Source organism: Mesoplodon mirus (assembly GCF_964341445.2).
Source record: "Mesoplodon mirus genome assembly, contig: HAP1_SCAFFOLD_2013, whole genome shotgun sequence".
NCBI classification, from domain to species: domain Eukaryota; kingdom Metazoa; phylum Chordata; class Mammalia; order Artiodactyla; family Ziphiidae; genus Mesoplodon; species Mesoplodon mirus.
In genome coordinates this window covers 1-56813 of record NW_028294397.1, presented here as the reverse complement: position 1 = coordinate 56813, position 56813 = coordinate 1, and the positions used below count along the sequence as shown (strand labels likewise).

The following is a 56813-nucleotide window of genomic DNA, read 5'->3' as shown; positions in this document are numbered from 1 at the left end:
CGTACAAATCTCCTACTTAATTTGCACACGGTGTAAATCGTTTTGCGTTGACAGCACAGTTAGATAGGTGTCCAGACTGAAGAAAGAGGAAACGACCATAGCTCCACTTGTACTATAAGATAATGTCTTCTTTATACAATCAGACAATCAAGGAATTGAGATAAAGTCGAGAAGTAATATAAACATACAGTAATATAAACACACAACAGCTATTCTCATATTTGACCCCATAAACAATATCTATCTGTGATGTCGTCTCAATTACTTAAATTACTTGTGAATGAACTACTTGCACTAATTGCAGAAAAATACCACCTAGAAATAAACGTCAAAAAAATAAAAGTATGAAACTCTAACAGGCTTTGATTAAGGTGAAATCTTCAGCCCTTCTTTGGCCTCATACCCTATTAACGTTCCTAGGATGCTTCTACTGGTTCACTACATTCGAATTTGAACTCGTGTCGAAATTATAGCTCTTCGATATAAATTGCTAAGCTTTAAAAAGGAAACGACGATAACTTCATTTAGCGTTTCTTGTTCTTTTCGTGGGAGTGTGGTTTAGAAATTACCACCACTTATCAAAAAAACCAGCTTTGGATATTATGTGTTAAAACGCAGTAAGTTGCTGAGTTTGTTCAAATTTGAACGTACCTTATATTTATCAGTTAAAATTTAATGCCACTTGGTTCCCACATTTTTTCTATTCCAAGAGACAGGAAATCATTATAATTTGGAAATAAAGTATATTTTATCATTGTTTACAATAATTTCTAGACTTACGGGAGTCGTCGTTGTGAAGTCCTTTAACACATACAACGCTCTAGTTCGAATCAGAATACGAGATAAAATCCTCTAGAACCGTAGAATCTGGTATTAGATTCGTTTGGGACCACTGTGCAGCTGGGTAATCATTTTATGATTGGGTCGTCATTCATTAAATGGAGCACATTGGTTTAGTAGATCCATCAATGATTTCGCAAAAACATTTCTCTGCGATTCAGATGAAAGATCTTCGATAAATTCAGAAATTAATCGAATGCCTAACTAATGAGTTCCAGCAAAAAAAGTATCGTACTTTTGTAATGTGGGAATTGATGAATAAAATATTGATTCCGCACAGGAGTATGAATTTAAACTGATGATTTAAAAGATTAAACCAATGACTCTATATTATGCTAAGATTTAGCTATATTTATAATGATTTCCAGAAACGACATTGATAAATACTTCTATACTCCTTCCTTAAGCACACATGAGGTTGTGAAAATATAATTTATTCCACGTTGGCTAACATTTGGGCAGTTTCGCCTTCTTCAGAGCCTGTAAAGGTCCAATTGATAACGATCTACCAAGCCAAACACCTCAACAACTCAAACAAGAATCTCGAAATCGAAATTTTAATCGCATCAGGAACAACATCATCAACCCCTCACCGTTTCTCAGCTCAGCCTTTCATTTATGGTGAGACTGACCAACCATGTAGTTGTAGCTGCGGAAAAGGATTGAGACATACTTTAAGAGTTCCCATCTATCAGATATAAAATTAATGTGATTTACCGTGTAAGATCTCGTGTGATTACGAGGCATTCCTCGTATAGAAATTTATACTTGAGTTTGAAATTAATCCAAAACGCCTCAAGAATTTTGCGTGCTGATGTGTTTGTTAGTTTCTTGTACGAGGATGCTAGCTTTTACATCAAAATCTCCTCTCCTGTGTTTTTGTGTACCATTCGTGCCTAGAAGAGTGTTTGATTTGCTTTTGAGTTTTCCATCTAAGTGTTCGTTTATACGGACACAGAGGGGTCATCCAACGGCCCAAAATCAGCCACACTGTACCTCAGCTCGTGCAAACACTGTCTCTACCGTAACGGCAAATTGTGCATTTCTGTGTTGTACATGGACGGCCATATAAGCGCTTTCTAATTAGTTTGCGACGAAGAGTGTTCGGTGATATTTCTATAACTGCAACCGTTTTCTCTAAACACGCCCTTTTTTTTAGCATCGTTTTATAGCTATGCTTATTTCGTGTGAAATACAGGGTAGAAGGAACGAGTTTTTCTTCTCGCTAGACTTATCATCTAGATGCATGGCCTTTTCTCTAGACCTATTCCGAGAAGCTAAGGTTTGGCTAACGGTTGGAAATGGCTATTTTTCGTGCCAAGCTGAGTGACTTCTCCATTTGTTTTCCTCTTTTCTTGTACACACAGGAGGCTTTGCAAAACATGTTTGTTATGAGTGCTCTCTTTGTGTGTGCAGGATGAGAGGAGAGGTAATGAACCAGTATGGTTTTGTTGCTTGGCTTCGGGAATATTTGATAGCATTGCTGTTTTGAAAATGTTAATTTAAACGTTGGAAAATGGAAGCCAGTCTTCTTTTGGTTTCTGAAGGGTGAACTTCATGTACTCTGACTGTTGATTCAGCAACTCAGAGCATTCGTTCATCTCGTCTTGTGTTGAGCAGATGACAATATCAATATCATCAAATATCAATGCATCTGCAGTGGAGTAGTGAACGAAGATCAATCACCAAGACTTACCCTCGTGACCCCCCGGAAAGGGCAATCGCGGGTTCGAAGTTCGCACCGCCTCCAAGTTTTGCAAATATCTCAGCATCCTAGCAGTTATATTTCGATTAATAATAACATTGCCGATAAAAAAGAAATAGGCAGTTAATAATAAAAGTTGACATCATTGTCAAATTGAAATGTTGAAAGTAATGGTTCCTTCGTTCCAATACAAAACAGCGAATAATGCAGGATGCAATGTTTTTTTTTTCGAAATATACAATGAGTAGATAAATAAAGAAATGAAATAAAATTGATAGTGAAAACACTGTTAGCTCGACGACTAATTAGCTACATTACGGAGTTTTTGTAAGCCGAAAACAGGGTTATTTCAAGTTAACTAAAAGAATTTAAGAATTGCAAATACAAGGAAATTGTAAAGGAGTGTTTGCTTTTAGCATTAAATTTATGACTTTTATGAAGTCTAAAATTTACTATGCGTTACGAGACATGGAACAGGCGAAAAAAAAGTAGACCAATGTTTTAAGTGGGTATCGAATTATGTCTTGCTAATAGTGTTCAACATAAATTAGAACAAAACTATAAAATTATTCTGCATGTATCTTAAGACGGATAACATCGAAACTAAACAATCATAAGAACAGTATTTAAATTACGATATATAACTATTAGAAGAATAATCTGCTGTGGCAATCAATGAAGCACCGCCCTCTTTGTGGATATTCAAAATCCCACAATGTCAGAATCACTTGGCATTTTAAATGACAGATGACTACCAAAATATGTCTTAACGCGCAACGGAGTATATGTCAAGTGGGCGGAGTCATTAATGAGCCGATCGATCTGCGGCATGGAACTCAACGCGAACGAATTTCATTGTGCTCATGGACGCCGTCTAATGTGGTGGCCCTAGCAGATTGTAAGCGACGAGTGAGTTATTTTTTAGCTTTCTGTTTTTCCTCTGTAGATAACATAACACGTTGAGATTTTCATAGCTTATACAATTATAATATAGTGATTAACCCAAACGTTTCTGTGTTACTTTTCAAACTTGGGACATTTCTTTTGTAAAAGTAACGGATGCATATGTTATAAACTAAATCAGAACTTTTAATTTACAATTACGTGACGATATGACCTTTGCATCGTTCGTATTTCAGATTTGTGGCCGTTAGGACCTCTATATAAGTCATTATTTCTCCGGTGGTTTATTTTGGCGAAGAAGATTTTTCCCAAAGTTCCTGTAATTAATCGATAGCGTATTCAACACCGATGTTGCGGTGTACGTCGGCCACCTACTATACATTTAAAAACTCACAAAACCCATTTTTCGAACCAGGTCACTAGCCAGTAAATTCAGAAATACTGAAATGTACTGAAAATAAGAGTGAAAAGTCTTTCAAGTATTGACAGTAATGTGGTTCTACGATTGACCGCAATAACATTTAGTAAATGTTAGTATACACAGCATACACATCCCATGAGAGACAATGCAAACTCTCCTCTACAAACCTGTCATGTCCCGAGCACCTTAGGCCCTCTGTTAGTTGAGAAAATCATATGTTGTCGAAAAGCCAGCAAGTCTTTGAAGACCGAAAAATAATCGTCGTCCCATAGTTTCGCCAAGCAAAAATAGGCGTCGTCACTTAAGTGTTAAAGAAATGAACTAGCTAACGAGGAGATAGGGCAGTTTGCTATGTAAGCATCTACATTACTAGGTGCATCGCTTCCAACTTTATTATGAGCTTTTATAGAGCTTTGAAAAATTGAGTTTCTAAGTAAAAATTAAAAATCTTTAAAAAAAATAGAGCTCTAATATAAAACCTTGATAAATCATGCCTTGTACCTATAAATATTGGTTTAATGCATATGTTCACCACTTTTTTCACCGAAATTCGTTGTTGTATGCTTGCGATTAACAACAGATCGAATTTGGTGCGTGTTCCAAATCCAAGCCGAAAAAATGTGGTAAACATGTAGTGTTGATGTGTTAGTGTACCTGCTAAGTGTTTGTTGTTACTTGGAATAAACACTTATCTCACTTATAATTTACTTTATAGCTGCGAAAAGGTCGGCTTAAACCCACACTTTGGCCGGTGCCGCTTCCTCCAAGGAGCCATAAAACTTGTGAGTTACTTCCTGCTTTTACCTTGCGCACAATACAGAGACGTCAAACCTTGCTATTACGCTTCTTTCTCGACAATAACGTTTCCTTTTTTGGCTTAATATTAGTTCAAGTTTTGGGTTTATATGCGCAACGTCTTCCAAGCTTAAATGATTGTGCATGGGTATTTAATCTTACACACTACAATGTTTTTTTTTCTACCGAAAATCAGATTCTTTAAAAAAAGCAGGTAGATAAAATAAACTTTGTTTAATGAAGGAAGGGTTGTTTTATCATTATAGTTATAATATGTAAAAGGTTTGCGTACCAGGCAGATGTGCTTTTAAACCACATATCTTAAAAAATTTTACGAAATTTTGAGGTTATAAAAGCACAAAAAACGACAGGATTGATTTTAAATAAAGATAGATGTCCAAAAAATAAAATCCATTGATTATCAGTTAATTGGTGAGTGCTTTCAACCTCTTTTAAATTTGAAGATCTGTGTTCAGATATTTCCATTCGTGGACCATTCAGAATATGAATATAAAGCGCAGTCACAGATTTTTACAATCTTAAAAGACTGAGCCAAAACGTTGTGCATAAAGGCGAAATACGGTAAATTTAAAGTGCATTGGTAATGCTATCCGTATGATTTAACCGATTGACTAATTTTATGGTCGTCTAAGTGAATAAAATTACATTAATTTCTAAGATGGAGCCGAATAGATTTCTCCACACTCCAGATTAAATTGATCTATAATGTATCAAAAGAAATTAATTTCCTTTATAAAAACTGGTGCTGTTACATGTGATTATTGTTTTGTGCACATGTTTTGAAGAAGTTTGCAAATGACTCTTAGTTCTCTTACTTTCACCTTACTTTTTGTACAGTTCTTCTTCAAGTACATCACGATGTGGAATGAGTGCCTGAGGTAACGAGGCGAATATAACTTCTACAATCATACGTCATTTTTATTCGGTCTTAATAGTATATAGGTTTTTTTAGGTTAGGTTTTTATTTGGTTAATTACCAGTTTTCTCTACGATTTCGCGCAACTTCGATAGTCGATGAGGTTAGGTTTATAGAATTATATCCCTTTTGCGTGAAAAAGAAATACTCTCAACATCTTTCTTCAATTGAGTGTTTTCAATACTTTTCGACTTTTTCCATATTGCGCTATTATCCAATATAGGCAATATTGGCGCAGAACTGACCGTTTGTATAAAGGGCGGTAATATCAAAAGACTCCATCACGTAAGCTCTTTCGAAACGCACATTACGCAGATGATCCAGAAACATTTGGGTGTTCGTGAGATGGGCCGGAACATGTTTCAGCAAGTGGATGAGTATGAGTCTGGTAAACGACGTTACCGTATCCATTGGTCTGTTTATACAACTAATGATGGGTCTGACTTTGAACAATGATGTATCTTTGGACACTATGTCATTAGTGGATACTAACTTATATGTTGTGATAAGTATAAAACAAACGGGACATGTCGGTAACTCAATTTTGAGTCTGGATATAACCTATAGTTTTCACCTTGATGCACTCGCCACTTTGACTCATTCTCTATTGAATTTTTGGTATTCGCTCTTGAATTCCTTTTCAGATGATGGACGATAGAGAAAAATGTCTTGAAGATGTTTATCTGTTATCTCGACATCTAGCTACCAAGGAATGACCACAGATTCCCATCCCTTATCAAAAACTGATAGTCTAATACTTCTTCAGTTTATTAGCTCCTTAACCTGTTGCACTCCGCATTTTCGTTCTGGTGTTGGGTTAGAGCTAAAATTTTTCTCGCGTTAGTGATTAAGGATTTTAAGAACTTTGTCTGAAAAATGGGGAAGTTTATATTAACTTCGCTGTAGGGCCTTGTGGCCTAAAAGTCGTCCGAGGAAAAGGGGGTTGTGGTAATGCCTCTACTTCTTGATTTTCGTTATTATTTGATGTCTCTAGTCTAGCTTTGCAGCGTAGCGGCAAAGCGAAGATGGTGTAGTTCATAGCCCAGTTTCCTGTTAATCCTGTTGATGATGATCGAGGGAACAGCTTATCGATCACAACAGGCGGATTTCACGATAGTTTCTGATGTTAAGGTTTCTATTTTTGTACAACAGCAAAGTGTTGCAAGGTTTCCATTGAATAGGAACCTTACATTAATCAGACACGTGATTGTTTTGTTACCTCTTAAGGTCCAAATTAAAATTTTCGATACATAATTGTACATTTTTGAAGAATTATTCCTCAAAGAAACCGTAAGGGAATAAAATTAGTTTGTGCGCTAGTGTAAAATCCAGTTTTAGGGCTACTATGATATTGCTTGTGATTTTGTTCATTGTATATATTCTAGTGATGAATAAAACCAAAATGTTTTTGGTGTTTTTATAGCTCTTCTTTGCATTTATTTGCATAAGACTTATTCTAGTATTAGTACACTAAACGCTTTTATTCTAAATGATTGCTGAGCGTTGAACCGTTCAATGGCGCATTTTTCAACTATCATGAAACTACTTATGGATTATATACCATTGACACAATAATATTCCAAAAATTTTGTCTTTTTAAAATGCTCCTTTAGATATTTAAAACACCAGAAGAGGCTCAGAAGCCTAAAGAACGTCAGCATGGCGAGACAGCTGTACCAAGTGTGTTCATCTGTCAGCACTGTAAGAAGATATCAAACTATTCACTTAATTGAACCAACACTGATACTTTTCATTATTATAGGTCAATAATGCACAAAGTCAGCCGAAGGAGCATACGGTCGCTGTTAATCAGTACGTTTAGTTATTTTACTAATCTTTCAAATAGAATTTTCATTATTTATATTGCGAAGCATACAGTTTAGTAAAAGAAGCTGTTAAAACGCATGCATTGGTGTACTGATGTATTTTAAGCTAGACAAAATTTTGCCTTTTTCAATGCTTGACACTTTGCTATTAATTTTTATACGAAAGATAATGATTTGGCATCTTCAGAAAATGAACTTTTAGATTCACCGTGTAGTAAAAAACGTAAAATAATGAGGCGGTCGGCTTTAATCAATCCCTAAGCGATACGCCATGTATTCGTAATAAATTTTTGTGGCCTAGTGAAGTCTCAGGTCAGTGATTTTATCCTTTCAGAAAAGTCTAACTCCAATCAGCCGACCCCGGAGGGAGTAGGCTTTGTGCGTCCGGGTGGCGAACTTACCAGGTCATTCATTCCTCTGGACTTGCCAACTTGGTGCCAGACCTATTTGGGAGGGCAAAACAGTAACTTGACACATCGGTGGGTCATCGTAAGTCACATGCACTTAATCTCCTCTACGAAATTAGAGGAAGTCGAATGAATGGCGCGTTCCTCAGCGACTAGTCAGTGCCGGCCTGTTTTATCTTTGTCCGCTTTTCTCGCTCTTGAACTATACCCAATAAACCTGACCTTACCATGAGCAATGTTGTGGTCAAAATTCACAGGCAGGTTGCAATCTTTGCAACCTGTAACCTAAAAGTTGCACCAGTCTGTCCTAAATTTAATGCATCTTTTCAACAAATATTTTTCAGTTGGCATTTCTCAGCCAGCTCAGGATAAACTTTATTATTTGAAATAAAATCCGTTAGAATTTAAATATTCTTGCCAATGAAAAACGTTACATTTTTTCCGGTTGCACAAAATTTTGGACTTCTGAAGACAATCAGTTTGTTGAAGGCATCTGTTTTGTTTTTAAAGCTTTCTTGAGTAGGAAGATACCGAAACGTTGACACTTAGAAAAGTGGAAATCGATAGGCGGGAAGTCTAGCGAGAATAATGAATGAGGAAGTTTCGTATCCCAGCTCGTTCAACTGTTGCAGCGTCTGTAGTGCGACGTGTAGCCGAGCGTTATTGTGGAAAAAGATTGGTTCCTTCTGTTGACCAGCACGAGTCACAGTCGTTGAAGGGTCTAATTCTCGACGAACTTCTCCCTCGCGATAGTTTCACTCTGTTTCAGGAAGCTGTGTAGGATTAAACAAGTAGCAAAAGAATCGGCATACCTTTTGGTACAATTTAGGACTTGGGAACTGCTAATGAGCTTCACTGCATTAAAACGACTGAGATGATCGTCACTAGTTACCATAGAGGATCCACTTTTCGTCACATGTCAAAATACGATCGAGAAACTAGTGGTTCTCGTTGTGCAAAATCGCCGACGATAACAATACGATTAACGCAGACCATTCAATTCGTGAGGCATCCAATTGTCGGGTCTTTTCGACACTTTATTTTTTTACATACTCCGAAACAATTGGTTTTTCTACGCCGAGTTCTTGTGCAACTTCTCGCATAGTTGTGTTTGTTTGTATCAGAGCTTCCAATTTTGCTTCGTCAACAGAATTACGTCCACAACCTTTCTCATTTTCAACGTCCAATTCACCACGACAAATTATCCGAAACCAACGTTGCACTGTGCATTTGTTAACAGTACTTTGGCTCCATATACTAACCAGTGTTTCTAGTTCTTTGGCTGCACTACTTCTGAGTTTAAATTCGTAAAAGTAGATATGTCGAAAGTGCTATTTGTACATCTGAAATTCTAATCTTTAGAACTTGTCAAAAGCCCAATTTGTACAATAAATAGCGCGGCATTAGAAGAAAATTTATTGCTAAAACATATGCACAGCTGACGTCCCCAATTCTTGGTGAACATTGTAGGCACCAAATCTTTGGAAATTAAATATAATTGTACCTAAATCCTCAATTCATCTGCTGGAATTCTCCAGAGATTCTTGTAATAGATTCCCGTGCGTTCACTCTCCGCTCATGTTCGGTTCTTCAGTTATCGTCTTCCCAGCTTTTCTGGTCGATAATCTGCTCTAAGAGCCCATCTCAGTTCATCCTGTTTCAGATGGGTTCTATTCCCTAGCAGTCTCTCTGCCAAAAATACAGTTGTGTACTAATTATATGTGTACAAGTGTATTCCCCAATCTAACAATTCGTCGATAAGTTTCATAACTTATTCAGATGTCATCTTTTGAAACCATTGTTTCTTCCTTCTTTTCGGAACCCTGCTTTGAGTCAATCCTGTGGCTTTACCGCTTCCTAAGGCTTTGGGCTGGTCATACACTCACGCAGATAACTTACTCTTTCAATTTCCAGCAAACATATCTCAGCTAATGCTGAGCTATATCTCCTGTGTGCCACTGTTGATCATTGAGTGACTCAAGTGAACGCAAGGAAAATAGAAGAGTAGTTCAGTGTGTTTTGCTCGCTTTAAAGTTTCGCTGAGCATTCTGTCTTTCTTGTAGAATCTTCATTAATAGCTCCGACCGTCCATCTATCGTCGTTCATGCACATCTCCTGTGTGGCACACTTGAATTTTGACATTTTGGCGCGCATAATGGAGTCTCTATCGTCCACATGAGTAAGAGCTCCTAGTTCTTTCTTCCTCGCACAATCTCTCTCTGCTGTTTGATTTGTGATAATCTAAGTTTTGGCCTTTCGAATGCGCCTTCGTTAACGCAAGTAATCCTTCATACTTATGTAACATCAGATTTCAGCGTTAAGGCACGAAGAATTACCGAGACGAAGAGGTGGGGACGCCGTCGTGTTTTTCGTTCTCTTTACTACATCCTCGATGCTCTTGAAAGCTCCAATGCTGCTCTTTCCTCCTGCTTTGCTCGAGACCCTTTTGCTTGCATGGTCGCTTTTCATCCGATGTTCTGTCAATCCTGTTGAGGATGACTCAAGTTAAGAGTTATAGACGACGGACAGCAGGCAAATTGGGCGATAATTGCCAGTGTTGTGGAGGTCTTCCTTTTTGTACAACAACACGGTTTTGCTGGTTTTCCATTAATTTGGAATTTTGCATTATGATAGTTAACGTGTGTAGAGACGAGCCAGTGTGTTTATGAGGACTGGTGCAATCTTCGGATGATCGGACTTTATCTGGCTGGATCGGGTGTTGTGCATATATTCACCGAGGAGGAAGCATGTGGGTCTTCATAAAGGAGAACCGGTCGAGCAATATATCGATTTCCCTTAATTTTGTACAGAGAGACGTGCTCGTATTCTACATCGGTGTTATCAATAACGAAATCTTTCAATAACCGAAAAAATGAGTCCTAGTTGAAACATTCGGTGGTCCGATTCGCTGTAGAATTATGGAACAACGGCTACACTGCTTAGTTAAAAACTTCTCTTTGTTATGGTAATAAAGTTTATTGATTGGAATAATTAATATTAAAATTAACGGATATTTGTAGATAGGCACAGGTTTTTTCTGAAGTGTAAAGCACAATGTTATCATCGAGGCTCGTAATTCGAGCAATTAAACAACCATCACGAGGCGTTTCTTGAGGTGGTAAGAACATCATTGTAATAGCGCTCTTCTCTGTCGTTCTAGAAGTGAGTGAAATGTATGCTATACTTACTATATGTTATCATTGTCGACCAGGAAACAACATGTCAGGCAACACATGCAAGTGATTGGTGGTAGAATCGATAAGAAAGAAAACACGCTGAGAGAAAGACAAAGCGAGGGGCATGGATGGTATAATGGATAGCTCGTGACCCCTTGGATAGGGCAATCGCAGGTTGGAAGTTCGCACCGTCTCCAAGTTTTGCAAATAACTCAGCATCTTAGCGACTCTAACAACGTTGAAAAAGCGTTACGTTTTTATATCATTAATGTAGCATAAATATACAGCATATTGATAATTAAATAGCGTCAGCCAATTGAAAAACTATTGTAATGCATAGCAGCTTCGTTATTTAATCGTTTCTGGAATGTCTTTCTTATGACAACAGGAGACAATTTGGACAGGACGCCTGTTCCCATCCATGATTTTAAGGTAACTGCTTAGTTGAAAGTATGCTATGAGTAATATCTTAAAACCAAATGCGAAGAAAAGCAAAGCTAAACTTTGTACAAAAAAGCCAGTGATAGTCCGACCATTGAATCTTGAACAGCAGAGATATCTATCTCTGATTAAATGGGTAACATTCCCAAGACCGACTACTTATTTCACGACGGCTGGTCTTCCGTTAGATTCAGCCTTTCGTAGAGCTGTTCCCTCGTACAGTTTACTTTCTTCAGTGGCTCGTTTCACTTTTTAAACAAGGAAACTACGCGGAAAAGAAAACTTGACACTATTCCAAACTGTAAGTGAGCATTACTGGTTTGGGAGAAATTTGTAGCTACGCATTGTTAATAGGCATAACGCTGCCCATTGACATAAAATCGTGTTGCGGTTCGATTAATTATTATGTTGCACTGATAGACTTAACAATTCGTTTTTTGTCTAAGTTTCAGATTCTAAGTATTTCATCTACGTTTCAGACTGTAGATCTTTTATGCTTCAAAAATAAGTGCATTGTAACGTAGCATGCTTTTTGAAAATTGAGGTGCAATCGTAGCGGCAACACGTGGTTTGTTGAAGTAGATTACGTCTTAATGAATGATTCATTATTTTCTGTTGGAGGAAGAAATCCACAAGCATAAGTGCTATGAATTTGTTATTTGAGACTTGAAAGCTATAATATAAAGCCCATTAGAGTGATTATAAGGTCGAAAAATTAAGAATAGCAAAAAGAAATGGATATGGGATTTATTTTGCTGAAATCCTGTGAGAGCTTCTTGGAGTTTGATTTTTCAGAAAGAACGAGGTAAAACATGGCGAAAACAGAAAGAGAGAGTGCTACCTGCTTGACACATCCGTAATCCCATTATTCCGCACTGGATCAGATCACCGCCTTACTCGACTCCGTGCCCACATTTTTGACTCAACGATGCTTCCTGCATTAACATACGCATCAGAGACCTGATCGCTACGTAGGCAGGATGAAAGAACACTCAGCGAAAGGGCGATGCTAGGAGTGTCGCGTGTCACGCAAGTGAGAGAGGGAATACGAAGCTCGGAGGAATTGAACAAGACTAGTACTGCTCTCGTCGTATGTCTCTTTGGTTAGATTCGGGTGTAACTTTATTTTTTGCGACGATCTATCTTTGCAGGGATATATGTCTCGGTATCATACATTGGAAAAGAAGATTCGCATTGCTAACCTATCCTACTCTAATATGTCGTTCAGTGGGCTTAGTAAGGGTGAAATTTTAAAAATAGTATGTGGATATTTTTTGTGTTGGTCTCTTCGATCTTTGTTCTTTACGTTCCTTGTAATTAACCCGTTTTAATATCTCATTCTGTCGAAAAACTTTTCCTAGCTTGCCGCCTTATTTTCTGTTTTGATTGTTCCATTTTGCCTACTAGGGATGCAGTGAATGAAAAAGCGCTTTGTTTCATATCCTTTTCGGATGAAGAACTGGTTATTAGTGCTTTTTCTTGTAGTGGTCATCTATTTTATTATCCTAACTTCCATAGTTTTAATGTGTTGATATTAAGCTATCAATTAGAGCTGAATTTTTGTGGTTCTTCTCCATATTAAGGTCGAGAAAATTCGCGATCACCTACTCTCGATTGGAGACGAAAATAAAGGATTACGGAAAGAGTGTGCTAGACTTCTGCGACTTTGCGAATTAAGTCAAATAAGTATTAATTCAACTGGTTTTGATGGTGAGTACTCCAATATTATCTTGCTTTATTCATCTGGTTATTAAAATTTCAGAAACGGTTAGTACAGATGGAGGTTACCTCGATAAAAACCGTCTACTCACGGAGGACTTTGAGAAGAAGGTATGTTTTCACGTTTACGTCTGTGTAAAGTAATTTGGAAACATGATGTATCTCTTAAATCTCAGTCTCTTAGTGCCTTGCGGCGTGTTTGATTTTAACGAACTGTCAGTGGCATATTTTATCTTTCTTCATAATTCTAAACTCTTGACCTAAGGCTTATTGTTTTCTGTATTATAGGTCTGTTTTTTTTTCAAATATAATTTTATTAGGCTACTCGCTGGAACTAATGTTTTTGGTTCTAAGAAATCGATTCATCCAGTTTTTTTGAAAATTCCTTGACAGTGGTTCTTTTCCAGCAGCAGGAAGTTCTCGACATGCTCAAATCTGTGGCTACAAGTGTTATTGTTACCAATTGCGATGAAAGTCTAGTCAAAATTTTGAGACGCTTAGGTATGAGTTTTTTGACTTGAAATCTTACCGAATTTATCTATTGGATGCTTAAACCGACTGATATGGATTTTTTTCACACGCCTCTTATAGGATTGCAGAATTACTTAACGGTAAAATAATAGCAGAACCTTCTTATATATCAAGATATACCTACACATCAACACAACTCAAAAAATTGTTCTCCAGTTTTCAACTATTTCATCTAAGTTACCATCAGTAAAATTGACATAACATCGGACTAAGGACACCTATGCTTGCGTAGGGACTTTCGAAAATGTTCATTAGGATGGATCATATAGGCAAAGTGAGGAGACACTGAAATATCACGGAAATTCAGAATCATGCCTTCTTTGACGTGAAGATCTTCGATTTAATTGAATCGGAGGTAATAAGAAACTTGTCCAGGCTTGTCTGATCGTTGCTAAATGAGAAAAAAATTAGTTCTCAAGACTAATTTTAAGAATTTTTAACAAAAAAATAAGATACGGTTACACCAGTGTAATAATGATGGCAGCTATTTCATCTTCGATTTAATGATGAAGAATAAAACCTCATAATGTCAATTATGCTTATTTCTGTAGGCTACGAATTTAGTGTATACCGATCCGTTTTCATGAATACCGTTTTCGTCATGTATAGTCGAAGACCAATACTTCCACATACTCGGTCAATGTCGGCAAGCATTCGTTCCGCCTGACTGATGTTTGATGTTATAAGGACGATATCATCAGCAAAGCGAAGATGGTGTAGTTGCCGACCATCATTTTTCACTCTTTCATTGTCCTATTCCAATTTTCGCATAACGGCTTCGAGGCTCGATGTGAAAAGTTTTGGCGACATTGTGTCGCCTTGTCGAACACCCCTCTTTACGTTCATTTTAATTGCGTTGTAAAATGGCGATACGGTATTCTATTCGTGAAATTCTTCTATAGCTCACGAAGGAGTGGTGTTTGGGTAGCGACGCCCTGGTTTCCCAGAGCTTCTATAACCGCTTCTGTCTCAACGGAGTCAAAGGCTTTCCTCAAGTCGATGAAAGTGAGACAGAGCGGTCTTTTATACTCTCGTGATAGTTCGATGAGCCTCGTTATTGTGTGTATGTGGTCTATCGTACTGAATCCTTTTCGGAACCCTGCTTCCTCGCATGGCTGTACCTCGTCCAATGTTCTGTCCATCCTGTTGAGAATGACTCTAGTAAAGAGTTTATTTACGACGGACAGCAGGCAGATTGGGCGATAGTTGCCAATGTCGTGGAGGTCTCCCTTTTTCTACAACAACACGGTTTTGCTGGTCTTCCATTGTTTGGAACCTTGCATTCTGACAGGTAGCCTGTGAAGAGACGAGCCAGTGCATTTGCACACCCAAATCGGTTATGCAAAATCTTCGGTTTACTATGATGTGGTCTATTTCACTATGGTACTCTCCATTGGGGGATTCCCACGTCCAGCGTTGAGAGAGGGGCTTTTGGAACTGTGAGTTACCATGGATTGTCTTGGTCGTCATGATAAACTCGGATAGCCTCTCTCCCTGTTCGGTCCAATCTTAGCGTTGAAGTCGCCAATTATGACTTTGAAGGAGGTATGATCTTCTCTGTAGAACTTCTCCAAGTCCATATAAAACGCTTCGACCTCATCTTCGTCGTAGCTTGAGGTAGCTGCGTAGACGACGTAGATAATTAGAGCCGGCATAGGCCCACATCTCTTCAACCTTAACCGTCCGATTCGGGTTGTTAGTTGTTTAAACGATTCGATGTTCATGGCCAAACTCGTGTTGACGAGGACACCAACGCCTCCAACTCCTCTATTGTCGCATGTTCCAAGGAAGAGTTCTTTTCCAGGATCATAAACGGCGTTAAAGGAATGATGTCTCCTCGTCTCAGCCAGTCCGATGTCGTCGTATCTGATCTTTCTGGCCTGCATCAGCAAGTCCTCAACAGCGGACTCAGATGCAAGCGATCTTGCGTTGTAGGTACAGATCGTCACCTTAGTCCTATCACATTTAGGTAGCCCAGATAGCCCTGAGATTGTAGCAGCCTCTCCGTACTCGTCCTACCCAACGCTGCCTTATCGGGGGCTCTTTCGTGGTCAGGGGAATGACTCTCATTTATTTTACTCTGTTTGGCATCTTTTGTACCCACGGGGTAGCTTGCCGGGCTCTAACCATGGGGGCTGAATATACTAATGAGTAGCTTGCCAGTCTTTCCCAGAGTTCATTGGAGTTGAGTGGACAGGACTCCTAACCGCCTCCCATGTACTTCCTAGTCACTTGCTTGCAGGCTTTTGGCCGAATTGACTTGTAGAATACAATTTGCACTGCCAGATCTGCGCAGCAGAAAAAGAGTGTTCATCCCTTTGATCCACCTGCTGCTCTGGGAAGCACAAGGTCGCTTTTGGTTCGCGTTTGACCCCCTATCCGCCACCTGGGGACGCGCCACGTAGCCTCACGACTAACCGGCTCGAGATCCATCAGTGAGGAAAAACCTCAGTGAGTGGAAATCCGTGGAACATCCAGTTATTACCAGCAATTGGTTGTTTTTCATTTGAAATCTCTTTTAAGAATCATAGTTGTAGTACTGAATTTATAAGAGGGTAGAGTTTTTGGCGTTGGTCAATAACTTTGGGATTTACAATCTATTACGCTGAGCCTCGAACAGGTAAAATATTTGCCCTATACGATCTTGCGTGGCCTACCGATGTTTCCAGGTAATGTTTTTTTTTGGAACCACTTTCCTGATCTCAAAGGATGGAGAGTTCGGTTTGTTTGGAGCGCGAGATCGAGCCAAGCCTCGTTTATTATAGGGTTCCTAGGCGATAAATACTTTTCTTTAAAGTGGATAGTTGTAAATGTTGTATAAAATTGGAGAAATATACTACATGTGTTGCAAAATCGACCGCCAAAGGCGACAGCAACGCATTTCAATAGAAAAATGGAAAACTAAATAGATAAGCCAAATTGTAGAGCCGAATACACAAATAAGGGGCGGGCTATTGCGAAACTACAGTGAAAATCATGAGTCACATATTATTCGTTGCGTGAGAGATGAGAAATTATACGTTGTTCCATGGGCTCGACACAAAAATTTAGACGTTGTACACGTTGTCTTAGGTGGGTTAAAAAAGAGATTAGATCAAGACGAACTGGAAATATATCTGGCTAAAAATTCACCTCTCAAAATGCTTTACATGGTGAAGACTCTACTCCGAAGCGAATGGTACCGCCAACATTCATTTGAATATTATTTCCTTCTCGGTTTCTTTTTGATTTTCTTTTTTTTATTTCCTAATGTATACATTTTAGAAAATGGATCATGGTGCTGCTTGTAATCAAGGGAAGGTTTCATGCGAGGGAGAGGTGCGTTGTGAGGCGGTTTTTTTGCTTTTATGATTTTAATAGTTCCTCTTTCTCTTACAATATTCGTTCCTGGTGGTGATCCTTTTCGAGCATCGCGACGTTTGCGTGTGTTATTCTATAAAATACAAACGTACAAATCTTTTGAAGTTGCAACTACAACTGGGTGGCTTAAGCCACAATCATTATTGTCAGCCATCCCAATGTTCACCTTAAAGCTCTCTTGCATCTTATTCTGTCTCTCTGATACCTTTCTGGGCCATTTATAATGAATAGAAGAATGATTGTAAAGTTGCATTCAAACCCCGTATACAATCCATTTTCCATCCTTGGATTAGGGTTATAAGGCAACGAAAGCAATAAAGGGAAAGCTAGGCAAGTAGGATCTAATTAGCAAGCACTCTATGTATAATAAGTAAACAATTAGTATTTGTGTATAAATTTTTGTGTTCGCTCTCATCAACTTCCGTGCTGTTGTTTGCTTGTTTATTAGCTATTCAAGCTGTTTTTCATACATATTTTGCTAATTGTACGCATATCTCTATGATGACACTTCACTCCGTTAGCTGCATAGTACTATATGTTGCGTCCTATTGCTGTTTGTGAGTAAATGTAAGCCAAAACCAACTATGTATTTTTTATGATCAAAGATATAATTCCTATATCTGTTGTGCTGGGATGGTTTGCACACAACATACATTAGTCATAATCATTCTTGATTCTGTGTATACTGGTTGATTCTATGATTGGGAAGAAGTGGTGAGACACTTCAGAGCTTGAAGAAGTAAGTCCACGTATACTCTTCAAAGGTCGGTAAGGCAACTAATAGGTTTGCTAAGTTCCCCAGAGAGCGGCTCGTAGCTGTTTTTGGTCGTTATTCACTTCTTTCGTATGCCCCATACAACCTAATGACGTGCGAGTGAATGAAGTTGACGAATATATCTTTAGTTGAGCTCTCGACCGCATTCCTCTGCAAGATCATCTAGCTCTTTATCTACAAACGCTATGGTTCCATGCTTTTCACAACTGACTTCTAATCCGACGCGGAGGTTTTTTTTTCACTTACCAATAAGAATTTTATGACAGCTTTATTTTCTGAAAATTGAGATTTAGGTCTGTGCTTTATATCCCTCAACTCGAAGTAGCGTTCGGTTTCGTAGCTATTGGAGATACAGCTGTTTCGAACGTTGATGTTACCAATCGTACAGATACCTCTCTTCAAATAAGGGCGAAGCTCAGTCATTCTGGACCACCTTTTACTGTACACTAGTTATTTTCTAAAATCTTTCCTATCACTATTCAATGCTCTAATGAAGAACGACCATATTGGTTGCAGCTCTTGGACAGCCAAATCTTACTTCTGGATGCACGTCGTACTGTTCCGCTTCGAATTGAATTTTCCCCGTCTCAGAATGCTCGATTCTATACAAATCTTCTGATTGCGGTGGAGGGAGGAGGTGGACCTCAAGTGAACTATAGGGTATTCTTTTTTTTCTTATAAGCTTTTATTTATAGATAATGTTTCATTGTTTCTTTTCTTTTCTTAAATCTTTGTTGTGTAACTTCAATGGTGTTAATTTCATTTTTATGGTTACTTTCAGCTGAAATAAACTCTTAATTTTTCTTTCTACTTTTCTAATACACTTCTACATAAAGTATTATTTCTTTTAAGATGCCGGTTCGAGGACTGGGTGGAGCTGCAGTTGTTACAGTGAAGGCCAGAGATGACCTACGTATTTCACGAAATGGAACTTATATCTTACAGTCTTCTCATGAATCAACTTTCTCATTTTCGTTGACAAACTCAGGAAACCGGTTTGTTACTAACAACCGTTGTTGATTCAGAAGCTATTGGAAGAGCATTGTATGTTATTATATCTTATATGATTCATTATAAAACTTGAACTTTTAGACGAGCGTTTTCCCGTGTAGTCGTTTTATGCACTACAGAATCTGGCGCTCTGGAACACATTCCTGCTGATATTCGTCCAGCTCCTGGAATTGTGATAGATCGTGGTGACTCTAAGGAAAGGATATTCACTGTTATTTATTTTGCTTACGTCTTGTTTTTATTTTCATTTAAATGTCCTCTGTAGTAACACATTTAGATATGTGGTCGTAAACAAAATTCACTTAAAACTTATAATTATGATTTTATCCTGAAGAAAAATTTATCGTAACGCTCATCTAACTTTTCAAAAAATTTTGACGCGCTTAATATCGCCTACAGTTATTTTAGCCTTTTTAAGCTGGTCTCCATACGTCTCCATTCTCCCATATCTTCAATGAACTCAATTGTCTCTACTGCGTCAACAGCAGTAGGCGTTTTTGCATACCTGTATTTCTGTACTCCCTTTTGATTTCGAAACTTATTAGATCCATTTAAAGTAGTTTTGTTGTAGCAACAGCGAACAGCTACTGAGCTTCAAGTGATGGTATATTGGGGAGAAGAACGCACTCGTCAACGACTAAGATGGTTGATTTACTTTCTCCTCATTCTTCTTTTTTGAGACATGAATATGGTGTTTTCATATCCTTACGTTTCACTATTTTTTACTTTCTTAAAGGTATCTCTGTCATTTCAGAATAGTTTTGTACATATTTCTTATTTGTATTTTTTATAGCTCACGAAGTTTTAGTTTCGAGAAATTGAAAGACATTTCACATCTGTGTGAAGGGATTCGTTTTACGGATGCTTTTCTTGGTGAAGAGTTATCATTCTGCCCTCCTGAAGACCATCCCATTACCAAAGAGGACGTGCGACTTTTCGATCAGAAGCTGAGGATGTCTACTATATATGTGAGTCGGTAATTTTTCGCAATGTCTGGTTTTCATAGCTGTATTATTTGTAGGTTTGCTCCCAGCTAGTTCGCCTAAGGCAATCATTGGCCTCGAGCTATTCAACATCGTTTGAGAGGAGCCTTCAACCAGAAGACACTTTTCACGAGAAATCTACTTACAAAGTAGCTGTTCCTGACCAAACGCTGCAATAGATGGGATCAAATCTTATATTTAACTAGAGATTTTCTAATTTCTTATTTCGATCTCTGGATCTCTTTCACGATGTATGGTTAGAGGGTGATATAAAAGCTGTGTTTTTGTGATACATTTCGTTCCAACGCTGGAAATGCGTTTAATGTAATGTCATATTTGAAAAAAGTGAATTCAAGAGGCAAATGATGCTGTCGACATACTCTTATGGTCCTGAATACGGCCTGGATGTGGTCCATACAACAGGTTTCATGACGGAATCCTGATTGCTGTTGTTGTGACTCAAAGTTCACGATATGCAGAAGAGGGTAATCTTCGTGTAAAAATTGTAGAGAACACTCAACAAGCGTATCGGACAGTACTGATGAAGAATTCTTTTGTAACCTAAGGAGGAGGAGCGTGCGCGAGATCGACTATCTAGGATCCTTTCCTTTGAAAGTAAGACGTCATATGGCTTGTGGCTTTCAACCAGAAAGAATTTTGTAATGATTTTATTTGGCAATCAATGACGGAGTCACTGACCTATCTGTGAATAAATGAATAAAGATAGGTAGAGTCTCATGTGTAGATGGAAACGAATAACGCAGAAAATTATAAAATAGTTCTACAATTCTCAATTGATCTCAAAAAGAATCCTGAATGGTTACAATACACTACTTTCGTGGAGTGTTGCTATAGTTGAAAGTGTTCAAATGGCATTTGCAATACACCTGATTTAAATACTAATGGTGCGCGTGTAGCGTAGTAGTTAGAGGTGGCCTGCAATACGCTTTCCAACAATCCTTGGTTCGATCCCGTACCGAGGCACACTAAACCTTCCATTCCGCTGGAATCGGTATATTGGTACGAGACTTGGTTGAGAGGATAAACACACTGACGTGATAGATCGGTAGGCCACCGAAAGTCATTTTATTGGCAAATATATGCATTTATTAATCTCTACAATGCTTGATGAAGTCGAATGCATAGCGCGATACTGATCAGCACTGATTGATTGTCCTTTATTTTTCAAATAATAACAAAAACCACAACAATCTATCGTACTTGGCAAGAAAACGGAAATATCGATGAAAAAAAAAACATAAAAAAACCAAAGTGTGCATAGGATGAGACCGATGTCAAATAATATTGTGGTTTAATGAAACGAAGAAAAAACTCGAAAGAATCTAAAATGCCCAACTAATTTATGTGTGTAGGGTGGATACATATTAGAAAGGTATTTCTTCGCGATTCTTTTTATCCGTTTGCTAGCCTTAATAAAAGAACTAATTTACGTGGAAATTGTTTTGAAATTAGCAAGATTGTCGCTTTTTAGATCCATGTTATATGGCTTTGGACAATTAGATCAAATTTGCCACACATTTTAAAAAGGGCAACCAGAAACAGTCAATTATTTTGTACAAAAATCCTCGACAAAATCTGGTACCTGTAACGCTGTAGATTCTCGACTAATAGATTTACGTAACCCTCACATACGAATCATTTCACATCGGATCTCTGGCTAACCGATTACCATTTTTTCGCAGGAATCTCGAAAGCTACTACTACTAAGAAGTCTTTAAAAACTAGACCGCTGCTGAAAACGTTTTCAGGAAAATCGTCGATTTCAAGACGTCAAAATGCTATGCGAACAAAAGAAAAGTGTCTCGTTGGTAGAATTAGTAGATTCCAACTGTTCCTTTTTTCAGAGTAGCCATGTTGTGTTTGATCAGGATTATATCATTTTAAAAGTAAATTATGACCTTTATAAATAAATCGTCTACAATCCATCGTTATTTTATCACCTGAGATTGTTTTCATGAGAGCAGCGATTTGAATCTTCCGATTTGTTAACAGACGAACTGCTCGACAACAATGTTACAAACCAAATTCAAGGTTTAAGGGCTTCGTTGGTCTGGTGCCGCATTGAACCAGTAAGGTTATTATGTTGTTAAATGGTTAGGAAAGTGTAATCTTCTGGAATTTACTAAAGAGACATCTGGGTAAAAATATGAAGGATATTGATACATATACTACTTCATAATTGAAAATTAAACAATTGTTGTTCAACCCTTAAGTAGTCGCCAGTTATGCGGATTTGAAGAAGCCAATTGGTCCTGAACAAGTCTGGTACCAATTCTCCAACCCGACTCCGGAGGGATGATAGGCTTAATGGTCCTCGTGTATGATCGAACCAATACTTTCTTTTGCTGAACAGTATCACTTCTAATGTGTTATCAATTCCTAATTTTAATAGTACTCTATGAAATTTAATGAATAAATTGAATGGATTCTGCTGCCTAGAATATAGCTTTTCGGTTCGCTTCCTTAACACAAAAACGCCATGTGTACCAAAATCGGTATACACCCCTTGAAAGATTCCCAGAGGTTTTCTTACCGCACTTCTTGAAATCACTAGAAAAGAAAATTCGACGTAAATCGTATGTCCGGAATAGCTCTTCGAAAACCGTTCTCTCTCCTAATAATTTATAAAAAACCTCCATTTAGAGCAGCTCAATTTGGGACAAGAGTGTATTGCTTTTTAAGAGAATATACACTACAGATTATGGCCAATGAGAAAACGCAGATATTCCCTTGTTTAGACATTGAGGTTCATTACCTTAGGACAGCTTTTCACTATGATGTAATAATAAATCAGTAATGATAAATGTTCTAACTTACTGTGTTTCTTTTCACGACAGTGAAATTATTGGAAATAATTTGGATACATAACAGCATCATTGCAGTTCTTTGAGAATTCTTCTTCAGACTGTTCAGACATTAGGGGTGAGAAGATTTTCTGTTTGGAAACAATTATTAATTCTTATTACCACCAATTTTTATTGCTGGTTTAGACCCTTACTGTTCGAGAACATACATATATGCGATATTATAATACAGCCCATAAGATAGGTCCTTCTATGCAGTAAGTCCTCAGCCAAAGGAATACTTGTATACCAACACTATCGGTGTACAAATGCCTTCTCTTATTTAGAAATTCGTACATAAAGTACATCATTATGGAATGCACTACATCTGCACTAAAATTCAGTACATCCTGAATAACTTGTGAATTCTGAAGAACTTGGTTTTGTTCTTGGATCTCTTATGTGAGATGTACTGGTAGAAAGCTGTCACAATGAATTGTCACATTGTCATACGTCAGCAAAATGGAGATTTGCCATCGGACATCCAAATCACTTTCTTGACATAAAAGGCCAATGACACAATGAGATGGCATGATGAATGTTTTAAAGTGAAATAAGCTTAAAATGAAAAGTACACACACCTTAGAAAACTTACAGTACTTTCCTACTTTGGTAGTTCACTTTTTACAGATAAATAACTGGTGTTATTAAAAATTTTGCATCGTCCATGTAATGTATGTGTAAAACATGTAATGTATAATATTTTGTATTTGTATTACATTATTTTATTTATTTATATTTATTTATTATATTATTTTGCATTTGCCCTCAGGGTAGAGACGGTGATTGCATGATCTCAGGTACAGTGTACCTGATTTCTTGCAAACTTGCGGAGACGAATATATTGGCGAAACGGGAAGACCTCTTTGTGTCCGCATAGAAGAACACCTAGATGGAAAATTTAAAAGCAAAACGAGTACTCCACTAGGCACGCATAGGACACAAAGACACAACGGAGAGGATTTTGATGTTAAGGTTAATATTCTTGAGCAAGAAACTAGCATATCGACACGCAAAGTTCTTGAGGCATTTTGGATTAATTTCAAGAACTCAAACATGAACCGCAAGGAAGAGTGCCTCCTAATCACACGTGATTTCGCACAATATATCAGGTTGATCTTCTAGTCTGATAAAGGGGCACTCTAGAAGGAAGTATACCTCACTCCTCTTCCGCAGACACAACCTAGCGGTTGGTCGAAGGCAGAGAAGTGGTGAGTATTCGATGTTATTTACGCGGTTAGGACTTGGTTTTTGAGTTTCTCTGTTTGAGTTATTGACGTGTTTGGCATGGTAGATCGCTGTCAGTCGACCTTTCCAGGCTCTGAAGAAGGCGATACGGCCGAAACGTCAGCCTCATAATAAACTTAACAACCTCGTGCTCGTTCAAAGAAGAAGAATCAAGAAGTATAATTCCACAGTAAAAAATCGCTATCTCATGGAAAAACAATGACCATAAAAGGCGAAATCACTTTTTATTATACCAGAAACAATAAAATATCATCTGGTTGCCTCCTTTATGTACTAATTTTTTAAATCAAAACCTTTGTGTCACATGAAAATCTCTGCAGTCGTCATTCGGACTTTTAATCCTTGGCATAAAGCATTTAGGATTACTCGCATCCTTCAAAAGGTTTTTTTTTAAAGCCATCTTACATTTAACGTGCACTTATCTTAGCTAGGGAGAGTGTCACAAAAACTAACATATTTCACGTTTTCTACTCTTGCTCTTCTTTTTTTTTTAAAATGCGACGTGGTAAATGGATAAACCTTATTTTTTATACTTAGTTTTCTAAGTATTGCTTATTTGTCCAAAATAATATTCCTTTTTGAAATTAAAAATAAGTGATCGAATATAAAAGAGTGATTTTTACATAAACGAATATAAAGAGTAAAGTGACGACACGGAGTATACAGTTCATATTCATTGGCATCAATGGATTCAAACTGTGAAAATCGAAAATTTCAGGGTTTACCATGTTATCTACACATGTCTATTCACTATGACCAGTCAACATCCGAAAACAGCATTCGATTTCCTCACCTACAATTGGACCATCCAACACTTGAAGAAATCAGCATCGAGCGGGTGAAAAGCGTCGAGAAAGCGTGCAAGAGACTTTTTCGAGTGCCTTCGGATTTAATGTAGTAATCATGTCGAGTGCCAAATATAGTTTAGTTTTCAAGCTGATATTTCCTTAAATATACCCCATTAAGAGATGCCATTAAGACACCATTTTGATACTGTGCTGGATTAGTGTTTTACTTAATTTGGGGTCAAAATTTAAAGATGAAAATTTGCCTAGATTTAAACACACCTATAATTTTGAATTTCATTTTTAACTACCTATTTCTGTTAATCGGTAGTGTTATTATCAATCGAAATAACCGCTAAGACACTGAGATATTTGCAAAACTTCGGGGCGGTGCGAACTTCCAACCAGATGATTGCCCTTTCCGGGGGGTCACCAGTTATCCATTACACCATCCGTGCCCCTCCCTTTGCCTTTCTCTCAGCGTGCTTTATTTTACTATACACCTATAACTGTTCCAAAGCAGCATTCCGTATATGTGAAGCTAGATTTAACATAAATATTGCTTACCAGCACTTCTTTCCGCTGTATACTTTTTCGTCAAAGAATGATAGCCAATAGAATAAATCTACTCACAAAGGTCTGAACTATTCGCACTTTTAACGTTAGCTTTCTTTCAACCTATCCTCAATAACGGATACTTCGCCGATCATGTTCGTATTTTAGCAATAAATATCCGATTTTGAGCAGAAAATTGAACACCACTACAACATCGTTAAAAAAATTAACTTTATCGGCCAAAGTGAAAGCCTTAATAAGTACTGAATTTTTTTTAAAACTGTACAAGTTTAGACATTCCATCCACGCAGAAGATAAGATTTTTTAGTCTGAAGTCGTCAAAGGCCTGTTTGGTCGCTTCTGAATTGATGTTTAGTGCGAATGAAGTTGTCCAGGATTTTGAAGTGGCAGTAATCCGTAATTCCCACTTTAAATTAGTAAACATGTCCAACTCCAACATGTCCTTCTACACTACCACTTGCAATTCGCGCTGCTAATAATTATGTAGTAGAAACCGTCTTTACCGATCTTTCATCAACATCCTATATTCCAATTTTTAGTACATTATAGCGACTTCTGCACACTAATTCTTGCCGTAGTAATTTTCCCAGGATTTTATGCGTTATGATTTCATGTGCTCAATAACATCCATGACAAGTGGCCGCAAAATTCTTCGAGCGTAATTTCGCACAAATGTGTTTCAGGGTTTTCTTCATGTGTCTTTTCTCTTGGTCATCATAAGGGTAGCTGCGATCCTTGTAATCCTCAAGCTGCTTTTCTCCATCAATAAACATTCCGAAACGAACGTTGTAACCATTGATCATTAGCAATTCTCTGACCAAATGCAGTTCAATGCAACCAGTTTCAACGATTTTGCGTCACTGTTCAATTGAAAGTTAAAAAAGTCAAATTTTGAAACGACATTATCTCAGTAGTCCAAATCAATGAAGGACAATCGACAAACCATTCGGCATTGGTCACTATCGTTGATTTTCTGAGCAATGCATCATGGATTCGACTTCAGGCATTGTAAAAGTGATTGAACGCAATGAGTTCCGGTTACCTGGCAATGTATGAAATCACTGGCCTTATCCTCCCAGACTAGTCTGGCACCAATTTCTCGTTACCAGAGGAAGGAAGGACTTGATTAGATCGGCTCTCAGATCAAACACTCAGATAGTGCTTATTCCATTGCACCTCTAACTACTACGCTACAGGTACCCACCCAGAATCAGTACAAGTTAGTATTAGAACAAGATCACTAAGAAAAATGGTGAAAAAAAACGTGAACTTTTCGCGTTGCGAAATTGGGCAATCTACTCTAAATAATCCAAATATTTCCTCAATCTTTTATAATTTTTTGCTGCATTACCTTTACAATCAGTTTTGTGGTTTATCAATTGATTGAAACCGTTTATGCTCATCTCTGACACAGTCGACTAATCTGTTCTCCACACCCCATGAGCACCAGGAGCACAATGATTTTTTTGTATGAGGCTTTTTGTTTTCAATATCTGTGATAAAAGATATCCACGGCAGGCTTGCCAAGCTTTGTCATTGCAATGCAGGACCTAACAAAGGTGTAGCTTGTCAAGTTCCTCCTATTACAAGTCGGGTTTATTTATTGGAATCTACCTCACACGGTGTCCCATTTCTACCACCTCACTTCATTTCAGCCTTCTGGTCAGTTGACATGCAAAATACAATCCATGCACATTGAGAAAAACTCATAGATTTATTCATGAGTATGGTTACCTGTATTTGAAAAATATAAATCATCCCGACAATTCAGAAGCCAAAAATCCATTTCTTCAGCGTTTCACTATCTACTAACGTAGTCGTTTTTGGCGTTCTAATAAGTTAGCCACCAACTATGTGTCTGGGATTAACTGAGTTGAATTTTTTCACATATCTCCGTGGAGTATTTTGAATTATGGACGAAGATTAGGGCGAAAAACAGGAGCAAAGTTGTTCTTCCATGATCCGACGTCAGATGTTCTGCGGGTCCCAGCACATCTCTTATTGGTTTCCTCGTATTCACCATCTACGAAGGTCCACGGATTTGTGTGTGGATTCGGCTTGAAAAAAATAGGAGAAAACGAGATCAAACTCGGGCGTTGTTGCAGAATAGAGTATTTAAAACAGCAATGAGGATTAGGCCAAGGAATGCACAGGGCGACATTTGTTTCAAAAAAATCGTAACGGCGAGTTCTACCTTGGAAAATATAAAAGTCGCTGTCATTCCCCTGCTACGGTCGAAGGAGCTGGGCCACGAAACCCTGCCTCACTCACCATAGTTGCCGCATCTCTTATCTATCGTCTACGACTTTTTCAAGCATCTCGACAGCTTCCTGTTCGGTAAAAATTTCAGAAACAAACGAAGGCTTAAACTGCATTCAATGACTTCATCGCTTCCAAAAATGCAGAATTTTATGCAACCGATATGTGCCTCGTTCGCAAAAATGTGTAAATTTTAAAGGTTTTTATTACGGTTAAGAAAGCTTACTCTGAGCTAAGATGTGGCTTTCTAAGAAACAGCCCACATTTTTGACGTCGGGATGCAAAAGCAGAATTTTAGAGGAGATTTTAGGACATGGTATGGGTATTGTAGAACTAAGAATATTAGAGTACAACTTTCTCTACATCAACTTCATATAATAGAAAGAAGTGGTAGAACCACTGTGTTTCTCAAGTAGAATTGGATTCAGATCTTTATGTTCACAATTGAACAGAAGCATTGTTTCCTGTTTTGGACTACTTCCAGTGTTTTTTTAACCTGTTATATTTTCCTGCAAAAATAGTGTATAGCTAATATTTAATAATCACCAACCGTGTTAGGTGAACTAATATCTAGCTTCAGTTTTCATCATTTCTTAGCAATATTTCGTAACACCTTTGCTTTGCTAGAGATAATACAAAAACTTTATTACTAAAGATGATGAAAGGCAACAGATTACTAATGAAGAACTGAGATATAATCGAAATAGCCTCTTTCCGGTTCAGTCTACTAACAGTCTTTACTCTAAATCTCCTTGATCAGCCGGTTCTCTCGTCATATAATATTTATATATTTATATTTATTGTCATGTTATTTTTGATGAAAGGAGCTCATTTACAGATTGCAGATGATTTGAATCATTCCACGAAGATGGCGGTGAATTGAGGCTGTAGGGAAACTTGTAAACTGCAGTGATGTCAACTTAATACTCGACATAATCCTAATGTTCTAAACCTTTAAGATTTACCTAACTTCTAAGCAATTGTGAATTTCTACAAAATGTTTGCAGGTGTATTTCCAAGCACAGATCTAATCTTCATTCGAGGACAATTATTTGAAAAAAACAACACGCGTGATTGTGCTGCTTATGGAGAAGGCTCAGGTGGCTGTCATTTCAAAGCCTAGCTGCCTACTTATTAACAGCTGCAGATTAATTAATCAAGCGCAAAAACTATTCGGTAGTGTTATTTACGAAGCACTAAAGTACTAAAGATATTAACAGAAAATGAGCATTTTATTGATGTTTACTTTAAACACATGTTTCCCTTGGTATTTTTATAGTCGTTCTTCTTCAAATAATATGCGAACCCCAGTTCCCAGTAGTTTTAAGGAGTGCAAAGAAAAAAACCTCTATAAACCACTCGAATGAGGGTTGTACAGATTTTCGGCATGCGTTAATATGCAATGACTTAAGTCCTTATATGACGTCATAAAACATAAAATAACGGATCAAAGGGATCGTCGTTGATCAATCCGTGAGGCGATACGCCAAGCATTCGACTTCAGCAGACATCATTGAGATGGTTGAATATATATTCAATTTATACAAACTTACGATACCTGACAAAAGTAAGAGAGTAAGAGTCTAAATAATTTTCCGATCCCAGAGTGATATGGACGACTTAGTAAGCCCGGAATCGAACCAAAGATCAATCGTGAATTTTAGGGCACCTCTAACCACTGCGTCATACTGTCGTCATGTGGAGTCATACGATGATTGAATGGTTGCTTTTAACTTTCAACACATTACCTTCGAGATTTATTTGATCCAGTGCATTCAATGAGAAAATAATGAACGCTTTTAACTTTAAATTAATATATTGTCGGTTCGTATTGAACCTTAATACTTGGAATAAAACCATTGAAATCTATAGATTTTTGCCTACAGATATCCCATCAAATTAAAATTCTTATTTTCTAAAGGCAATGATATTCTTTTCACATTTCAGAGAGAAAGCCTTTATCTCCAATACAAAAGCTGTTCAATTCAACAACACAATATTTCGCCCTAGAATGCATAGACGTATTTTTCGTAGCTCCGTTTGTATTTGCGGCTACCGCGCTTATTTGAAAAGTTTGAAAAAATTTAGATTTGGTTTCATTTTTTTGGAATGTTTTGCTTCATTTGTAATAGATTTACATTACACTTAGAATGGTAGAGTAAAGTTGTTTTTATTGGTATGTAGACTTCCCAATTCCCTTACTATATTAATGAAGAAATTATAGTCTGTTATCGAAAATACAGTTTCGTTACGGAAGTGTTAATAATGATTACTGAACAAATTGCATAATATACTTAATTTTTCAAATAGTGGAATAACATTGAAGTTCGCAACTTATTTATTTTCATTTTCCAATAGAATATAGTGCTTGACAGTTGCAATAAGCCGGAACTCTTAACATTTTATAGTTCTCTCGCACAGTTCGACGAGATCTACAATATTTTTTTTAAATCGTCGCGCAATATCGAATAAATAAACTGTAGGAGACACTATTATTGACATTCATAATCATAATGAATGCTTTCCTAAGCACAAATCAACAATTAAGAAGCGGTGGAAACTGCCTGCTGGCGGTCATAGGGATTTTATAGTGACGTGTTGATTTCTATCCATTTCTAGCTGGTTATCATGTTTTTCATTTCACGAATAGATGTGTAAAAGATATGTACGTGTTGTTTTCTTGATTTCGCTGATATAAAAGTAAACCGTCATCTCAGTGGTCTCAAATGAGTTCTCTACCTCGTAAATATACTCTCGCTCAACTTGGTGCTCCTCGTAGGTTTTTTGGAATTCAAAAATTCATATTTATCATTTTGAAATTTCCATATCGATTACTCAGAAATAATATATCGATTTTCTTAATGGTTTCTCTATTGTGTTTGAGTTTTACTGTTCCGTTAATGTTAGTGGATTTTTAACGTTTAATCTGGATGACCGTTGCTAGAGTCAGTATGCATTCCAAATATATTTTTTTATTTGTTGTTCTCTTTAATATCTTCAGACACTTCCAAAATGTCTAGCATTGCGGATGATGAAGAGATAGTGGAAGACAGATTCGATGATCAGAGTTTCGACGATGCCCCGCTTTCAGATCGTGAATCAAACTGTGAGTTTGCACTAGAATTGTTGTATACTAATTAACGAGGTACTAGTAGAATTTCCTCTGCAATCTACCATGTCGTGATGTCATTGTGTAATACTTTTTTTTTTAATTTAGTTGATGAAAAGGAATTGCATGAATATGACAATGTTCAACAATCCGTTGACGAAAGGACCAACGAACCGACAAACCCTTCTGTTTCATCTTCAGGAGTCGTAAAAACGAGCACTCCTATTTGTGTGTTACTGCATTTTCATATTAATTCTATAGCCATCCACTGCATATTCACTCTTTTACATATATATATATATATATATATATACGTATGCACACGTACATACATGTGTATATACATATATATATGCATATATATACATATATGTGTATATATACATATATATGTTTTTCAGCCTTAATAGCCAAAGCTACATCTCGACATCATGATCTTGCTAAAGAATTCCATGGTATATCTCTGATCCTGCCTGAAGGTAATTTACATGGAAAAATTGGCTTTAGTTCGGGTTCCTTTTATGTGTATAGAGTTGTTTTTTCTTTTTAGCTTCATCTACACTTGATGAGCACTCTGTTGCGGAAACCACGGGATCGCTTCATTTAAGTATAAGGACAATTCAAGAGGTTTTAAAGGTATACCTTTGATCCTAACGAAGAGTGTATCTTCGATAATCAAAAATTCTGAAACGAGTATTTATTGTCTTAACTTAAGCAAGAAGTATATTTAAAAGTGACTATTACACATAAGTTAGGTTAGTAAATTCTTGCGAAACATTGATAACCCTGGCATGAAAAACAGCATAGTTTTTCTCAGTTATTTATTCGTTAAAAAAGAGATCGCGGTGTTTGAGTTCTTGGAAGAACGGTGGAATTATCTCTAATGTCGAATCTTTTAACCCGTTTATGAAAATGTTTCTTATTAGTCGGACACCTTTCCAGAATTAAAACGAAAAATTTTTCAGAAACAACCCTCTGGTGCTTCCACAGAATCGTTAATGAAGGTGTTGGAAGAGCATAGAAAAAGTCGAGTGAAGCCACGGAAAAGCTCATAATCACCTTTTTGCGCCTCCGGTTTCATATATGTCAGTGCATATATCTTAATTAGTAAAAAAATGGTGCATTCACACTGCTCTATTTAAGTAAACCATCATTGCCGTGTACCTCGCGTAATCTCTCTTCCACTAAATCATGTAGCAGTGGTGGAATCATGGTAGGAGCTGTCTTTTATAGTTGCCGCAATAACATTGCGCAATATATTTGTAGTTTAGGCTGGATTCGCTGTGGCAGAAAATGCTTTGGTAGGTTAAGTTTCAAGTGTTTCTGTAAAGGTTGTCTTCCTGATTTATTTTCAAGGCTAACATATTCTGTTCAGGATAAAACTACAGATATGAATAAGACAATTGTTCCTGACAATGAAATGGTTTCAAAGGTTTCTGCCACATTGACGGTTGTTCTTTGACTTTATTTTGCTATCGTTCTATTTAGCATGATTCATTTTCCTTTCAGCTCTTTATTTTGCTCGCCCACCCACTACTTTTTTATTGCTCTTCTCCATATATTTAATCTATACAGCTTCCCGATGCAGACGTTATATCACGCGTCGCCTGAGAAGCTTATTTTGTACAAATTAAAGTTTGCAAAATTTTTTTGCAAACGGGTTAGTTCTTTTCGCGACGGAACTGTTCTAAGAAGAAGGAAACTAAGAGTACCAGCTTATTATTATGATTCCATATGTTTTATCATTGAAGACATTAGAGATACTCGACTCTATCGTAACAACTCGTATAACCTAAACGTTTTGCCATCAACTTTTGAACCTTTTGGTATACCATTTATATATATACTTGTGGAGTTTGTATATATGTATATATACATACAAACAAACATATATACAAACATATATACATATAACATTTATATATTTATAATATATATACATATATATAACCTCAGGAGGGGCTGGTGTAGAGCAGTGATTAGAGGTGAATTTGCAATATGCACTGTATCGAACAAAGGTTCGATCCCTTCATCTAAGGTCACCATGCCTTCATCTCTCCGTGGATGACGAGTTGGTTAAAACTTGTTTGGAAGGATAAAAGCACTAACTTGAAACATCATTGGGCCACCTTTGGCTAGTGTATAGGCCAGATACGCATTCAATCATTCCTATGATGGTTGATGGAATCGACCACATGCCACTTCCTTCATGGTCTAATCAAAGCCGAATAGTTAATCCTTTACCTAAGGAGCTTCTACTCACCAATTTGAAAACTCTTTGAGCTTGTGCAATCTTTCCAGCGTCCTAGAGAGGTTTTCAAACAGGAAATTTTCTCTACTGAAGCAAAGTTAGCAATTCGCATATTGTTTAGAAGACATTTTAAAAGTCTCCAGTTCTACTTTCATTGTAAGCTAAGTAAGACAGATTTTCAAATTTATCTCTTGATGGGATTTGGGATTCAAGAGGATGGAATACATAAGCGAAGTTTGGAATTCCTCTTAGTAGTGTTAACAGTTGTTATGTGAAGGCACAGTCTAATAAATATGTTCATCTCTTCAAAAGATGTTGGTACCCTCGATTCTGATTCGTCGCCTGCCCAAGCCACTTTACTTTCACAACGAGATATTAGAAGTACTCCAAAAATTCTTAAAGTTCTGTTCATTCTCCCAGAAGCTGCAGTCCATTGCAAAATCTGTTCTCGATAATCCAAGTGTCGTGATGCATCATATTGCTCCACCACTGAAGTCATCTTTGTCCTTCTATGTACCTCTCTTTACTTTCTTCGCATATGAGAAACACTGGATGTTTCTGTGGCTTATGAATTGTATTTTTTACACTCGTTGAACAATTCGAAAAAGTTCAGTTCTCTTCGGCCGACATAACAGAAGCGTTTATTTGAACATACAATTTAACATCCAGTTCAACTGTATCACCTGTATTCCCGTTGATCTTCGATTGAATCAAGCGAGCGCCAGTAATTCCTCCATCTGTCCCTGTCGCGTGCAAGAGTGGTCCAAAGGGTTCTGCTCGCTCTAGGGACACGTTGAGCATCATACCATTCGTTCAGCGTGTTTGTAAAGAACTCTGAAGAATCGGGTCGGTGGTCTTCCTGTTGTGCGCTTGACATCCCGAGGAATCCAATCCGTGGCGGCTCTTGTCCATCGGTTGCCATTTCGTCGCATCACGTGCCCGGCCCACCTTATTTTTGACATTTTGGCGTAAAGGACGGCGTCTCTAATTTTCGATCGTTGACGTAGGTCCGAGCTTCGTATTCCCTCTCTCACTTGCGTGACACGCGACACTCCTAGCATCGCCCTTTCGCTGAGTGTTCTTTCATCCTGCCTACGTAGCGATCAGGTCTCTGATGCGTATGTTAATGCAGGAAGCATCGTTGAGTCAAAAATGTGGGCACGGAGTCGAGTGTTCTTCATCCTCTTCACTACATCCTCGATGCTCTTAAAAGCTCCCTAAGCTGCTCTCTTCCTCCTGCTCAGCTATGGAGCTACGTCATTCATCATGTTGAGTTCTCGAGTTCTTCTAGGTACACATAACTGTTGCATTCGGAGATATTTGTTCCGTTGAGCTTAAATGGGGCCTTTGAGACCGATCCGTTTTCATGAATACCGTTTTCGTCATGTATAGTCGAAGACCAATACTTCCACATACTCGGTCAATGTCGGCAAGCATTCGTTCCGCCTGACTGATGTTTGATGTTATAAGGACGATATCATCAGCAAAGCGAAGATGGTGTAATTGCCGACCATCATTTTTCACTCTTTCATTGTCCTATTCCAATTTTCGCATAACGGCTTCGAGGCTCGATGTGAAAAGTTTTGGCGACATTGTGTCGCCTTGTCGAACACCCCTCTTTACGTTCATTTTAATTGCGTTGTAAAATGGCGATTCGGTATTCTATTCGTGAAATTCTTCTATAGCTCACGAAGGAGTGGTGTTTGGGTAGCGACGCCCTGGTTTCCCAGAGCTTCTATAACCGCTTCTGTCTCAACGGAGTCAAAGGCTTTCCTCAAGTCGATGAAAGTGAGACAGAGCGGTCTTTTATACTCTCGTGATAGTTCGATGAGCCTCGTTATTGTGTGTATGTGGTCTATCGTACTGAATCCTTTTCGGAACCCTGCTTCCTCGCATGGCTGTACCTCGTCCAATGTTCTGTCCATCCTGTTGAGAATGACTCTAGTAAAGAGTTTATTTACGACGGACAGCAGGCAGATTGGGCGATAGTTGCCAATGTCGTGGAGGTCTCCCTTTTTGTACAACAACACGGTTTTGCTGGTCTTCCATTGTTTGGAACCTTGCATTCTGACACGTAGCCTGTGAAGAGACGAGCCAGTGCATTTGCACACCCAAATCGGTTATGCAAAATCTTCGGTTTACTATGATGTGGTCTATTTCACTATGGTACTCTCCATTGGGGGATTCCCACGTCCAGCGTTGAGAGAGGGGCTTTTGGAACTGTGAGTTACCATGGATTGTCTTGGTCGTCATGATAAACTCGGATAGCCTCTCTCCCTGTTCGGTCCAATCTTAGCGTTGAAGTCGCCAATTATGACTTTGAAGGAGGTATGATCTTCTCTGTAGAACTTCTCCAAGTCCATATAAAACGCTTCGACCTCATCTTCGTCGTAGCTTGAGGTAGCTGCGTAGACGACGTAGATAATTAGAGCCGGCATAGGCCCACATCTCTTCAACCTTAACCGTCCGATTCGGGTTGTTAGTTGTTTAAACGATTCGATGTTCATGGCCAAACTCGTGTTGACGAGGACACCAACGCCTCCAACTCCTCTATTGTCGCATGTTCCAAGGAAGAGTTCTTTTCCAGGATCATAAACGGCGTTAAAGGAATGATGTCTCCTCGTCTCAGCCAGTCCGATGTCGTCGTATCTGATCTTTCTGGCCTGCATCAGCAAGTCCTCAACAGCGGACTCAGATGCAAGCGATCTTGCGTTGTAGGTACAGATCGTCACCTTAGTCCTATCACATTTAGGTAGCCCAGATAGCCCTGAGATTGTAGCAGCCTCTCCGTACTCGTCCTACCCAACGCTGCCTTATCGGGGGCTCTTTCGTGGTCAGGGGAATGACTCTCATTTATTTTACTCTGTTTGGCATCTTTTGTACCCACGGGGTAGCTTGCCGGGCTCTAACCATGGGGGCTGAATATACTAATAAGTAGCTTGCCAGTCTTTCCCAGAGTTCATTGGAGTTGAGTGGACAGGACTCCTAACCGCCTCCCATGTACTTCCTAGTCACTTGCTTGCAGGCTTTTGGCCGAATTGACTTGTAGAATACAATTTGCACTGCCAGATCTGCGCAGCAGAAAAAGAGTGTTCATCCCTTTGATCCACCTGCTGCTCTGGGAAGCACAAGGTCGCTTTTGGTTCGCGTTTGACCCCCTATCCGCCACCTGGGGACGCGCCACGTAGCCTCACGACTAACCGGCTCGAGATCCATCAGTGAGGAAAAACCTCAGTGAGTGGAAATCCGTGGAACATCCAGTTATTACCAGCAATTGGTTGTTGTTCATTTGAAATCTCTTTTAAGAATCATAGTTGTAGTACTGAATTTATAAGAGGGTAGAGTTTTTGGCGTTGGTCAATAACTTTGGGATTTACAATCTATTACGCTGAGCCTCGAACAGGTAAAATATTTGCCCTATACGATCTTGCGTGGCCTACCGATGTTTCCAGGTAATGTTTTTTTTTGGAACCACTTTCCTGATCTCAAAGGATGGAGAGTTCGGTTTGTTTGGAGCGCGAGATCGAGCCAAGCCTCGTTTATTATAGGGTTCCTAGGCGATAAATACTTTTCTTTAAAGTGGATAGTTGTAAATGTTGTATAAAATTGGAGAAATATACTACATGTGTTGCAAAATCGACCGCCAAAGGCGACAGCAACGCATTTCAATAGAAAAATGGAAAACTAAATAGATAAGCCAAAATTGTAGAGCCGAATACACAAATAAGGGGCGGGCTATTGCGAAACTACAGTGAAAATCATGAGTCACATATTATTCGTTGCGTGAGAGATGAGAAATTATACGTTGTTCCATGGGCTCGACACAAAAATTTAGACGTTGTACACGTTGTCTTAGGTGGGTTAAAAAAGAGATTAGATCAAGACGAACTGGAAATATATCTGGCTAAAAATTCACCTCTCAAAATGCTTTACATGGTGAAGACTCTACTCCGAAGCGAATGGTACCGCCAACATTCATTTGAATATTATTTCCTTCTCGGTTTCTTTTTGATTTTCTTTTTTTTATTTCCTAATGTATACATTTTAGAAAATGGATCATGGAGCTGCTTGTAATCAAGGGAAGGTTTCATGCGAGGGAGAGGTGCGTTGTGAGGCGGTTTTTTTGCTTTTATGATTTTAATAGTTCCTCTTTCTCTTACAATATTCGTTCCTGGTGGTGATCCTTTTCGAGCATCGCGACGTTTGCGTGTGTTATTCTACAAAATACAAACGTACAAATCTTTTGAAGTTGCAACTACAACTGGGTGGCTTAAGCCACAATCATTATTGTCAGCCATCCCAATGTTCACCTTAAAGCTCTCTTGCATCTTATTCTGTCTCTCTGATACCTTTCTGGGCCATTTATAATGAATAGAAGAATGATTGTAAAGTTGCATTCAAACCCCGTATACAATCCATTTTCCATCCTTGGATTAGGGTTATAAGGCAACGAAAGCAATAAAGGGAAAGCTAGGCAAGTAGGATCTAATTAGCAAGCACTCTATGTATAATAAGTAAACAATTAGTATTTGTGTATAAATTTTTGTGTTCGCTCTCATCAACTTCCGTGCTGTTGTTTGCTTGTTTATTAGCTATTCAAGCTGTTTTTCATACATATTTTGCTAATTGTACGCATATCTCTATGATGACACTTCACTCCGTTAGCTGCATAGTACTATATGTTGCGTCCTATTGCTGTTTGTGAGTAAATGTAAGCCAAAACCAACTATGTATTTTTTATGATCAAAGATATAATTCCTATATCTGTTGTGCTGGGATGGTTTGCACACAACATACATTAGTCATAATCATTCTTGATTCTGTGTATACTGTTTGATTCTATGATTGGGAAGAAGTGGTGAGACACTTCAGAGCTTGAAGAAGTAAGTCCACGTATACTCTTCAAAGGTCGGTAAGGCAACTAATAGGTTTGCTAAGTTCCCCAGAGAGCGGCTCGTAGCTGTTTTTGGTCGTTATTCACTTCTTTCGTATGCCCCATACAACCTAATGACGTGCGAGTGAATGAAGTTGACGAATATATCTTTAGTTGAGCTCTCGACCGCATTCCTCTGCAAGATCATCTAGCTCTTTATCTACAAACGCTATGGTTCCATGCTTTTCACAACTGACTTCTAATCCGACGCGGAGGTTTTTTTTTCACTTACCAATAAGAATTTTATGACAGCTTTATTTTCTGAAAATTGAGATTTAGGTCTGTGCTTTATATCCCTCAACTCGAAGTAGCGTTCGGTTTCGTAGCTATTGGAGATACAGCTGTTTCGAACGTTGATGTTACCAATCGTACAGATACCTCTCTTCAAATAAGGGCGAAGCTCAGTCATTCTGGACCACCTTTTACTGTACACTAGTTATTTTCTAAAATCTTTCCTATCACTATTCAATGCTCTAATGAAGAACGACCATATTGGTTGCAGCTCTTGGACAGCCAAATCTTACTTCTGGATGCACGTCGTACTGTTCCGCTTCGAATTGAATTTTCCCCGTCTCAGAATGCTCGATTCTATACAAATCTTCTGATTGCGGTGGAGGGAGGAGGTGGACCTCAAGTGAACTATAGGGTATTCTTTTTTTTCTTATAAGCTTTTATTTATAGATAATGTTTCATTGTTTCTTTTCTTTTCTTAAATCTTTGTTGTGTAACTTCAATGGTGTTAATTTCATTTTTATGGTTACTTTCAGCTGAAATAAACTCTTAATTTTTCTTTCTACTTTTCTAATACACTTCTACATAAAGTATTATTTCTTTTAAGATGCCGGTTCGAGGACTGGGTGGAGCTGCAGTTGTTACAGTGAAGGCCAGAGATGACCTACGTATTTCACGAAATGGAACTTATATCTTACAGTCTTCTCATGAATCAACTTTCTCATTTTCGTTGACAAACTCAGGAAACCGGTTTGTTACTAACAACCGTTGTTGATTCAGAAGCTATTGGAAGAGCATTGTATGTGATTATATCTTATATGATTCATTATAAAACTTGAACTTTTAGACGAGCGTTTTCCCGTGTAGTCGTTTTATGCACTACAGAATCTGGCGCTCTGGAACACATTCCTGCTGATATTCGTCCAGCTCCTGGAATTGTGATAGATCGTGGTGACTCTAAGGAAAGGATATTCACTGTTATTTATTTTGCTTACGTCTTGTTTTTATTTTCATTTAAATGTCCTCTGTAGTAACACATTTAGATATGTGGTCGTAAACAAAATTCACTTAAAACTTATAATTATGATTTTATCCTGAAGAAAAATTTATCGTAACGCTCATCTAACTTTTCAAAAAATTTTGACGCGCTTAATATCGCCTACAGTTATTTTAGCCTTTTTAAGCTGGTTTCCATACGTCTCCATTCTCCCATATCTTCAATGAACTCAATTGTCTCTACTGCGTCAACAGCAGTAGGCGTTTTTGCATACCTGTATTTCTGTACTCCCTTTTGATTTCGAAACTTATTAGATCCATTTAAAGTAGTTTTGTTGTAGCAACAGCGAACAGCTACTGAGCTTCAAGTGATGGTATATTGGGGAGAAGAACGCACTCGTCAACGACTAAGATGGTTGATTTACTTTCTCCTCATTCTTCTTTTTTGAGACATGAATATGGTGTTTTCATATCCTTACGTTTCACTATTTTTTACTTTCTTAAAGGTATCTCTGTCATTTCAGAATAGTTTTGTACATATTTCTTACTTGTATTTTTTATAGCTCACGAAGTTTTAGTTTCGAGAAATTGAAAGACATTTCACATCTGTGTGAAGGGATTCGTTTTACGGATGCTTTTCTTGGTGAAGAGTTATCATTCTGCCCTCCTGAAGAACATCCCATTACCAAAGAGGACGTGCGACTTTTCGATCAGAAGCTGAGGATGTCTACTATATATGTGAGTCGGTAATTTTTCGCAATGTCTGGTTTTCATATCTGTATTATTTGTAGGTTTGCTCCCAGCTAGTTCGCATAAGGCAATCATTGGCCTCGAGCTATTCAACATCGCTTGAGAGGAGCCTTCAACCAGAAGACACTTTTCACGAGAAATCTACTTACAAAGTAGCTGTTCCTGACCAAACGCTGCAATAGATGGGATCAAATCTTATATTTAACTAGAGATTTTCTAATTTCTTATTTCGATCTCTGGATCTCTTTCACGATGTATGGTTAGAGGGTGATATAAAAGCTGTGTTTTTGTGATACATTTCGTTCCAACGCTGGAAATGCGTTTAATGTAATGTCATATTTGAAAAAAGTGAATTCAAGAGGCAAATGATGCTGTCGACATACTCTTATGGTCCTGAATACGGCCTGGATGTGGTCCATACAACAGGTTTCACGACGGAATCCTGATTGCTGTTGTTGTGACTCAAAGTTCACGATATGCAGAAGAGGGTAATCTTCGTGTAAAAATTGTAGAGAACACTCAACAAGCGTATCGGACAGTACTGATGAAGAATTCTTTTGCAACCTAAGGAGGAGGAGCGTGCGCGAGATCGACTATCTAGGATCCTTTCCTTTGAAAGTAAGACGTCATATGGCTTGTGGCTTTCAACCAGAAAGAATTTTGTAATGATTTTATTTGGCAATCAATGACGGAGTCACTGACCTATCTGTGAATAAATGAATAAAGATAGGTAGAGTCTCATGTGTAGATGGAAACGAATAACGCAGAAAATTATAAAATAGTTCTACAATTCTCAATTGATCTCAAAAAGAATCCTGAATGGTTACAATACACTACTTTCGTGGAGTGTTGCTATAGTTGAAAGTGTTCAAATGGCATTTGCAATACACCTGATTTAAATACTAATGGTGCGCGTGTAGCGTAGTAGTTAGAGGTGGCCTGCAATACGCTTTCCAACAATCCTTGGTTCGATCCCGTACCCAGGCACACTAAACCTTCCATTCCGCTGGAATCGGTATATTGGTACCAGACTTGGTTGAGAGGATAAACACACTGACGTGATAGATCGGTAGGCCACCGAAAGTCATTTTATTGGGAAATATATGCATTTATTAATCTCTACAATGCTTGATGAAGTCGAATGCATAGCGCGAGACTGATCAGCACTGATTGATTGTCCTTTATTTTTTAAATAATAACAAAAACCACAACAATCTATCGTACTTGGCAAGAAAACGGAAATATCGATGAAAAAAAAAACATAAAAAAACCAAAGTGTGCATAGGATGAGACCGATGTCAAATAATATTGTGGTTTAATGAAACGAAGAAAAAACTCGAAAGAATCTAAAATGCCCAACTAATTTATGTGTGTAGGGTGGATACATATTAGAAAGGTATTTCTTCGCGATTCTTTTTATCCGTTTGCTAGCCTTAATAAAAGAACTAATTTACGTGGAAATTGTTTTGAAATTAGCAACATTGTCGCTTTTTAGATCCATGTTATATGGCTTTGGACAATTAGATCAAATTTGCCACACATTTTAAAAAGGGCAACCAGAAACAGTCAATTATTTTGTACAAAAATCCTCGACAAAATCTGGTACCTGTAACGCTGTAGATTCTCGACTAATAGATTTACGTAACCCTCACATACGAATCATTTCACATCGGATCTCTGGCTAACCGATTACCATTTTTTCGCAGGAATCTCGAAAGCTACTACTACTAAGAAGTCTTTAAAAACTAGACCGCTGCTGAAAACGTTTTCAGGAAAATCGTCGATTTCAAGACGTCAAAATGCTATGCGAACAAAAGAAAAGTGTCTCGTTGGTAGAATTAGTAGATTCCAACTGTTCCTTTTTTCAGAGTAGCCATGTTGTGTTTGATCAGGATTATATCATTTTAAAAGTAAATTATGACCTTTATAAATAAATCGTCTACAATCCATCGTTATTTTATCACCTGAGATTGTTTTCATGAGAGCAGCGATTTGAATCTTCCGATTTGTTAACAGACGAACTGCTCGACAACAATGTTACAAACCAAATTCAAGGTTTAAGGGCTTCGTTGGTCTGGTGCCGCATTGAACCAGTAAGGTTATTATGTTGTTAAATGGTTAGGAAAGTGTAATCTTCTGGAATTTACTAAAGAGACATCTGGGTAAAAATATGAAGGATATTGATACTTATACTACTTCATAATTGAAAATTAAACAATTGTTGTTCAACCCTTAAGTAGTCGCCAGTTATGCGGATTTGAAGAAGCCAATTGGTCCTGAACAAGTCTGGTACCAATTCTCCAACCCGACTCCGGAGGGATGATAGGCTTAATGGTCCTCGTGTATGATCGAACCAATACTTTCTTTTGCTGAACAGTATCACTTCTAATGTGTTATCAATTCCTAATTTTAATAGTACTCTATGAAATTTAATGAATAAATTGAATGGATTCTGCTGCCTAGAATATAGCTTTTCGGTTCGCTTCCTTAACACAAAAACGCCATGTGTACCAAAATCGGTATACACCCCTTGAAAGATTCCCAGAGGTTTTCTTACCGCACTTCTTGAAATCACTAGAAAAGAAAATTCGACGTAAATCGTATGTCCGGAATAGCTCTTCGAAAACTGTTCTCTCTCCTAATAATTTATAAAAAACCTCCATTTAGAGCAGCTCAATTTGGGACAAGAGTGTATTGCTTTTTAAGAGAATATACACTACAGATTATGGCCAATGAGAAAACGCAGATATTCCCTTGTTTAGACATTGAGGTTCATTACCTTAGGACAGCTTTTCACTATGATGTAATAATAAATCAGTAATGATAAATGTTCTAACTTACTGTGTTTCTTTTCACGACAGTGAAATTATTGGAAATAATTTGGATACATAACAGCATCATTGCAGTTCTTTGAGAATTCTTCTTCAGACTGTTCAGACATTAGGGGTGAGAAGATTTTCTGTTTGGAAACAATTATTAATTCTTATTACCACCAATTTTTATTGCTGGTTTAGACCCTTACTGTTCGAGAACATACATATATGCGATATTATAATACAGCCCATAAGATAGGTCCTTCTATGCAGTAAGTCCTCAGCCAAAGGAATACTTGTATACCAACACTATCGGTGTACAAATGCCTTCTCTTATTTAGAAATTCGTACATAAAGTACATCATTATGGAATGCACTACATCTGCACTAAAATTCAGTACATCCTGAATAACTTGTGAATTCTGAAGAACTTGGTTTTGTTCTTGGATCTCTTATGTGAGATGTACTGGTAGAAAGCTGTCACAATGAATTGTCACATTGTCATACGTCAGCAAAATGGAGATTTGCCATCGGACATCCAAATCACTTTCTTGACATAAAAGGCCAATGACACAATGAGATGGCATGATGAATGTTTTAAAGTGAAATAAGCTTAAAATGAAAAGTACACACACCTTAGAAAACTTACTAGTACTTTCCTACTTTGGTAGTTCACTTTTTACAGATAAATAGCTGGTGTTATTAAAAATTTTGCATCGTCCATGTAATGTATGTGTAAAACATGTAATGTATAATATTTTGTATTTGTATTACATTATTTTATTTATTTATATTTATTTATTATATTATTTTGCATTTGCCCTCAGGGCAGAGACGGTGATTGCATGATCTCAGGTACAGTGTACCTGATTTCTTGCAAACTTGCGGAGACGAATATATTGGCGAAACGGGAAGACCTCTTTGTGTCCGCATAGAAGAACACCTAGATGGAAAATTTAAAAGCAAAACGAGTACTCCACTAGGCACGCATAGGACACAAAGACACAACGGAGAGGATTTTGATGTTAAGGTTAATATTCTTGAGCAAGAAACTAGCATATCGACACGCAAAGTTCTTGAGGCATTTTGGATTAATTTCAAAAACTCAAACATGAACCGCAAGGAAGAGTGCCTCCTAATCACACGTGATTTCGCACAATATATCAGGTTGATCTTCTAGTCTGATAAAGGGGCACTCTAGAAGGAAGTATACCTCATTCCTCTTCCGCAGACACAACCTAGCGGTTGGTCGAAGGCAGAGAAGTGGTGAGTATTCTATGTTATTTACGCGGTTAGGACTTGGTTTTTGAATTTCTCTGTTTGAGTTATTGACGTGTTTGGCTTGGTAGATCGCTGTCAGTCGACCTTTCCAGGCTCTGAAGAAGGCGATACGGCCGAAACGTCAGCCTCATAATAAACTTAACAACCTCGTGCTCGTTCAAAGAAGAAGAATCAAGAAGTATAATTCCACAGTAAAAAATCGCTATCTCATGGAAAAACAATGACCATAAAAGGCGAAATCACTTTTTATTATACCAGAAACAATAAAATATCATCTGGTTGCCTCCTTTATGTACTAATTTTTTAAATCAAAACCTTTGTGTCACATGAAAATCTCTGCAGTCGTCATTCGGACTTTTAATCCTTGGCATAAAGCATTTAGGATTACTCGCATCCTTCAAAAGGTTGTTTTTTAAAGCCATCTTACATTTAACGTGCACTTATCTTAGCTAGGGAGAGTGTCACAAAAACTAACATATTTCACGTTTTCTACTCTTGCTCTTCTTTTTTTTTAAAATGCGACGTGGTAAATGGATATACCTTATTTTTTATACTTAGTTTTCTAAGTATTGCTTATTTGTCCAAAATAATATTCCTTTTTGAAATTAAAAATAAGTGATCGAATATAAAAGAGTGATTTTTACATAAACGAATATAAAGAGTAAAGTGACGACACGGAGTATACAGTTCATATTCATTGGCATCAATGGATTCAAACTGTGAAAATCGAAAATTTCAGGGTTTACCATGTTATCTACACATGTCTATTCACTATGACCAGTCAACATCCGAAAACAGCATTCGATTTCCTCACCTACAATTGGACCATCCAACACTTGAAGAAATCAGCATCGAGCGGGTGAAAAGCGTCGAGAAAGCGTGCAAGAGACTTTTTCGAGTGCCTTCGGATTTAATGTAGTAATCATGTCGAGTGCCAAATATAGTTTAGTTTTCAAGCTGATATTTCCTTAAATATACCCCATTAAGAGATGCCATTAAGACACCATTTTGATACTGTGCTGGATTAGTGTTTTACTTAATTTGGGGTCAAAATTTAAAGATGAAAATTTGCCTAGATTTAAACACACCTATAATTTTGAATTTCATTTTTAACTACCTATTTCTGTTAATCGGTAGTGTTATTATCAATCGAAATAACCGCTAAGACACTGAGATATTTGCAAAACTTCGGGGCGGTGCGAACTTCCAACCAGATGATTGCCCTTTCCGGGGGGTCACCAGTTATCCATTACACCATCCGTGCCCCTCCCTTTGCCTTTCTCTCAGCGTGCTTTATTTTACTATACACCTATAACTGTTCCAAAGCAGCATTCCGTATATGTGAAGCTAGATTTAACATAAATATTGCTTACCAGCACTTCTTTCCGCTGTATACTTTTCGTCAAAGAATGATAGCCAATAGAATAAATCTACTCACAAAGGTCTGAACTATTCGCACTTTTAACGTTAGCTTTCTTTCAACCTATCCTCAATAACGGATACTTCGCCGATCATGTTCGTATTTTAGCAATAAATATCCGATTTTGAGCAGAAAATTGAACACCACTACAACATCGTTAAAAAAATTAACTTTATCGGCCAAAGTGAAAGCCTTAATAAGTACTGAATTTTTTTTAAAACTGTACAAGTTTAGACATTCCATCCACGCAGAAGATAAGATTTTTTAGTCTGAAGTCGTCAAAGGCCTGTTTGGTCGCTTCTGAATTGATGTTTAGTGCGAATGAAGTTGTCCAGGATTTTGAAGTGGCAGTAATCCGTAATTCCCACTTTAAATTAGTAAACATGTCCAACTCCAACATGTCCTTCTACACTACCACTTGCAATTCGCGCTGCTAATAATTATGTAGTAGAAACCGTCTTTACCGATCTTTCATCAACATCCTATATTCCAATTTTTAGTACATTATAGCGACTTCTGCACACTAATTCTTGCCGTAGTAATTTTCCCAGGATTTTATGCGTTATGATTTCATGTGCTCAATAACATCCATGACAAGTGGCCGCAAAATTCTTCGAGCGTAATTTCGCACAAATGTGTTTCAGGGTTTTCTTCATGTGTCTTTTCTCTTGGTCATCATAAGGGTAGCTGCGACCCTTGTAATCCTCAAGCTGCTTTTCTCCATCAATAAACATTCCGAAACGAACGTTGTAACCATTGATCATTAGCAATTCTCTGACCAAATGCAGTTCAATGCAACCAGTTTCAACGATTTTGCGTCACTGTTCAATTGAAAGTTAAAAAAGTCAAATTTTGAAACGACATTATCTCAGTAGTCCAAATCAATGAAGGACAATCGACAAACCATTCGGCATTGGTCACTATCGTTGATTTTCTGAGCAATGCATCATGGATTCGACTTCAGGCATTGTAAAAGTGATTGAACGCAATGAGTTCCGGTTACCTGGCAATGTATGAAATCACTGGCCTTATCCTCCCAGACTAGTCTGGCACCAATTTCTCGTTACCAGAGGAAGGAAGGACTTGATTAGATCGGCTCTCAGATCAAACACTCAGATAGTGCTCATTCCATTGCACCTCTAACTACTACGCTACAGGTACGCACCCAGAATCAGTACAAGTTAGTATTAGAACAAGATCACTAAGAAAAATGGCGAAAAAAAACGTGAACTTTTCGCGTTGCGAAATTGGGCAATCTACTCTAAATAATCCAAATATTTCCTCAATCTTTTATAATTTTTTGCTGCATTACCTTTACAATCAGTTTTGTGGTTTATCAATTGATTGAAACCGTTTATGCTCATCTCTGACACAGTCGACTAATCTGTTCTCCACACCCCATGAGCACCAGGAGCACAATGATTTTTTTGTATGAGGCTTTTTGTTTTCAATATCTGTGATAAAAGATATCCACGGCAGGCTTGCCAAGCTTTGTCATTGCAATGCAGGACCTAACAAAGGTGTAGCTTGTCAAGTTCCTCCTATTACAAGTCGGGTTTATTTATTGGAATCTACCTCACACGGTGTCCCATTTCTACCACCTCACTTCATTTCAGCCTTCTGGTCAGTTGACATGCAAAATACAATCCATGCACATTGAGAAAAACTCATAGATTTATTCATGAGTATGGTTACCTGTATTTGAAAAATATAAATCATTCCGACAATTCAGAAGCCAAAAATCCATTTCTTCAGCGTTTCACTATCTACTAACGTAGTCGTTTTTGGCATAGTTCTAATAAGTTAGCCACCAACTATGTGTCTGGGATTAACTGAGTTGAATTTTTTCACATATCTCCGTGGAGTATTTTGAATTATGGACGAAGATTAGGGCGAAAAACAGGAGCAAAGTTGTTCTTCCATGATCCGACGTCAGATGTTCTGCGGGTCCCAGCGCATCTCTTATTGGTTTCCTCGTATTCACCATCTACGAAGGTCCACGGATTTGTGTGTGGATTCGGCTTGAAAAAAATAGGAGAAAACGAGATCAAACTCGGGCGTTGTTGCAGAATAGAGTATTTAAAACAGCAATGAGGATTAGGCCAAGGAATGCACAGGGCGACATTTGTTTCAAAAAAATCGTAACGGCGAGTTCTACCTTGGAAAATATAAAAGTCGCTGTCATTCCCCTGCTACGGTCGAAGGAGCTGGGCCACGAAACCCTGCCTCACTCACCATAGTTGCCGCATCTCTTATCTATCGTCTACGACTTTTTCAAGCATCTCGACAGCTTCCTGTTCGGTAAAAATTTCAGAAACAAACGAAGGCTTAAACTGCATTCAATGACTTCATCGCTTCCAAAAATGCAGAATTTTATGCAACCGATATGTGCCTCGTTCGCAAAAATGTGTAAATTTTAAAGGTTTTTATTACGGTTAAGAAAGCTTACTCTGAGCTAAGATGTGGCTTTCTAAGAAACAGCCCACATTTTTGACGTCGGGATGCAAAAGCAGAATTTTAGAGGAGATTTTAGGACATGGTATGGGTATTGTAGAACTAAGAATATTAGAGTACAACTTTCTCTACATCAACTTCATATAATAGAAAGAAGTGGTAGAACCACTGTGTTTCTCAAGTAGAATTGGATTCAGATCTTTATGTTCACAATTGAACAGAAGCATTGTTTCCTGTTTTGGACTACTTCCAGTGTTTTTTTAACCTGTTATATTTTCCTGCAAAAATAGTGTATAGCTAATATTTAATAATCACCAACCGTGTTAGGTGAACTAATATCTAGCTTCAGTTTTCATCATTTCTTAGCAATATTTCGTAACACCTTTGCTTTGCTAGAGATAATACAAAAACTTTATTACTAAAGATGATGAAAGGCAACAGATTACTAATGAAGAACTGAGATATAATCGAAATAGCCTCTTTCCGGTTCAGTCTACTAACAGTCTTTACTCTAAATCTCCTTGATCAGCCGGTTCTCTCGTCATATAATATTTATATATTTATATTTATTGTCATGTTATTTTTGATGAAAGGAGCTCATTTACAGATTGCAGATGATTTGAATCATTCCACGAAGATGGCGGTGAATTGAGGCTGTAGGGAAACTTGTAAACTGCAGTGATGTCAACTTAATACTCGACATAATCCTAATGTTCTAAACCTTTAAGATTTACCTAACTTCTAAGCAATTGTGAATTTCTACAAAATGTTTGCAGGTGTATTTCCAAGCACAGATCTAATCTTCATTCGAGGACAATTATTTGAAAAAAACAACACGCGTGATTGTGCTGCTTATGGAGAAGGCTCAGGTGGCTGTCATTTCAAAGCCTAGCTGCCTACTTATTAACAGCTGCAGATTAATTAATCAAGCGCAAAAACTATTCGGTAGTGTTATTTACGAAGCAGTAAAGTACTAAAGATATTAACAGAAAATGAGCATTTTATTGATGTTTACTTTAAACACATGTTTCCCTTGGTATTTTTATAGTCGTTCTTCTTCAAATAATATGCGAACCCCAGTTCCCAGTAGTTTTAAGGAGTGCAAAGAAAAAAACCTCTATAAACCACTCGAATGAGGGTTGTACAGATTTTCGGCATGCGTTAATATGCAATGACTTAAGTCCTTATATGACGTCATAAAACATAAAATAACGGATCAAAGGGATCGTCGTTGATCAATCCGTGAGGCGATACGCCAAGCATTCGACTTCAGCAGACATCATTGAGATGGTTGAATATATATTCAATTTATACAAACTTACGATACCTGACAAAAGTAAGAGAGTAAGAGTCTAAATAATTTTCCGATCCCAGAGTGATATGGACGACTTAGTAAGCCCGGAATCGAAACAAAGATCAATCGTGAATTTTAGGGCACCTCTAACCACTGCGTCATACTGTCGTCATGTGGAGTCATACGATGATTGAATGGTTGCTTTTAACTTTCAACACATTACCTTCGAGATTTATTTGATCCAGTGCATTCAATGAGAAAATAATGAACGCTTTTAACTTTAAATTAATATATTGTCGGTTCGTATTGAACCTTAATACTTGGAATAAAACCATTGAAATCTATAGATTTTTGCCTACAGATATCCCATCAAATTAAAATTCTTATTTTCTAAAGGCAATGATATTCTTTTCACATTTCAGAGAGAAAGCCTTTATCTCCAATACAAAAGCTGTTCAATTCAACAACACAATATTTCGCCCTAGAATGCATAGACGTATTTTTCGTAGCTCCGTTTGTATTTGCGGCTACCGCGCTTATTTGAAAAGTTTGAAAAAATTTAGATTTGGTTTCATTTTTTTGGAATGTTTTGCTTCATTTGTAATAGATTTACATTACACTTAGAATGGTAGAGTAAAGTTGTTTTTATTGGTATGTAGACTTCCCAATTCCCTTACTATATTAATGAAGAAATTATAGTCTGTTATCGAAAATACAGTTTCGTTACGGAAGTGTTAATAATGATTACTGAACAAATTGCATAATATACTTAATTTTTCAAATAGTGGAATAACATTGAAGTTCGCAACTTATTTATTTTCATTTTCCAATATAATATAGTGCTTGACAGTTGCAATAAGCCGGAACTCTTAACATTTTATAGTTCTCTCGCACAGTTCGACGAGATCTACAATATTTTTTTTAAATCGTCGCGCAATATCGAATAAATAAACTGTAGGAGACACTATTATTGACATTCATAATCATAATGAATGCTTTCCTAAGCACAAATCAACAATTAAGAAGCGGTGGAAACTGCCTGCTGGCGGTCATAGGGATTTTATAGTGACGTGTTGATTTCTATCCATTTCTAGCTGGTTATCATGTTTTTCATTTCACGAATAGATGTGTAAAAGATATGTACGTGTTGTTTTCTTGATTTCGCTGATATAAAAGTAAACCGTCATCTCAGTGGTCTCAAATGAGTTCTCTACCTCGTAAATATACTCTCGCTCAACTTGGTGCTCCTCGTAGGTTTTTTGGAATTCAAAAATTCATATTTATCATTTTGAAATTTCCATATCGATTACTCAGAAATAATATATCGATTTTCTTAATGGTTTCTCTATTGTGTTTGAGTTTTACTGTTCCGTTAATGTTAGTGGATTTTTAACGTTTAATCTGGATGACCGTTGCTAGAGTCAGTATGCATTCCAAATATATTTTTTTATTTGTTGTTCTCTTTAATATCTTCAGACACTTCCAAAATGTCTAGCATTGCGGATGATGAAGAGATAGTGGAAGACAGATTCGATGATCAGAGTTTCGACGATGCCCCGCTTTCAGATCGTGAATCAAACTGTGAGTTTGCACTAGAATTGTTGTATACTAATTAACGAGGTACTAGTAGAATTTCCTCTGCAATCTACCATGTCGTGATGTCATTGTGTAATACTTTTTTTTTTAATTTAGTTGATGAAAAGGAATTGCATGAATATGACAATGTTCAACAATCCGTTGACGAAAGGACCAACGAACCGACAAACCCTTCTGTTTCATCTTCAGGAGTCGTACAAACGAGCACTCCTATTTGTGTGTTACTGCATTTTCATATTAATTCTATAGCCATCCACTGCATATTCACTCTTTTACATATATATATGTATGCACACGTACATACATGTGTATATACATATATATATGCATATATATACATATATGTGTATATATACATATATATGTTTTTCAGCCTTAATAGCCAAAGCTACATCTCGACATCATGATCTTGCTAAAGAATTCCATGGTATATCTCTGATCCTGCCTGAAGGTAATTTACATGGAAAAATTGGCTTTAGTTCGGGTTCCTTTTATGTGTATAGAGTTGTTTTTTCTTTTTAGCTTCATCTACACTTGATGAGCACTCTGTTGCGGAAACCACGGGATCGCTTCATTTAAGTATAAGGACAATTCAAGAGGTTTTAAAGGTATACCTTTGATCCTAACGAAGAGTGTATCTTCGATAATCAAAAATTCTGAAACGAGTATTTATTGTCTTAACTTAAGCAAGAAGTATATTTAAAAGTGACTATTACACATAAGTTAGGTTAGTAAATTCTTGCGAAACATTGATAACCCTGGCATGAAAAACAGCATAGTTTTTCTCAGTTATTTATTCGTTAAAAAAGAGATCGCGGTGTTTGAGTTCTTGGAAGAACGGTGGAATTATCTCTAATGTCGAATCTTTTAACCCGTTTATGAAAATGTTTCTTATTAGTCGGACACCTTTCCAGAATTAAAACGAAAAATTTTTCAGAAACAACCCTCTGGTGCTTCCACAGAATCGTTAATGAAGGTGTTGGAAGAGCATAGAAAAAGTCGAGTGAAGCCACGAAAAGCTCATAATCACCTTTTTGCGCCTCCGGTTTCATATATGTCAGTGCATATATCTTAATTAGTAAAAAATGGTGCATTCACACTGCTCTATTTAAGTAAACCATCATTGCCGTGTACCTCGCGTAATCTCTCTTCCACTAAATCATGTAGCAGTGGTGGAATCATGGTAGGAGCTGTCTTTTATAGTTGCCGCAATAACATTGCGCAATATATTTGTAGTTTAGGCTGGATTCGCTGTGGCAGAAAATGCTTTGGTAGGTTAAGTTTCAAGTGTTTCTGTAAAGGCTGTCTTCCTGATTTATTTTCAAGGCTAACATATTCTGTTCAGGATAAAACTACAGATATGAATAAGACAATTGTTCCTGACAATGAAATGGTTTCAAAGGTTTCTGCCACATTGACGGTTGTTCTTTGACTTTATTTTGCTATCGTTCTATTTAGCATGATTCATTTTCCTTTCAGCTCTTTATTTTGCTCGCCCACCCACTACTTTTTTATTGCTCTTCTCCATATATTTAATCTATACAGCTTCCCGATGCAGACGTTATATCACGCGTCGCCTGAGAAGCTCATTTTGTACAAATTAAAGTTTGCAAAATTTTTTTGCAAACGGGTTAGTTCTTTTCGCGACGGAACTGTTCTAAGAAGAAGGAAACTAAGAGTACCAGCTTATTATTATGATTCCATATGTTTTATCATTAAAGACATTAGAGATACTCGACTCTATCGTAACAACTCGTATAACCTAAACGTTTTGCCATCAACTTTTGAACCTTTTGGTATACCATTTATATATATACTTGTGGAGTTTGCATATATGTATATATACATACAAACAAACATATATACAAAAATATATACATATAACATTTATATATTTATAATATATATACATATATATAACCTCAGGAGGGGCTGGTGTAGAGCAGTGATTAGAGGTGAATTTGCAATATGCACTGTATCGAACAAAGGTTCGATCCCTTCATCTAAGGTCACCATGCCTTCATCTCTCCGTGGATGACGAGTTGGTTAAAACTTGTTTGGAAGGATAAAAGCACTAACTTGAAACATCATTGGGCCACCTTTGGCTAGTGTATAGGCCAGATACGCATTCAATCATTCCTATGATGGTTGATGGAATCGACCACATGCCACTTCCTTCATGGTCTAATCAAAGCCGAATAGTTAATCCTTTACCTAAGGAGCTTCTACTCACCAATTTGAAAACTCTTTGAGCTTGTGCAATCTTTCCAGCGTCCTAGAGAGGTTTTCAAACAGGAAATTTTCTCTACTGAAGCAAAGTTAGCAATTCGCATATTGTTTAGAAGACATTTTAAAAGTCTCCAGTTCTACTTTCATTGTAAGCTAAGTAAGACAGATTTTCAAATTTATCTCTTGATGGGATTTGGGATTCAAGAGGATGGAATACATAAGCGAAGTTTGGAATTCCTCTTAATAGTGTTAACAGTTGTTATGTGAAGGCACAGTCTAATAAATATGTTCATCTCTTCAAAAGATGTTGGTACCCTCGATTCTGATTCGTCGCCTGCCCAAGCCACTTTACTTTCACAACGAGATATTAGAAGTACTCCAAAAATTCTTAAAGTTCTGTTAAATCTCCCAGAAGCTGCAGTCCATTGCAAAATCTGTTCTCGATAATCCAAGTGTCGTGATGCATCATATTGCTCCACCACTGAAGTCATCTTTGTCCTTCTATGTACCTCTCTTTACTTTCTTCGCATATGAGAAACACTGGATGTTTCTGTGGCTTATGAATTGTATTTTTTACACTCGTTGAACAATTCGAAAAAGTTCAGTTCTCTTCGGCCGACATAACACAAGCGTTTATTTGAACATACAATTTAACATCCAGTTCAACTGTATCACCTGTATTCCCGTTGATCTTCGATTGAATCAAGCGGGCGCCAGTAATTCCTCCATCTGTCCCTGTCGCGTGCAAGAGTGGTCCAAAGGGTTCTGCTCGCTCTAGGGACACGTTGAGCATCATACCATTCGTTCAGCGTGTTTGTAAAGAACTCTGAAGAATCGGGTCGGTGGTCTTCCTGTTGTGCGCTTGACATCCCGAGGAATCCAATCCGTGGCGGCTCTTGTCCATCGGTTGCCATTTCGTCGCATCACGTGCCCGGCCCACCTTATTTTTGACATTTTGGCGTAAAGGACGGCGTCTCTAATTTTCGATCGTTGACGTAGGTCCGAGCTTCGTATTCCCTCTCTCACTTGCGTGACACGCGACACTCCTAGCATCGCCCTTTCGCTGAGTGTTCTTTCATCCTGCCTACGTAGCGATCAGGTCTCTGATGCGTATGTTAATGCAGGAAGCATCGTTGAGTCAAAAATGTGGGCACGGAGTCGAGTGTTCTTCATCCTCTTCACTACATCCTCGATGCTCTTAAAAGCTCCCTAAGCTGCTCTCTTCCTCCTGCTCAGCTATGGAGCTACGTCATTCATCATGTTGAGTTCTCGAGTTCTTCTAGGTACACATAACTGTTGCATTCGGAGATATTTGTTCCGTTGAGCTTAAATGGGGCCTTTGAGACCGATCCGTTTTCATGAATACCGTTTTCGTCATGTATAGTCGAAGACCAATACTTCCACATACTCGGTCAATGTCGGCAAGCATTCGTTCCGCCTGACTGATGTTTGATGTTATAAGGACGATATCATCAGCAAAGCGAAGATGGTGTAATTGCCGACCATCATTTTTCACTCTTTCATTGTCCTATTCCAATTTTCGCATAACGGCTTCGAGGCTCGATGTGAAAAGTTTTGGCGACATTGTGTCGCCTTGTCGAACACCCCTCTTTACGTTCATTTTAATTGCGTTGTAAAATGGCGATTCGGTATTCTATTCGTGAAATTCTTCTATAGCTCACGAAGGAGTGGTGTTTGGGTAGCGACGCCCTGGTTTCCCAGAGCTTCTATAACCGCTTCTGTCTCAACGGAGTCAAAGGCTTTCCTCAAGTCGATGAAAGTGAGACAGAGCGGTCTTTTATACTCTCGTGATAGTTCGATGAGCCTCGTTATTGTGTGTATGTGGTCTATCGTACTGAATCCTTTTCGGAACCCTGCTTCCTCGCATGGCTGTACCTCGTCCAATGTTCTGTCCATCCTGTTGAGAATGACTCTAGTAAAGAGTTTATTTACGACGGACAGCAGGCAGATTGGGCGATAGTTGCCAATGTCGTGGAGGTCTCCCTTTTTGTACAACAACACGGTTTTGCTGGTCTTCCATTGTTTGGAAGCTTGCATTCTGACAGGTAGCCTGTAAAGAGACGAGCCAGTGCATTTGCACACCCAAATCGGTTATGCAAAATCTTCGGTTTACTATGATGTGGTCTATTTCACTATGGTACTCTCCATTGGGGGATTCCCACGTCCAGCGTTGAGAGAGGGGCTTTTGGAACTGTGAGTTACCATGGATTGTCTTGGTCGTCATGATAAACTCGGATAGCCTCTCTCCCTGTTCGGTCCAATCTTAGCGTTGAAGTCGCCAATTATGACTTTGAAGGAGGTATGATCTTCTCTGTAGAACTTCTCCAAGTCCATATAAAACGCTTCGACCTCATCTTCGTCGTAGCTTGAGGTAGCTGCGTAGACGACGTAGATAATTAGAGCCGGCATAGGCCCACATCTCTTCAACCTTAACCGTCCGATTCGGGTTGTTAGTTGTTTAAACGATTCGATGTTCATGGCCAAACTCGTGTTGACGAGGACACCAACGCCTCCAACTCCTCTATTGTCGCATGTTCCAAGGAAGAGTTCTTTTCCAGGATCATAAACGGCGTTAAAGGAATGATGTCTCCTCGTCTCAGCCAGTCCGATGTCGTCGTATCTGATCTTTCTGGCCTGCATCAGCAAGTCCTCAACAGCGGACTCAGATGCAAGCGATCTTGCGTTGTAGGTACAGATCGTCACCTTAGTCCTATCACATTTAGGTAGCCCAGATAGCCCTGAGATTGTAGCAGCCTCTCCGTACTCGTCCTACCCAACGCTGCCTTATCGGGGGCTCTTTCGTGGTCAGGGGAATGACTCTCATTTATTTTACTCTGTTTGGCATCTTTTGTACCCACGGGGTAGCTTGCCGGGCTCTAACCATGGGGGCTGAATATACTAATGAGTAGCTTGCCAGTCTTTCCCAGAGTTCATTGGAGTTGAGTGGACAGGACTCCTAACCGCCTCCCATGTACTTCCTAGTCACTTGCTTGCAGGCTTTTGGCCGAATTGACTTGTAGAATACAATTTGCACTGCCAGATCTGCGCAGCAGAAAAAGAGTGTTCATCCCTTTGATCCACCTGCTGCTCTGGGAAGCACAAGGTCGCTTTTGGTTCGCGTTTGACCCCCTATCCGCCACCTGGGGACGCGCCACGTAGCCTCACGACTAACCGGCTCGAGATCCATCAGTGAGGAAAAACCTCAGTGAGTGGAAATCCGTGGAACATCCAGTTATTACCAGCAATTGGTTGTTTTTCATTTGAAATCTCTTTTAAGAATCATAGTTGTAGTACTGAATTTATAAGAGGGTAGAGTTTTTGGCGTTGGTCAATAACTTTGGGATTTACAATCTATTACGCTGAGCCTCGAACAGGTAATATATTTGCCCTATACGATCTTGCGTGGCCTACCGATGTTTCCAGGTAATGTTTTTTTTTGGAACCACTTTCCTGATCTCAAAGGATGGAGAGTTCGGTTTGTTTGGAGCGCGAGATCGAGCCAAGCCTCGTTTATTATAGGGTTCCTAGGCGATAAATACTTTTCTTTAAAGTGGATAGTTGTAAATGTTGTATAAAATTGGAGAAATATACTACATGTGTTGCAAAATCGACCGCCAAAGGCGACAGCAACGCATTTCAATAGAAAAATGGAAAACTAAATAGATAAGCCAAATTGTAGAGCCGAATACACAAATAAGGGGCGGGCTATTGCGAAACTACAGTGAAAATCATGAGTCACATATTATTCGTTGCGTGAGAGATGAGAAATTATACGTTGTTCCATGGGCTCGACACAAAAATTTAGACGTTGTACACGTTGTCTTAGGTGGGTTAAAAAAGAGATTAGATCAAGACGAACTGGAAATATATCTG

General features: G+C 38.0%; 1 protein-coding gene and 2 long non-coding RNA genes across 4 annotated transcripts; all 3 read left to right on the top strand.

The window, feature by feature from the left end:
- Positions 1-12576: 12576 nt before the first annotated feature.
- On the top strand, positions 12577-14148 carry LOC309798178 (uncharacterized protein). 2 transcript variants are annotated; one of them, XM_082646460.1, is made up of 4 exons: positions 12577-12710; positions 13035-13161; positions 13229-13281; positions 13578-14148. In XM_082646460.1, exons 1-4 carry the CDS (start codon positions 12609-12611, stop codon positions 13689-13691), a joined length of 396 nt encoding a protein of 131 aa, XP_082502586.1. In that variant the 5' UTR covers positions 12577-12608; the 3' UTR covers positions 13692-14148. The 2 variants fall into 2 exon arrangements, with proteins under 2 accessions (XP_082502586.1, XP_082502585.1); XM_082646459.1 differs by having other exon boundaries at positions 13214-13281.
- Positions 14149-31822: 17674 nt separating this feature from the next.
- Positions 31823-32121, top strand: LOC309798177. Its single transcript, XR_014292988.1, has 3 exons — positions 31823-31884; positions 31943-31972; positions 32047-32121. It is a non-coding gene; the product is annotated as an uncharacterized lncRNA (long non-coding RNA).
- A 5962-nt stretch (positions 32122-38083) lies between these two features.
- On the top strand, positions 38084-39001 carry LOC309798176. Its single transcript, XR_014292987.1, has 3 exons — positions 38084-38282; positions 38358-38836; positions 38934-39001. It is a non-coding gene; the product is annotated as an uncharacterized lncRNA (long non-coding RNA).
- The last annotated feature ends 17812 nt before the right edge of the window (positions 39002-56813 follow it).

Excerpts from the sequence above, each read along its gene's own strand:
- LOC309798178 (XM_082646459.1), top strand. The coding sequence starts at position 12,609 with ATGTCTCGGTATCATACATTGGAAAAGAAGATTCGCATTGCTAACCTA. Across the intron at positions 12,711-13,034 it reads AGGGTGAAATTTTAAAAATA|GTCGAGAAAATTCGCGATCA; the intron begins GTATGTGGATAT and ends CTCCATATTAAG. Across the intron at positions 13,162-13,213 it reads TAATTCAACTGGTTTTGATG|AAACGGTTAGTACAGATGGA; the intron begins GTGAGTACTCCA and ends TTAAAATTTCAG.